Below are 57,946 nucleotides of genomic sequence, written 5' to 3'. Positions count from 1 at the left end.
TGTTTAAATATGTTGTATGTTGGTTTGATGCATGTGAATTGGAAGTGGAACCATTGGATGTCTAAGTGTTGATATTGGCCTAAAGGAAGATAATTGGGAAAAATGATGTTAAATGGTAATGGAATGAAATTAAGGAATTGAATTGGTGTTGGGGTAAGCTTGGGAAGCTAGGGAAACCTTGAAATGAAATTAAGGACATGACTTGGTATTTTTGGCCCATTTGAATCATGTTGTGTGTGGGTGGGTATGTGGTGCTTTGTATTTTGATTGGTTGCACCATTGTGTTGATGATCCTTGTGTGATCATTGTAGGTTTCCTCCCACGGACGTGAACTTGAAACGGTGAGCTTGGTGGGTTGCCGTTGGTCCTTGACCAAAAGGATTGTGGTAAGTGCTTGAGAAAAGTGCATGAATGCTTGAATAACTATGTGTATGTTTTTATTGGTTATAATTGAAATAGGAATGACCTGTGTGTATGCATTTCTGGTTGGACCAAGCTTGGTGGTGCCTTGCATTGGAGTTACCTAGAGAGGGAGCTTCAACAAGGTAATCCTTTGGTACTGGGGTTAGTCCTCGTATGTGCTCCACCATGCCCCATGGGGATAGTGGTTGGAGGTGGATGTTAATAATGTATTATAACATGTTCATGCATATATGTATGTATAGTGGGTACATAGGATGTTCCGTGTCTCTGACCAGTAGACTGTTGCCTTCGGGCATTACGAACTTCCACTGGATAGGTCTCCGTGAGTGAGTTCCAATTGACCTGGGGTCATGGAGTGTCATCTGTTAAGGAGCACTCTAGGAATGTCTCGGGTGTATATGGATGGAGGGTGCCTTTGTTGATGTTCTGGGAACACTTTCTTGGATGAGAACCCGTAGGCTATATGCCGATGCCAATAGGCTGGATGTTTCATGGCTTTGGCATTGACCATTCCAGCTTCATCGTATTTTTACTCCCTATGCATCCCTACTTCACTAAATTCCTTGCTTTATCCCTCTTTGGTTGTTGTAATATATTGTTGATTTACATCTGAGTGAGTCATTAGGCGGAGTAATCTCCGGAACCTTTGGGTTACTGAGATATATTCGTATATCTCACCCCGTGGTTGGGCATTTATTTCAGGTAGTAGCAGTGGGACTGGAGCTGTGGGCAAGAGGCCCATAGGATGAGCATTGGAGACTTGTGCACTTTTTGCATTTTGAGGCCATTTTGGCATAGTCTAGACTTAGGGCATGAACATTGTATATAGATTTAGGATTATGCATATTATCATATTTGTTCATGCCACATTTTGCCCAAGTCTAGTTGTATATTTATAATGATGTAAATTGAGGTTCATTTTATTGTATTTGGAGGACTTATTGTATTATGCTTTCCATTAAAGAATTCTAAATTGTAATTATTGGACCTTGTGTAATCTTGAAGCTTGATGTAAGATGAAAGGACAATAGGCCTATTTTAAGTTATGATTATGTGTATGTTCAAAGAATGCATGCAAATGGAATAATGTGATTGAAATGGTTTAAGTTTTACAATATAAGTAATGAATTTTAAAGTGAGGCAATTGTTATAAATTGTGATGGGTTGTAAGAGCAGGAAGACATTGCTGGTTCTTGAGTGCTATCCTTGTCTATTAGGTACCATTTGAGGATAATAACACACTTTTGATAAAGTGGGATAATTTGAATAAACAAAGAAGATGCCGTCGAAATTTCTATAAAATGAAGGTTTTTGGGTGAACTTTGGGACAACATATCTCCCTCCCCAGAGGTCCAATAGGGACGTTCCACACTCCATTTTGAAGATTGAGATGTCAAATATATTGTATCAAAATTTGGTAGCCAATGGAGTTGTGCGCAGACCTGTAGAGGCATTTGAGTCCAATTTATTCGGAACGCCCTGTTGCAGGGGCTGTTGGGTGACCTGTGTTAGGAAATTTATTTCTCCTTCAATTCTTAGTCAAATTAGGCCCATGATATGCCAAATTCAAGCTTAGGGTGTTTAGTTTACTGTATAAAAATTTGAGAGCAATTGGTGAAGTATTTTTTTCAGAATCGCAGAAATAGTAGAGGATGTTTGGAGCCTTGTTTGAGGATGGCTGACAGCCTTGCTTGTCCAACTTCAAACGGTGATAACCGGAGCAAACAAGAACTTTATGGAGCTTGTGATAGGTTGTTGGAAAGATAATTAAGTCAAAAATAAAATACTAAAATATGAGAGGTTTGTAACCACTTAATCTCTCGCAATGTTCATATTACTGAACCATGTTCAGTTTTGTAAAAACCGTAAAAGTGAGAATTATGCTAAGTGAGTTTATGGGAACCCCTTAGTGACGTGAGAGAAGCATTTTATGATAGTTAGGCATTATTTATAATTATTCCGTGTTTAGATTTCAGTTGTGATCACAGCTTTTACTCATTACATTTTATTATTGTTTTAAATGTTCGCGTAATTAAAAGGAAAAAGTTTACTCGCATTTTTAAATGAACTGTTGTGATTGTAATTGCGCTTAATATCATAATCAATGTTAACAACACCGGTACGTAACGGGCTGTTACACATGTGATAAACCCTTGGATTATAAGGTTTTAAAGCATGAATTAGCTTAATTTATGTGATTAAATGGATGGAAAAGAGGGTTAATGTCCTGAAAAGTCCTAAATACAAGTTCTGAAGTTTGTGTTGAGAATTTACATTGTTCTTGTAGGAAAATGAATCTCAAGAAGCAAAAGAGAGAAGGAAAAAGATTCTGAAGAAATTAAAGAATTCAAGTGTTGGGCGCTAAAACGGCCAAAGCAAAGGTTTTAGCGCTATGCTGCAAAATGAAGCCAAAAAGTGCTGGTGCTGAGCGCTAAAATGGCCAAAGCAAACGTTTTAGTGCTCTGCTGTTCAAAAAGATGCGGTCTCAAGTGCTAAAACGGTCAAGTTAAGCGTTTTAGCGCTCTGGTGTTCAACAAAATGCCAAAATTCCCTAGAAGTGTGCGCTTTAGCGGTCATGATGAAATGTTTTAGCGCTGAGAACAGTTAAAAGCGGTTAGGAATCCGTCAAGTTGAGCGCTAAAACGTCCAACAATGAACGTTTTAGCGCCCATGTCAGTTTCTGGATGTTATTTCAGTTTTTGAACTTGTAAACTATAAAAGGGCAAGAGGTCTTCACACTTGAAAAAGGGGGATCAGATCTGATCTTTTATAGATCTGATCTGACTTTTCATTCTCTGAATTTCCAAATTCCTTAGGTCTTAGTCTTGTATTATTTTAGTATACTTTATGTAATTGTGATTGAAGATTGAAGATTCAACAACATGACAATGGAGTTTGATCTTTCCTCTTCTCTTGTTATTTCTGTTCCTATGTCTGAGTAGAGTCCTTTGTAGTTGGATTTCAATGGAACTCAAAGATGAATTTATGTATGGTTGATTGAATATTATGATTATCTTTTATTTGACGATATGAAAGTGTCTTTGTTAATTCTTTCCATTAAGGAAGTAGTGTAGAACAGGAATGTTTACATTATTTCTGTAACTGGCAATTTCATCATCAGTGTTCTATTATTCAAGGCATTGGAACTAGGACTCTGATGTAATCTTTAAAATCTTAATGTTTAATGTATGTATTGAGAAGGGAATTACCAAGGGAATGGGGTTTCTTGATTAATGTATCAACTAAGATAGTAAGGAATTACATCTTAGTGATAAGAAGAAGATTGATTGACATCACATTGGAGATAATTAATGATTGGATCGATTCTTACGTAAGTTTATGGTTGAGGGACATTGATTTCCTTACTACTTGTTATAAAATTATAATTCACATTTTAGTTATTTTACTGATTCCAAATATAATTCAAATTTTGGTGACAATTATCATTGCATTCAATGAATTCTTGTTTGATTCAACTTAATTATAAATGGTTAGTTGGTGTTTGAACACAAATCCTCGTGGGAACGATATTTACTTATCATTTTATTACTTGTACGACTAGTACACTTGCTAAAGTCGCAACAACATGGCAGTCACACAATACTAATGGGGTTGCTGACATGTGTTAGAAAATACCCTAGGGTTTAGTGCCATTTAGCTATTTATAGGTTCACTAACTTAAACTAACAGTATTAGTTCTAATAGCTATGCTAATCATTTTGCTCTCAAATTTTATATTCTTAACCTAGGCATTTTTCTAGGAATTATTATATTTTTATTATAATTTTTCGAGACACTTCACCGTTACGCATTTTATACTGCGAAATAATTGATATTAGTTCTGACATCACTGCTTATCATTTTTATCCCAAATTTAATTTTCTTAACCTAGATATTTTTTAGGAATATTGATATTTTTATTTCTATTTTTCGGATTACTTCGTTGGTAACCATTTATACCGTGAAATACTCGATGTTTACACTTTCCTTTAAAAGAGTGACTTAATATTAATTATTATCCTCTTTACATATTTATCCAAAATCAATTATGAAATTATTTCCTAAACTCATAATTAAATTATGTAAATTTCTAGTTTAGCGGTGTGGGTTCTTACAAACCTCATGAGTGCAGACATGAGATGTCTTAACCTATGTCGAATTATCATTGGATACGTAATGTCTCTCGTCATTTAGTAGTGCAAATCATCTTCATACTCGAGGTTGTTATCACACATTATGTCTAAGGCTGATATTTTGGGTAGAACTGTAGATGAATAACTAGAAAGAATTCATCGTACTCTAAAAGGGATTAGTTATCCACAAGACTGGTGGGACTTATATGGCTTCCACAAAACATGGGAATCTACGAATAGTAAGAGATCATGAAGGATTCATGGATCTATATTAGAGTTTACGGAGGAAGACTCCTTGTCCTAGCAAAACTATTTTTAGTCACCAAAGAATTGGTACTGCTTCCTCACTTTTGACTAAAAGGTGGATGAATGATATGGAAGGATGGATCCCCACGATAAATAAATCATAGTAAGGTAAATCACTTCATCAATTCGATTAATTCTAGGGCCATAAAGCATTGCTAGTGCTCTGTGTGATGTCATTAGACACATTGGGTCTGATAAAGAATTTAGGAAGGCACAAGCTTGTCCATGTAAGTGATAATTGGGTCTAATGAGTCATACACCTAAATCACCTCAATGACAACACTTATCATGAGTTTGGGGCCTTCATTGACATATGATTCTTATAAGATAAGATTGAGAAAGACCATTCCACTTTTGGGTTAGGCCTAAAGCTCGTGGGCCTAACAACCCGACTCATGTGCCTATTATGCCGAGCCATGGGTTCAGTGGATCCACCCATTGGCATAGCTAGACCACAAACGTGTACGCCAATGTGCTGAGCCTGCATCTGGGCTATCACATATGACTTGGCGTTCTTGGATATGATCCAATTATATTAAATGGAATGTTGAAAGGAGTTGGGCTTGGACTTAGCCCATTCTCACTTAACTAGAAAGAAGGCTGACTAGTATAGACTAATTGAGCTTGGGTGGTGCTCGTTCTGGTTAATGAGAGGGTGAGACAATTAGTTGGGCTTAATCATGGTCTAATCCAATTGCAGAGACATAGGAGAGAGTATTGGGCTTAAGTGAATGGTCATTAGGGCTAGGGTTAGGTTAATGGTGATTCACCTAAACATATGAGGCACATAAAGTTTCTGTAGAAACCCTAGCTGCTGTTAGTATATGGATGTCCTAGAGACAATTTTTTGATTAGATTAGGACATTTGTGTACCTTTTATATTGTCGCAAATAAATCATAAGCACTATTTCTCCTGTTTCATATTTTGTCTCAATATCATTGTTTATGTATGAGTAACTGGATAAACCCCTTGGAATAGAATAGGTATCTCTTGAGTATCTGTGATGAGATCACGATCATAGGATTCAAGGATACCAGATGTTTATTACTAATTTTATGTTCCTAGTCTAGAGACACTGAAAATGGGGATCAGTAATCTCGGGTAAGACTAGCACGACTTATCTACTTGTATTCAGATACAAGGTAAAGACCTCATGAGCTACAGATATGGAGATGTCTTAACTAAAGTCGTGAGTGGACCTATAAGGGTATAGCTCGCACTGAACAGACCCACAAAGAGGCTCTATGAGGAAATCTCACAAATAATATCATTAGAGCAGCCTCTTATTATTTGGGTATGTCTTTCCTTAGACCAGAAGTTTTTCACCTAGACTATGTTCTAGATGCATGTTTTGATTGTATACCTCGTCTGCCTGAAACATGGAGATTCATAGGTATACCTTTGGGCATGTCCTGAAAGAACACAAGCCTAGGGTGATAAGCTGAAGGAATTCGTCAAATCTCTGTGAGGGATTAGGTTATCTGTAAACCGGAGAAATCAGAATGACATTTACGGGACTCGGGAATCTATGCATAGTAAAAGAGATCATGAGATGATCTGCCTTTAGAGTCAGTAAATTGAAGATTTCCTATTTCGAATTAAAGCTTACCCTAAACTGCAATGGTTGATACATCTCCTCACCCTAGGTTTAATGGGAAGGTAACCGAGACGAAAGAAAATACATACGGTAACCAAATACATTTAATAGGATGATCATGTCATTAACCTAACTAGCTCTGGGGCAACAAAGCATTGCTAGTGCTCTGTGTTGTCATTAAATGGGTTGTGGTCTTATTGAGCCCAAGCCCATTTATGTCAGTGGCTAAGTTGGGCCTAATGGGTCACACACTAACACCTTATTGTCTTGACATTATATCATTAAAGGTTTTGGGCCTAATAATGGTTGTTAGCCCAAGAAGAAGTTTGGATGCCCACCTTAGAGGGAAAATGGCGCATGGATTAGAGGTGTTCATCAACTGATCCAAACCAATTCAAACCGCGATAACCGAACCGAAAAATCGATAACCGAATAAATGAAAATCGAAAAAAAACCAAAAATTTTAATTGGATTGGATCGATTTTTAGATTGATTGATGAAAACCGATCCAATCCAAACCGATTCAATATATTAATTCACCTCTACCTACTTGGGTTTTTCCTAGGGGTGTTCATCAACCGATCCAAACCGATGCAAACTGCGGAAACCGAACCGAAAAACCGAAAATCGAAAAACCGAAAATCGAAAAAAACCGCAAATTTTAATTGGATTGGATCGGTTTTCGGATGGGTTGATGAAAACCGATCCAATATATTAATTCTCCTCTACCTACTTGGTCTTTTCCCCAATCATAGCCCAAAAATTTCTAAACCCAAGTCTCATTAACTCATCAACTAAATCCAAGAAAAAATTTAGTCACGTCTCATCAACTATAGTATTGTTTACTGATATTTTTGTATTTCAAAAAAAATAATTTACAAAGCCAATATATACAAAAGATGTTATTTGCACAATAATCATGAAACTAATTTTAAGATATTCAAAAAACCGAAAATCGATCCAATCCAAACCGAAAAAAATTGGATTGGATCGGATCGGATTTGAAAAAAAATCTAAACCGAATGGATGATTACATGATCAAACCGAAGAGATTGGATCGGATGAATTTTGCTTCCAAAACCGATCCAATCCAGACCGCGAACACCCCTAGTCTTTCCCCAATCATAGCCCAAAAATTTCTAACCTCAAGACCCATTAACCCATCAACTAAACTCAAGAAAAAACATAATCACATCTCATCAACTATATTATCGTTTATTGATGCTTTTTTTTTTCAAAAAGAAATTTTTTACAAAGCCAATATATACAAAAGATGTTATTTGCACAACAATAATTAATTAAATTTTAGAATTTTCAAAAAATCGAAAACCGATCCAATCCAAACCGAAAAAAATTGGATTGTATCGGATCGGATTTGAAAAAAAATTTAAATCGAATGGATGATTACATGATCAAACCGAAGAGATTGGATCAGATGATTTTTGCTTCCAAAACCGATCCAATCCAGACCGCGAACACCCCTAGCATGGATTGTTGTAATGGGCTTGGATGGTCCAAGACATTATTAATTAATTTAATTAGTTAATTAATTATCTAATGTTTAAATTTAAAATTTAAATTATGAATTTGAATTTTGAATTTAAATATTTGAATATTTAAATTAGAATGTTCAAATTTGAATTGGCTATGAAAGGAAGTTTCATAACAAAAGGAAAGGATAAGATCTTGATAGTATCTTGTCAAGATCAAATCCCAAGTATCAAGAGGAGATCTTTGGAAATCATCAAAGATGATTGGGGCGCTGATTTGGTGGCTTAATGATGGTCATTTAATCAACAAATCAAGCTCCATTCAGATTTGGTTAGTTGTGAAAATATTTGATTTAGTTGATTCAATTTGAATTGCAACTAATCAATATTTTTGGAATGATTTTGGGCTGATTGGGGCGCACAATATGGCTGATCATATAATGGTTATTAGGATAGAATATTGACTAGGTGCAGACTTAGTTTTAAGAGGATAGGATAGGAGTTTGTTGACTAGATTTGATTTGCAACAACTCCACTATTTCCTCCACAAAAGGGGCGCTCCATGATTAGATTTTTGGTGAAAAATCTGATTCAAATTTATTCCTCTCTCATCTCCTTAAGTGTTTCCTTTTTGTGATATTCTCCTTAGGGTTTTTGGAAAATAAAAAAAGGCCATTCTTTTCTACAATTTGTGTGACACTTTTTGTGAGTTTTATTGCTGAAAATTCTCTCATCTAAACATATTGAAACCGAGCCTCCTACCTCTTCACAAGGGACGCCTAGCTTGCTCCTTTGTGGTGTTCGAGTTGGTGGCTTTTCAAGAAGAGTTCTTGCGTCTTGACAAAGGGTGGTGTGGATCAACATTAGAGGGTTTGAACCTTCAAGCCTAACACTGATCACCTTCGAGTTTTGAGTTACAAACAAGGTATCTCTCTGTCCTAGAGTATGTATCTTGATTGATATGTGTGTTTCCGCTTTGAAAATTTTTGTTTTCATCCTCACATGCCTACGGCCTTCAAGGCCCTTTCTTTCAGCTGCCACTTTGTTACAGTGCCTCTCACCCTCTCTTTTTGCTTATGTGCCTCATTCTCTTATTCTCTCATTCAAAGCACTTAAACTCCTACCTTGTTCCATTGCCAAACAAGCACTCAAGGTTGTCGGAGTCAAGAAGAAAAAGATATTTTCGTTGTTGTTGCGAATATTGTGTAAGTCATAGTTAGAGGGGCTTAGAGAGATTTGACCCTACAAGTAAGAAGTTCTTCATCTCTGTTGCATAGATAATATAGATCACTGTTAGAGCAGCTTGAAAAAATTCAACCATACAAATTTTTTTTTCTTGGATTAAAGTGCCAATTGTATGAACTTTACACCTTATCATAAATTCTATTGAGTTTTTGAGAATGCATGATTGATGCAAATGTTGCATCTTTTTCCATTTTGGACATTAAAAGTTCATGTTTTGCTGTGCATTAACGATCTATATGTGATAAAGATCCCACCTTTATCCACTTTTAATATAGGAATGTCACAAATGTGGGCAAGAGACATTACGTTTGCAAATTTTTAGCCATAAACAAAGTTTAGATTCGTGTAACTATAAAGAATTAATTAATTAACCTATATAGTTTGTACTTATATTTAAGAAAGAGAAGGAAAGTTGCAAGGTTTTTGTCTAGACCATCCTTTAATCAAAAGTTATGCTTCAAATCAAAGTCTCTCTTTCTTCCTCCATTGGTGGCTTTTTCTGGCTCCCAAAGCCATGGTTATACTCAGAAAAGGTACAGTTGTTTAATCAAAACTTGCAATTATTTCTGAGGTCTGAAAAGATTAGGTTTGGTCAAACTATATTGACAAAATTACCCTTCTAAACCGTTGGGATTTGAATTTTGGGTGCGTAGTCAAAACATTCTGGCATCATATTATCTAATGAAAAAATGGTACCTAGTTAAGCTAAGAATATTCTCAATACTCTCGTATAGGGGTGTTCGCGGTCTGAATTGGATCGGTTTTGGTAGCAAAACTCATCCGATCCAATCACTTCGGTTTGATCATGTAATCATCCATTCGGTTTAGATTTTTTTTCAAATCCGATCCGATCCAATCCAATTTTTTTCGGTTTGGATTGGATCGGTTTTCAGTTTTTTGAATATCTTAAAATTAGTTTCATGATTATTGTGCAAATAACATCTTTTGTATATATTGGCTTTGTAAAAAAAAAAATTGAAATACAAAAATATCAGTAAACAATACTATAGTTGATGAGACGTGACTAAGTTTTTCTTTGGGTTTAGTTGATGAGTTAATGGGTCTTGAGTTTAGAAATTTTTGGGCTATGATTGGAGAAAGGACAAGTAGGTAGAGAATAATTAATATATTGGATCGGTTTGGATTGGATCGGTTTTCATCAACCCATCCGAAAACCGATCCAATCCAATTAAAATTTGCGGTTTTCTTTCGGTTTCCGATTTTTCGGTTATCGGTTTTTCGGCTCGGTTTTCGCGGTTTGAATCGGTTTGGATCGGTTTATGAACACCCCTACTCTCGTAGCACTAAAACTCATTATATTATTTATTAAAGTTATAATATATATGATTTTATTTGTTTTATTCTATGTGATGGTTAATGTTACTTAATTTTTTTATTTTTAGTAAAAAATACATATTGATTTTGTTTATAGTCTCTTTTCCAATTTCTTTCTTATTAAATTTTTAGCTATTAATCATATTCCTCTCAAAACAACGAGGGAGGTTGTATTTAAAATTCAATTTCACTTATAATTATTTTTATGGATATTGAATTAAACTAAATCAACGATTACAAAATAATATTAATTGAGAGTCGTTAATTTGATTTTGATCCAATAATCCAAAAAGTGATTATAAAAAAAAAAGTTGTAAATATAATTTGAAAATTGTATTATCCTCTTTAACATATTTTTTTTAATGCCGCTTCTATGGATAATAATTAGATACAGATATCCAAATGCTGGATAAAGCCTATGCATAATTTTAAACTTCATTTTAATTCGTGACTAAACTATAAATATAATATTTTATCACCTATTTAAGTGATGATAATCTTTTGATTGGTCACAAATTATGTTTCAATTAATAAATTAAATACTAAATTTCAAAGCTGGAGACTAAAAAAAACAAACATGTTCTGCAAATAAAAAATCTGCTGGCATAATCAAATCAGTAGGGACAAACTTAATATTACTCATCAATGATCTGAAGCCGCCTTGCGTTTTGTTTGAATTATTTATAATATATGTTCCCATTGATTTATCATTTCATTATTACAAGTACAAATATTCAATTTTGGTTTATACACAACCTTAATGAATACAAGAGGACTTGTTTGTTGTTTTTTTTATTTAATTTCCATGTGCAAATGAATCGCCCTTGGTAATATGCATAAGACTGCAAAGGTTGCAGTGCTGCTATCACATTCAGTATTAGTAAACAATCTAACAAAGTTTCCTACTAGAATTTCTGATTTGCAAGCAACTAGAACAAAAGACCAGAATAAATGTGTATGCCAGCTATAAATGAAAATTAAAAAAAAAAAAGTCAAAATTTTCTGCAACCCTTCAAGCCTTTGGGATATTCAAAACCCGAGAACATTTTTAGTGGAATTTCGGCTGCATTCAGTAACGAATAATATTACCTTTTAAAATGAGATACATGTATTATAAATAAATTATCGATGATGATTAATTCTTTTTCTCACCTCAGCACTTACATGAAAATATGTCAGTATTAATATTTTGTTTCTATTAAATAGGGGTGTGAATATAGGTTTTGACACGCGGGTCGACCCGCGACACGACATGAAAATTCGTGTTCGGATTGACTCGCAAAAAAATTCGTGTCGTGTTCGTGTTGATGTATTCGTGTTCGTGTCGACCCGTATTTTTTTTAAAATTATTTTATTTTTAATTTATTTTTATTATTTTTTTAATTTTTTTTAATATCGATTCATTTTTTTGTCAATTACCATTTTGACCCCTATTTTGCTTGTTATTCGTGTCGTGTCAACCCGCAAAAAATTCGTGTCGTGTCAGTGTTGAAGATTTTGACACTAATAAAAATTTGTGTCGTGTTAATGTTGATGTATTCGTGTCATGACAAATTCGTGTCGTGTCGACCCATTTTGACACCCGTACTGTTAAATGAATTGACGAGAGGAGTTAAAATATTTTCCCAAAACCCAAATTCCACTATCAACTGCAAAAACATTGTACACTAACAGAGGGTGATGCCATGTTTTAAGATTTGCAATTAAGCAATTTTTTTTTCTTCCTTTTCACACAAATAGGACAGGTTGGTAAGTATACCTTATAACAATCTAGATTTGGTTCGGAGTTCCCCTTCTTGGATTGAGGTTGACCCTCACCCTCTCTCTCTCTCTAATCCGCTTCTTGTTTCTCTCTCCTCTTTCTTCTCACTTCTTCACTTTACTTTTGTTAGCTTATTCATTACACTTTTTGTTAACAGCTATAAATGCCACACCTATTCATTTCATTTTTGCTTTACCTTTACTGTTTCTCTCTCCATCTGGTTTCCTCCATTACAAACCAAGCTTCCTTTCCAGCTTGTTTTGGTGGCCCTCATTCTCAAGCACAATACCCACCAACCATTTCCCCCACCTTTCCTTTTCTCTTCTCCAAAATCTAGCATTTTTACTCTCTCTTTATCTGCAGTTTTTTTTTTCTTCTTCTTAAAAATAAGATTTTTATGTGGCATTTCCTTCCATTTTTCTTTTCTTAATACTTACCTTGAGTTCTTTTTGACCCACTTGAGTTCACAATCCCCATTAGTGAACTATTCCTTAACTGCATCATTTTGCAGCATCTGGGGTTTTGTGGGGCTTGTGTTTTCGTTCTGGTATTCCTGCACCTATATATGCTTATTGATTCTCTGTGGTTGCTTCTGTGGGTGCTGGAGATAGAAGATCAAGGAGGGTAACTTAGATCAACTCAAAGGTAAATGCTTTGTCTTTCTGAACCACTTTTTGGACAATTCATATTTGGATTGCTTTATCTTTTATTTGCTTCGATCATACGTGATGCTTTACAAGTTTCCTTTTTCCTGTTAGATTTTTTCTTGTGATTACAAGTTAACGGGTCCTTACTTTCCCAATAATTTATCAATTTAGTGTACCCTTTCTGATTGGGGTGACATGAATGCAAATGGGTTTCTGATTTGTTAATTGCTTGAAATATTACATTACTTTACAATTTTCCTTAATGTTACGGTCAATTAGTGATTAGTTGACTTGCTAATTTTGGTTTTTTATTTATGGGAATTCACTACCAGAACTGAGAATGTTGGCTGTAAATTAGAATATTCAGATGTGTGTGTCAAAACCTTGTGTAAAGGAAGTACTTAACTAGATTCTTGCACTCAGGGGGTAATGTCTTAACTCTGCTATCAGAAGAATTTGGAGGACAAATTTGATTGACTTGTGGCATCCAATTATGTCAGCTAACAGTTCGTTGAATGTGGAATTGTCCAAGAAGACTTCGTTTTTGGGTTTGAGACTGTGGGTTTTGATTGGGATAGGTGTTGGTGGGTTTATAGTTCTAATTCTTTGTATATTATCTATATGGGTGATGTTTCGGAGAAAGTCTAGGAGATCTCTAGACAAGTACTCTTTATCACAAATACCACATGTCTCAAAAGATATCATAGTTGACAAGGTTGGGGTGCAAACTTCTCATGATCAAGCAGAAAGTGTATCTATTCCTGTTCATGACAAGGCAAGTGATAAGAATTCAGAAAAGTTGTTAGTTCATTTAGGCATGAGCAAATCCAGTGATCCTGATAATATCAGTCAGTGCAGCTCAATTTATCATCATGAGAGAGGATTTAGTTCAATGTCAGGGGAAGAAGGAAGCTCTGGGACTGTTAAGAAGCAGTCTACATTGTCACTTGGAGGGATGGTAACTGCCTCTCCTCTAATTGGCTTGCCAGAAATTTCTCATCTTGGGTGGGGCCACTGGTTCACGCTTAGAGATCTGGAACTTGCAACTAAGCGTTTCTCTGCAGAGAATGTGATTGGTGAGGGTGGATATGGAGTTGTTTATAGGGGCAGACTAATTAATGGATCTGAGGTGGCGGTGAAGAAACTTCTTAACAACTTGTAAGGACACTTTATGGTATCAATGGTACCATCTTTAATTTTCTCCTTTGGCGCTTATCTTATTGACATTATTTCATACTTAAACAATGATAATTTACTCTTGCTCCGAACTTGCATTATGTATTGAGTTTACAGGGGACAAGCAGAGAAAGAATTCAGGGTTGAAGTGGAGGCTATAGGCCATGTTAGACATAAAAATCTTGTGCGTTTACTTGGATATTGCATAGAAGGAGTTCACAGGTAAACTTGATGTTCTTTAATGTATCAAAATCTGACAAATGTACATTATCCCTTCTATAATCGATAAAATTTCAAGCTTTGTGTTTGTAGTGTGACTGTCTTATTGTTTTTGGTAAAAATTTGAACAGAAGCTCTTTTCTTTGTTATATGTATCTCTTTCTGTCCTAACGAATGGATTTGCCATCTGATTTGCAGGTTGCTGGTATATGAATATGTGAACAATGGTAACTTAGAACAATGGTTACATGGGGCTATGAGCCAACATGGGATACTCACTTGGGAAGCCCGGATGAAAGTTATACTTGGCACAGCCAAAGCGTAAGTTCAACTTGAAAAATTAAAAAGGTTGACCGTGTTAATCATTTATGCCGTCTTCTGCAAAATTGATCATGATTGTCTTAAATCCCTTACAAATGTGCACATGAAAGTATATTTGCATGCTCCTTAAAGTAATATTTATATGATCAATATTTTATGTGCATTGAGGGCGAGCCTCGGAGTAGAGGTAAGGTTGCTCCTTTTGACCAGAAGGTCATGGATTTGAGTCTAGGAAACAACTTCTTTGCAAAAATTTAAGGGTAAGAATGTGTATAATTGACCTTCACCCATACCCTCTCAAGTCGGGGAGTCTTGTCCACCGGGATTTACCCTATTCTTATTTAATTTTGTGCGCATCAAAATATATCATCAATGTCATTTGAGAGTTTATTTATGTTGATATTGTTATGTTACAGCCTTTATAAGTTCACAAATTTTTCAATATATCCAGGTCCATTAGGATTCTGGACTATAGCACTTTATGTTCTTTATTAATCCACTCCATTGCACCATAAACTTCCTAAACACAGTGAACATGAGACCTAATCCCAAGATTTAATATTTTCTATGGTTTTAAGTTTATACTTGCTTAATTGGTTAATGTTATGGCAATGTCAACATTGGACCTAATCCCACTGATAAAACTCCCTATTTTACTGTGACTGGTGGCAGGCTTGCTTACTTACATGAAGCAATAGAACCAAAAGTTGTTCACCGGGATATAAAGTCTAGCAACATATTGATTGATAATGATTTCAATGCAAAGGTTTCTGATTTTGGTTTGGCCAAACTTTTGGATTCAGGAGAAAGTCACATAACTACTAGAGTGATGGGAACATTTGGGTATGCACTATGCAGAATGTTTCATCATCTTTTTTATTTTTTTTAAATTTAATTTGAAGGATTGCATAAGTGAAATTAATTCTGTTCTCAATTTCAGTTATGTGGCACCAGAATATGCTAATACGGGTTTGTTAAATGAGAAGAGTGACATTTATAGCTTTGGTGTTCTCCTGCTGGAAGCTGTCACTGGAAGGGACCCTGTAGACTATACGCGTCCTGCTAATGAGGTTTCAAATATTTATGATGCTGCCAGTTTTCCACTTCTAACTTCAAAAGTGATCATTGCCTTTCATATAGCTGATGAGATTTTGATTATCCTCATGACAGGTGAATCTTGTTGAGTGGCTTAAGATGATGGTGGGGACAAGGAGGGCAGAGGAAGTTGTAGACTCGAGCCTTGAAGTGAAACCATCAATACGTGCTTTAAAGCGTGCCCTTCTGGTTGCACTTAGGTGTGTTGATCCTGATGCAGACAAGAGGCCCAAAATGAGTCAGGTTGTGAGGATGCTTGAAGCCGATGAATATCCATTCCGAGAGGTTACCATCATTATCTTATCCTCTCATATATGACTTCTATTGTAGGACACTAAAACTTTTATCACGTTTTGCAACTTTTGGATGTTTGTGCATTCTCATTGTCGGCTGACATATCATCAACTAGAATGAATGAAAGATTGACTGTCAACCACATGAAAAACTTTTTGTTTTTTTTCTTAGTTTTCTTCAGGCTATGAGCTTTAGCAATGGTAAGGTTGCTCCTTGTGACCGGAAGGTCAAGGGTTCGAGGTTGAGAAATAGCCTCTTTGTAAAAATACAAGGGTAGGGTTGCATACTGTAACGCCCGGCCGTTTCAAGAATCAATGACTATTTCTACACATTAACACGAGACTTTTTATCACTCACACACTTCTTGAGAAAACTTCTCCGGAGGTCACCCATCCCAGAATTGCTCCAAGTCAAACACACTTAACTATGAAGTTCTTCCGTTATGGGCTACCGAAAAGTAGATGCATCTTGTTAATATAGGTAGTACCAATTAATTCTTATAACCTATCCCCAACTGTGCAGTCTCATACCTGCACAGTCTTTGGAATTCCTCTCTTTCGGGTGTCGATCGATTTATTCATGTATCCCCGCTGGAAGCCTGCCAGGAGCCGCTCCTTGTCTGTACTCTTTCGCACCGGCGATCACTCCCTGCCCTCGTCAGCACCCGGGATGTTACACATACAATCAACCCTCACCCCTATCCTTATAAGTCGGGGAGCCTTGTACATTGGGATTTGCCTTTGAGTTTTCTTTGGCCTATGTAATGACCCTCTGCTCAAATTAGTCACTATACTTTTTGTGCAGATTTTAATGTGGCTGAAAGATGAGGAGATATTGATTTCTTGCCTTTGTTATATAGTACCATTGGGAATATGTACTTTGTACATAGCTTTTTGGTGCATAATATTCTAGTGGGTAATATGAAGAGCTATTAGTATCCGTCTTCACTCTTGAGTGTTGAGGATGACTCTGAATGTTTCCTTAATGTGTAGTTAGTCAGGCTCATGCATTAGGCTAATGATACTATCATAGTATCATGGAATAGCCATATTAGAACAATAATTCTAGTTTTTATGTCTGTTTTGTGTTGAGCTTATGTTTGTGTGAATTTATTGTTTGAACTTGAATGACTAATAATGGATAACCTGTTCCCTAATATCTTTGAATTTATCCTTTGAAGTAATGCCGAAATGCACAGAGAGCTAGGCTAAACAAACGAATAGGGATAGGTAAAAGAGAAACACTCGGTTCTCAATAAACAATATTCAATATTCATATTTCAACAACCTACAAGTAGAGTATTGAACATCCTTTTATAAGGTGTCAAATAACCCTAAAAAGTAATTAAAATATACTTCAAAAAAGGTAAGTTTAAATATAGCTTATTACAATTCAATCAGCATTAAACAAAACTAAAACAATGAAATAATTAAAATTAAATCAACCTAATAGTTAAAAGACCCAAATTGTAACGCCCCGTATATATCCGGTTTGTTATCATATCATCGTATTAAGCCCCGCTTAATTTAAAAATGCGAAATATCTTTTTCTGTTCAATTATGACGTCATTATCATTAGTTAAGTTGAATTACTTAATTCATTTCATAAAACATTGTCTGTATGTAAATTGCAAAAGACACTATCTGAAATACCTCATAACATAGATGTGAGTCTCTAAGTCACGGATCTACAACACGTAGTCCGGACAATATCCTGATACATTATTATTTACAACTAGAAACAAATAGCATAAAGTCAAGTCAAAGTGGCATGGACAATCTCCATGTTCACCCAAATAAGGCAACATAGCCAAACAAGATCTCAACAACAATAGCAATATAATCATAAAGCTAACAACAAGTAGCAACAAGCATAATCCAGCATCCAAGCATAATCATCATATATACAGCAATATCTGCTAAGCTCCGGTCTCCTGCCGCTAGAGGTCTCAACCCCCGCATTACCTGAACCTGAAATATGTGCCCCAAACGTGGGGTAAGATCTCTAAAAAGAAATCTCAGTAAGACAAGGGGTCCTCAAGGATCTTCCACCCCAAGCTCACTTACACGAGCAATATAAGTTCAAAAGCATTTAACAGTATAAGTTCCAAAATTATGCAGTGCAACAGATATTCATGCCATGTGTGTTATCACTATTCTACTGGTCAGATAAATGCAAGACGTACGTCTACAACTCCACAATAAGTACAAGGAACACCGCTTGCACCTCACCCACAACCTCACCCACAACCTCACCCTCTTGTATGTACCACATACTCAGACTTACCGTATAGGTGGAACACCACATGCATATTATAAAGGCACTCGCATATAATAGCTCAACAGCATTTCACAAATCAATATATCATGAAAACAACATCATGCATATAACCATACCCTCATGGGACATGGTGGAACCAACAATGGCTAAACCGAGGACACGAAAGCTTACCTTGCAAGCTAACAATCCAAGCCAAGAGTCCAACCAATCTCAAAGCCCAAACACAGTAGAATCACAATCTGTTTTGGACCAACAATCATATCAATAATCATACTCAACAAGTATAAGACACAAGGACAACGTCTTTCCTTCACGTTTCATGTCTTAAGGCTTCTCACAAAGCCACAAGACCTTAATCACTTGATTCTGACTTAGTTCAATTATTACAGAGGTTCAACTTAACCAATCTAGGGTCCACAAACCCCAAACATCATTCTGTATGAAGAGTGCAACTACTGTTCTTCGAAAACCCAGAATATACGGACATATGTCGGGGCCATATCCGGATATCAATATCCGGATATTCCTCATCCCATATCCGGATATCCATATCCGGATATCCAGAAACCCATATCCGGATATCAATATCCGGATATTTCCAGCCAAATATCCGGATATTTCGCGACAGAATGCAGTTTTGCATTTTCGCGAAGATATCCCTTTAAGGTTCCATTTTTAACACCTTAAAACGTTAAAACATACATCTTTAAGTTCATTTAGGTTCATATACCAGTTGGTTATTTAAACAACTCATTAAACATGCCAAGACTCCACTTTTAAACAATTAAAACTCAAGATCAAGGTAGGTAACATACCCAAAGCTTCAAAACAGAAGCAACAAAGGCTCTTTGAGCTCTCTATGAAGCCCTTCTGACTTCTCAAGGTGCACGAAAATGAGATCAAAGGTTGATCCTTTGCACTAAAGATGGCTTCTTAAAGCTCAAAGTGCCAACACAAAGGCTCCCACAACCCAAACAACCAAGTCAGCTCCAAGACTCACAAAAACAGAATTCCAAACTCAGAAACAAAGCCTCCCACTCAACCCCTATGATCCCTCTCACACACACAAGGCATTTAGGTGAAGAGAAATGGAAGAAAGGTGGTTCCTTGATGATTTCTCAAGGGGAAGGAAGGTGGTAGCAAAGGGAGTCCACACTCAGAATTTTCAAATGCAGGAGGCACAAGAATAGACCTAGGATCATGTGCCAAGGCTATTTATAGTCGGTTTAAACTTAATCGCACTGTATTAGCGCTAAATGCTACGCTTAGCATTTTAATCCCAAACTTAAGATTCTGAACCTACTCATTTTTATAAGATTTAACATATTTTTATTTTATTTTTCGCAGCACCTTTCTGGTACGCGCTTTTCTATAGCCAATATCAGTTCTGGCACCAGTTCTCATTATTTTTAACTTGAAACTCGTTTTACAAGTCCTATATATTATTCTAGTGTCATATACATATTTTTTATAATTTTCCGGAATACTTCATCGGTACGCATTTATACTGAGTAGCAGAACCGATATCTGCACTTTTCGTCCGAAAAACGACTTTTAGCATTATTACTCACTATAATTATCTAAGCCTCATAATAATTATTAGGGTCAATTATGGAATTATTTCCTAATTTCACACATTTAATTAATTATTTTCCTGAATTAACGGTGAAGGTTCTTACACAAATCACGTTTGAAATCTCAGCCTTCCCATTGAAATCAATTCTAATTGCATACTTCAGGGCATCATGAAGTATGCATCACCATTTTCATGATTAGTTATTAGATACTAAATATTATATCTGTTGCCACGGATCCTTGGTCCTCTCTAGCTTTTGTGTGTTTCTGTGTTTTTTTCTTGGGTTGTTTTGGGAAAGGGTCAAGCATACGAGATTTGAACTTATGACCTTTTGCATGTTTCCAACCCTTCACGAGCCCACTTCGAGTGGCTAAAGGTAATTTAATTTAAGCTAAATATCCAGTCAATATCACTTTCAGGATCGAAGGAATAGGAAGAGCCGCACTGCCAGCATGGAAATTGAATCTCTGAAGGATGCTTGTGGTCCATCTGATGCTGAAAAGGTGAAGGTTTCTGAAGGCTATGTACCTGAGACAACAACTCAAGGGTAGGAATTTATAACCAAATAACTTAACCTGCGTGTACAATTGGCTTTGCCTGATTTCAGTAGCCAATCAAATACCATATATATATCCAAGTTTGTCATGAGAAATATTTTTGCTGCATCTGAGAAGAGAATCAGATCAGAGATTAGCTCATTTGGATAAAAAAGCATTTGCTTATTCGATGTGGTCATGAAAGGATATATGATATACACCAAAATTGCAAGGAGGACGGGGTCAGTGCGGGTAAGTGAGTGCTAATGTTAATGTTGTACAGATGTTTGCTGAGCCAATGTCTTCATTGCATGATTGCTAACTTGCACCCGCTTTTGTCTTAGAAAGAGTGGAGATAATGAAAGAGTGATATTTGGCTTCATTGCCCTTACCATTTTGCTTTAAGTTAATCATTATGTATAAGTAGTTCTGAAATGATTGTCTTATTTCCTCCTCAACTTGATTCTATCTCTCCCATTTCAAACAGTTGAGAATATATATGTATGGGAAGTTATGTCCTTTAGCTCAGTTATTTATTTATTTATTTTGGTTGGTATTAGATGTTTCGTCTGTTCTAGTGGTAATAGAAAGACTTGCCAGAAAAGGAATTGTTTAAAAAGCATAATACTCTGAAATAAAGAATTTATATTTTACCAGCAAAATCACTCTTTTGTCGGATGAATTTCACTCTTTTTTTTTGGTTGAATTTCATTTTCGTCATTTATTTGTCGTAAATATTGTATGGGCAAATTTTTTTTCATTTGTTTTCCAAAATTCTGTAGTCAGTAGTTTATCATAAGAATTTCAATAAAGAAGTCTTTATTGAATTGGGTCTTCGTTCATTAGATGAGGAAGCTTTAATTAAGTATTTTTATTTTCGTTTCATTTTTACGTAGTATATTGTAAAGGAATCATATTATTCTACAAGAATGACATTTGTTAGCTTTAGTTTTAGGATAATATATACTTATTTTTTTTAATCTATTCTACTTATTTATTTTTAATACCGTCATATTAAATTTCAACTGTTTTTTATCCTTCTCTCCTTCTGAGATTCTAGTCTCAGTATATTGAAGAGGAGTAGGTAGACTACGTATTAGAATATCTTCCACGATTTTTTATTTTACTTTTTTAATATGCAAAAAAAAAAAAAAAGAAGTTTCCATTGGGAAAACACATATAACACATAATAATTCTAATTTTCTGACATAAGCAGTCCTTTATCCCGTATTTTCCACTCTAACTTTTATTTTAATTTATTTTTAATTTAATTATCTGTTTTAACCCAAAGCTCCTACTTTTTCCGGTTTCTGCTTCCTTCCCTCTGCTATAGAGTGGGACAATTCATATGACTCCAACCATTTATAATGAGCTTACACATAAAATAGTATGATTATTTCAATCACACACAATTACAAATAGAAGAAGAAGGGAAGAAAAAGCTGGAGACATGAACGCTATATTTTTGGTTCAGTAAGTCACTATATTCTCCTCACATCGCTAATTACAATACATTCAGTCACGACATAATATAAATAGGTGACGAAAACCCCAAGCTGCAACACTTATTCATGACCCAAGTCCAAATCACTAAACCATAGAAAATTACAAAGCATCCGAATCCAACAAAGTAGCAGGAGATGAGTGGTCGTCTTCTTGCAAAGTAAGAGTCATCCTTAACAGGAAAATAAAAAAACCAACAAAACACAGGAAAAAGAAAATTAAATAAAAAGGTATATCAGAAATAAAACAACAAAAAGCAATTTGTGAAGTGAATTTGTAAACAACACATTCTTTGCTTGTAAATTAGATATGTCACCTATTATTATTTCTATATACAAATTAATGTATCCCGTTGTGACATTGAGAAAGTAAAATTATGGTGCTAGACTATGATAGTTGTTTTATGTTATTTGCCACTTAAATGTTTTGGTATCCAAGATATGGGTAGGGTTTTAGTCATTTTGAGTTTAACAAAGTTTGTGTCACAACTAATTAAGCAGATGAATTTGTAGAGGCTACTGCTAGTTAGATGGTTGCAGGGCTTGTGTCATAGACTCACACTCTATTCAACTCTAAAGACCATGATTATTAAAAAAGATTTTCAATAATACTATGTTTTTGTGTGCATAACTAAATATAGAAAATAAAATGCACTTGCTACCTTTTTTTATGTATAAGGCTCAATATCACTCATGTTCGTATTGCTTATGGCAAGAGCACATCAGAAGATTATGAATCGGAAACTGTAGTGTAAGTTTTACACTTTACTGACCTCGATTAGCAGGTACCTCTGCTTTACGAAAGTTGTTGAACTTTACCATCAATGTAACATAAAGTTGATCACCCATGTCATCAAGGAACCGATAGTACGTGTGTCTCCATTTCCTAATGAGAAGCAATGAAACACAAATCCCCAAAAAGCCCACTGCAAACCCAACTCCCATCCCAAGATACAGTGACTCTCTTTCTTGCTCACCATCTTCATTCCCTGCATCTTTCTTTGTATCTTTAGGATTCTCTTCTTGTGTGATACACTTTGAAAGAGGAGCTCCACAGAGTTCTGGATTCCCAATATAACTCGATGCGTCAAAACTTTGAAGTTGAGTCCCTATTGGGATTTGTCCATTAAAATTGTTGCATGATAGGTTCAAATAACCAAGAAAAGACAAACCAGCCATGCTCTGAGGAATCTCTCCATAAAGGTTATTATTGGAGAGATCAAGAGATTCCAAATTTTTCATATCCCCAATCTCCTTCTGTATTGTTCCCGTGAAATGATTGTGAGATAAGTTCAATGATTGAACTTTAATCAGCCCAAATAATTCTACGGGAATTATTCCAGACAGGTTGTTAACTGAAAAGTCAATAGTTCTCCTAAGAGGAATGATTGTGTACTCATAATCTTGGCCTTTTGTAAACAAATCGATTGTGCTGGAAAGCCAACTCCCCACATTATCTACATTCATTTGAGTCATGTTATAGACACACTGAGGCAAAGATCCTGAAAGTTTATTGTTGGCAACATCCAAGTGATACAGATCAGAAAGATTGGATAGCTGGGTTGGAATATTGCCCTCAAAATGGTTAGATCTCAATACCATCACTTGTAAATTCGGTGGCATCTTGATCGGTATAGTTCCAGAAAATTCATTTCTTCCAAGATTCATAACTAGTAATTCCATCAAATTCGAGAGGTCCACTGGAACTTCACCGGATAACCTGTTATTCCACAGGTTAATGTACTGCAAGTTATACAGGTTCTCCCAGCTAAGAGGAATTGATCCTGAGAATGAGTTGTGAGATAAACCCACGCGTGAAGCCTTCGGCCATAGATGCGGGAGCCCTCCTGTGAAATTATTATGGTCCAAATATATATAGGAAGAGTTCAGAGTTACATTTGATAAGTCTTCACTGATTGAATTGTTGGACATATGAAGATCGTCAATTCTTGCTATGAAGCTCCTAAACATATCTCCATCTGTGGATGAAATTCCGGTGCTTGATATACGTAGACTTTGGAGTGACTTCTGTGTATATATCCATGACGGGAATTTGGGACCTTGGTTTGTATTTCCCAAAGAAAGATGACTAAGTTGAAATGGAGGAATCCATTCAGGACCCAAATGGAATGCAAAAGTGGAATTGCTCAAGTCCAGCTCTTCTAATTTAGAGAGTTTTGAAAAAAATGTTTCAGATATTGCACCAGAGAAGGAATTAGAGCCAATACTTAACAAAAGTAAGGACGAGAGATTTCCTAGTGTTGAGGGAAAGGAACCAGAAAACAAGTTGTCTGATAGATCAAGGTACTGCAGATGCTCGAGTTGGCCAAACCAATTAGGAATTGATCCTTCGAGCTTGTTCAATGATAGATCAAGGTATTTCAGATTTTGTAGGTTTAACAAACTCCAAGGTATTTATTTCACCGTGTATACTGTTATACGAAAGGTCGAGATAGGATATGTCACTGCTGAGATGAAACAACCAGTATGGTAATTCAGAGTTGAAATTGTTGTGAGAAAGATCAAGAGTTACAAGTGAAGTAAAATTCACATACTCAAGAGATGGGCTGATCATGTTCTTCAGCTTACAAAATCTCAATCTTAACTCTAACAATGAAGGAAGCACAGCCACCAACTCAAGCCAGTTGGTTTCTTTGGGAAGATCGTTATCAGTTATCACTGAGGTTGAGATATTTCAAGGAAGAAAGTCGACAAAGCCAGTGAAGATTATCAATGTGAAGATTATAAATAGAGGATAAGTCAAGGTAATGAAGGTTAGAGGCAAATGTGACATTGTTAGGAGTAGGTGGAATACTTATAACATCAAAGAATTGGTTGTTCAAATCCAAGTAATTCAAAAATTCAAGTTGTAGCAAAGATAAGTTTATTTCACCTTCCAAACTTCCTCGAATTCCCCTTATTGAAAGATCAAGCTTTGTAACCCTGCCCGTAATGTTGTCGCATTGGATTCCTATCCATGCGCAACAATCTTCTTCGTTTGACCATGTGGAAAGTAGGTCGAAACGATCGATGATGCCTTGTTTGAAGTTTAAGAGTGTCTCTCGATCCTTCTCGTTGCAACGAACCAACCTGTGATTACTACACATGCTTATGTGGAATGTTGATGCAGATAAAAACAAAAGAAAAAGAACTGAAATTTGTGAAGTGAAAGTGATCACCATGGTTGATGGAACAAGAGAACAAGGATTGATTCAAATGGGATTGCTGGGTGATGTTTAATTCCGACTTTGCAAGATCAGAGTCTAATTATATAGATTGTTGGCTTATAGGGATGGCTCTGAACGAAAAGACTTGGAAAAAGCAAGGAAGACTTACACGATGGGATACGACCGGTCATACACTACATGATGATTAAAGTATGACCGGTCGTATTTAGTGTAATTTGTATTTGTAAGAGTTTGTAAACAAAAAAGTTTGTAAATATAACCTGTCTCACGTTCGATTGTGGCCAAATTGTTTTAAAGTTATTCTGATTAGTAGGACTCCATTATTGTATTCTTGTAAAAATATTCATAATGTACTAGACAACTCTCTTTTTGTCTCTCTCTCTTCAACTAGAGTGGTATTTTTAAATATCCCTATATTAAGAAGATATGATCCAAGAAAAAAAGTTGACTACTTTTCTGGTGGCGCAAGGAAAGGACCAGTGGCTTTTGTCATTTTCGGTGGCTTTTGTATGCATATGCTATACAAAAGAGCAGCAACGCGTTTACAACCTCTTTCCTGTGGACCCGAAATATCAAATTGGTGATATGTGACAGCTGAAATTCCTTTGTGTTGTGTTTTTTGTGCCTCTGTATTTTCTGCGTCCATTCTTGTGCTTTTGATACATAAGTCATTGTTGCTTGGGTGCATTCTAGTGCTTTTTCAAATTACTGTTAAGAATATTCATTAACAGAAAAAAAAGAAAGGACATAAAATCAGAAATACCTTTTTAAAATCCATCTAACGGAAAACGAAATACCAAGTAAAGACACAAAATTGAGTGTACGATAAATTTTGCTTTGTTCAACTCATATTCTACTTCCCGGTGAGTCCTAACTATTTTTTTTTTTTTTTTTTTTTTTTTTTTTTGTAAATAGTCCTAACTAATTTCATTCTTATAAAAAATGCATGGTTTTCCTATTTCAAGTCGCAGTCAAAGTAACTAGGATAAATACCATGAAAAAGGGGAAAGCCTTAATTTCAAACCATATACTGTGCTGTGGAAATTAAAGAGCATAGTCAGGTTGTTTTCTATAATATTCCTCTAATTAATTGTATGTAATTAGGCAATTAATCTTGTATTAATGAGTTAAATTAGGAAAAATATCTAATTAAATAAATTAGGATCACTTTTGAGGTAAAAAGCACAATAAGTGAAAATTATGTGGTAAAAATATATGTAGGCAAAAATAACCAAAATGTAAAAGTAAGAGTAGAAATATTTCTAGAAAAATATTCCAGACCTTTGGGTAAAATTTGAAACAGAACAAAATCAACTAGATAGATAAACTTTTACCTGGTGGAAATAACTTAACTAAGTTTAGTGGTAAAACACAACCCTGTAACAGCCCCAAACCCTGTAGCAGGATATTGTCCGCTTTGCCCCGCGCACAAGCACCGTCGAGCTCACGATTTTAAATTTCGGGTTACCCCCAAAAGGCCTCCTACAAGGAAAGGTGTCCACACCCTTATATAAGGCATGCTTCGTTCCCCTCTCCAACCGATGTGGGACATTACATCCTCCCCCACTGGGAATACAACGTCCCCGCTGTACACACCTGTCCAGGCCAGGCTCTGATACCAAATGTAACAGCCCCAAACCCTGTAGCAGGATATTGTCCGCTTTGCCCCGCGCACAAGCACCGTCGAGCTCACAATTTTACGTTTCGGGTTACCCCCAAAAGGCCTCCTACAAGGAAAGGTATCCAAACCCTTATAGAAGGCATGCTTCGTTCCCCTCTCCAACCGATGTGGGACATTACATCCTCCCCCACTGGGAATACAGCGTCCCCGCTGTAGACACCGGTCTAGGGCCAGGCTCTGATACCAAATGTAACAGCCCCAAACCCTGTACAGGATATTGTCCGCTTTGCCCCGCGCATAAGCACCGTCGAGCTCACGGTTTTACGTTTCAGGTTACCCCCAAAAGGCCTCCTACAAGGAAAGGTATCCACACCCTTATAGAAGGCATGTTTCGTTCCCCTCTCCAACCGATGTGGGACATTACAAACCCATTCCATTCTTCTTCTTCTTCCTCGACAAAAACTGAGAGTGAGAGGGAGGAGAACCCATTTTCAAGCAAGAAACCCTAGCACTCTTCTCTCACCCAAATCAAACCATTCCAAAGGCAAACTTGCATCAAATTCCTTCCTCTTCACAACCCATCACTCCTTGTTAGTTGGGAACCATTGTCGGTGGAGATCCTGGCTTGTTTGAGGGGCGAAATTCTTGAGGATTGGAGAAGTTTAGAGGCATTTCCTTCAAGAGGAGCTTAAGAGATCAACATTCCTTGGTAGTGTGATTGTAAGAACCTGCACCGTTAATTAAGGAAATTAATTAAATAAATGTGAGAATTAGGAAATAATTCCATAATTGACTCTAATAATTATTATGAGGCTTAAATAATTATAGTAAGTGAGTAATAATGCTGAAAGTCGCTTTTCTGACGAAAAGTGCAGATACCGGTTCTGCTACTCGGTATAAATACGTACCGATGAAGTATCTCGAAAAATTATAACAAGTTCATGAATATTCTTAGAATAATATGTAGGACTTGTAAAACGAGTTTCAAGTTAAAATAATGAGAACTGGTGCCAGAACTGATACTGGCTATGGAAAAGCGCGTACCGGAAAGGTACTGTAAAAAATAAAATAAAAATATGATAAATCTTAGAAAAATGAGTAGGTTCATAATCCTAAGTTTGGGATTAAAATTTGAAGCGTAGCTATTAGTGCTAATACTGTGTGATTAAGTTTAAGTGGCTTATAAATAGACCCTTTCACACAACCCTAGGCTGATCCTCCAGCCTTTATGCGTGAGTTTTTGGTTGCTGCTAGTGTCTTCATACTTGCCACCTTGTTCCTTCAAGAAGATTCCTCCATAAGTCACCATTTCTCTTTGATTCTTCCTCTTTCACCTTGTAAACATTAGAGTGAGTGCCTTGTGAGGGTGAAGTTCAGCTTTTGCTGAGTTGAGGGTACTGTTTGGGAATAGTTTGAGGGCTGACTTGTTGGTTTGGGTGTTGTGGAGTCTTTGTTCTTAGCTTTTGTGGCTTCAAGGAGCCACCTTTGGTGAGAAAAGACCTTGCTTTGTGGTCATTTTTGTTTCCCTACGAAGTCAAAACCTTGAGGAGCTGTTTGGTGAGCTCCAAGGGCCTCTGTACCTCTGTTTTGAGCTTTGGTAAGCTTTACCACCTTTGATCATGAGTTTTAATGGTTAAAAGTGAGGTCTTGGCATGTCTAATGAGTTGTTTAAGTAACCAACCAGTATATGAACCTAAAAGGGATTAAAAATGCATGCTTGGACGTTTTAATGAAGTAAAAACCCAACCTTTGGAGTGATATCTCGCGAAATGCAGAAACTGCATTCTGTTGCGAAATATCCAGATATGATATCCGGATATTGATATCTGGATATGGGGTCTTGAGATATCCGAATCTGGATATCCGGATATGATATCCGGATATTGATATTTGGATATGTCCTCGACAAATATCCGAATATTCTGGGTTTGCATGAACAGTAACGATACTGTTCATACAGAACTGAGTTATGGGTTTGTGGACCCTAGATTGTGGAAGTTGAACTTCTGTAATGATTAAGTTAAGTTAGAATCAAGGGATTAAGGGCTCTCGGCTTTGTGAGAAGCCTTAAGACTTAGAACACAAAGGAAAGGTGTTGTCTTTATACCGTATGCTTGTTGAGTATGAATATTGATATTATTGTTGGTCCAAACAGATTGTGATTGTGCTGTGTGTGGACTTTGAGCTAGTGGAGACTCTTGGCATTGGATAGTTAGCTTGCAAGGTAAGCTTTCGTGTCCTCGGCTTAGCCATTGTTTGTTCCACCATGTCCCATGGGGGGATGGTTATATGCATGATGTGTTTTCATGTACTGTTTTGTTGAAATGCTATGGAGCTGTTAAGTGCAAAATGCTTATGATATGTATGTGGTGCTTCGCCTAGCCAGGAAGCCATGGGGTGGTCTTGGGGGAGGGTACAACATGGGCTGGTACTGTGTGGGTAATAGACGTATTCCTGCACTTCTCTGATCAGTAGAATAGTTATAACACACATGACATGATTATCTGCTGCATTGCACTGATTGTGGGTAATAGTTATAACACGTTTGGGGACGCTTATTTCAGGTTCAGGTAATTTGGAGGCTGATACCTCTGGCGGTAGGAGGCTGGAGCTTAGCTAATTATAATGTTGTATGCTGACATGACTGGATATTGGATGTTGTTTATGTTTTCTGTCTTTATATTGATTATGTTGTTGCTATTGAGACTATGATGGGCTTGTTGCCTTATTTGGTGAGCATGAGGATTGTCCATGCCACTTTGACTTGACTTTATGTTTTAGTTGTTATTAATAATGTATCAGGATATTGTCCGGACTACGTGTTGTAGTTTCATGAATTAGATACTCACATCTATGTTATGAGGTATTTTAGTTAGTTGTTGGATTGCAATCACATATAGGCGATATTTTGTATTTGGTTTTGAATAATCAACTTGGCTAAGTATAATAACGTCATAATCGAAAGTAAAAAGTTATTCCGCATTTTTAAATTAAGTGTGGCTTAATACAATGACATGTTAACAAACCGGGTTAACACGGGGTGTTACATTTTATGGTATCAGAGCACTTTCTAGGGAAAAGCCTGTATGTATTGCAATAACTTAGGATGTTTTGTTGTGAGTCGTGTCTGTGTCTCCATTGGGTTTTGTTATGATGATGCATATGTGACCACATTGCGTGGGCCTGATCAACTCACTCTTTGTGTAACTTATGCAGAGTCATGGTACTACCTCGGAGGAACTAAGACATTAGCGGGGATCAATTTGATCCTGTCCTGGCTGCATTGGCTGAGATGCAGGCGGCGCGACTTTCCGACCAGGAGGCCCGTAACACCCTGTGTATACCCGGTTTGTTAACATGTCATCGTATTAAGCCACGCTTAATTAAAAATGCGGAATATCTTTTTCTTTTCAATTATGACGTCATTATTATTAGCCAAGTTGATTTTTAAAATCCTCTTTCAAAAAATTGCCTGTATGTAAATTGCAAAAGACAGCTAACCGAAATACCTCAATATAAAATTAACATCAATGTGTCTCTAGTCACGGAACTACAACACGTAGACCGGACAACCCTGATAGTTTATACAACTCAAGCTAAAAGTACTAACATCAATGTGGCATGGACAAACCCCATGCTCACCAAATAAGGCAACAAAGCCCACAAAAGTCTCAACAATAACATCATGAAGCTAAAAGCATAAGAGGCAACAACCAATATCCAGCATCCAACATAAGTAGCATAACAACATATAATCAGCTAAGCTCCGGCCTCCTGCCGCTAGAGGTCTCAACCCCGGCATTACCTGAACCTGAAATATGTGCCCCAGATGTGGGGTGAGATCTCTAAAAAAAATCTCAGTAAGACAAGAGGTCCTCAAGGATCTTCCACCCCAAGCTCACTTACATGTGCAATATAAGTTCAAAAGCATTTAACAGTATAAGTTCCAAAACTATGCAGTGCAACAGATATTCATGCCATGTGTGTTTTAACTATTCTACTGGCCAGAGAAATGCAGGAATACGTCTATTACCTACAGTTAGTACAAATAACATCGCTTGCACCTCACCCACAGCCTCACCCTCTTGTATGTACCACATTCCCAGGCTTACCGTATAAGTGGAACAACACATGCATATCATAAAGGCACTCGCATATAACAGCTCAACAACATTTCAACAAATCAATATATCATGAAAACAACATCATGCATATAACCACACCCCCATGGGACATGGTGGAACCAACAATGGATAAACCAAGGACACGAAAGCTTACCATGCAAGCTAACTATCCAATGCCAAGAGTCCACACTAGCTCAAAGCCCAAACACAGCAGAATCACAATCTGTTTCGGACCAACAATATATCAATAATCATACTTAACAAGCATAGATCACAAAGACAACGCCTTTCTTTTACGTTTTACGTCTTTAGGCTTCTCACAAAGCCACAAGCCCTTAATCACTCAGATTCTGACTTATAATAATCGTTACAGAAGTCCACAGTAGCCAATCATGGGTCCAAAAACCCAAAATAGCATTCTGTATGAACAGTACCTTCACTGTTCACGAAAACTCAGAATATCCGGATATTCGTCGGGGGCATATCCGGATATCAATATCCGGATATCTGTCTTGCAATATCTGGATATCAATATCCAGATATTCAGAACCCCATATCCGGATATCCATATCCGAATATTTCCAACCCAATATCCGGATATTTCGTGGCAGAACTCAAATTCTGCATTTTCGTGAGATATCTTTCCCAAGGATCCATTTTTACCGATTACAGAAGCTAACACATGCATTTCTAGGTGTGTTTAAGCTTACCCAACCTTAAGTTATTAACTTTTGCTCATTACATGCATCAAGGCTACATTTTTAACCATTAAAACTCATGATCATGGTTATTGAAGCTTACCTAAGGTTCAACTCAGAAAAAGGATGCTCTTGGAGCTCACCACCAAGTTCCCACAATTCTGACTTGCAAGGAAACGAAAAGAACCACCAAGCAAGGTCCTTTCTACTCAAAGATGGCTCCTTGAAGCTTTATATGACAAGAACAAGGCTCTCACCACAAGGACACACCAACACAGCCCTAAAGCTTCTCAACTCAGCAGCCACAACTCAGCCATAAGTGGCCACACACCCTCCCAAGGTTCACTACTTAGAGTTTACAAGGCTAGAGGTGAGTAACCTCCCATAAAAGTGGCATCTTGAGTAGTTTCTATGGAGGAAAAGCAATGAAACAGTGAAGAAGAAGGGAGACACCAGCTGCTGACCAGCCACTCACGTAGGAGACATAAGGAATTAACCTAGGTCTTTGTGCCATCTCCTATTTATAGCCACATTAAGCTTAATCACACTGTATTAGCGCTAAATGCTACGCTTAGAATTTTAATCCCAAACTTGAGATTCTAAACCTACTCATTTTTCTAAGATTTATCATATTGTTAGCTTTACATATGTTCAAACCTCACTCAATTTGGAGCTCTGTAGCTTGAGATATCGCGATTTTACTAAACTAGGTCGTTGCTGTCACAGGTAGGAATCAATTCCCAAACATGGGGAATCCATTCCTGCACTTGGAAATCGATTCCCAACAAAAGGAAATCGATTCCCACGCGTGCAGAACTGAATTCTGCAGCAGATGTCTGCATAATTCGAGGTGGGAAAGGTTCCTAATGATCCAAGGTCTTTTTTTCTCTCAAAAACAGAAGTTCAAAAACACTAAACATGCATAGATTAACAACTCTCAACTTAATTAATCAAAGTTCCCTCTTTTAGTGACCAAAATAAGGTAAAATCATGGATTTAAAGAGGAATGATCATGGTATACCTATGGAGGCTCAAACACAGCAGAACAAGGTGCTCTTGGAGCTCTCAAATCTGTCCCAAGAAGTCAGATTACACAAGCCGCGAAATGGTGACCCAAGCTCGGTCCTTTCTCAACCAAAATGGCACCTTGAATCTTCAAATGGCATGGAGATGGCTACCATACCTCACAACCCCAAATTCAGAAACTTTCTCCCTCACCACAACTCCCACAACTCCCACAACTCAGAAATTGCTGGACTTTTGCCTACCCATGGCTAGAGCACACTCTAACAAGCAACTTTTTTTTTTTTTGAATACTCTAACAAGCAACTTTAGTGAAGGAACTAAGTGGAAAGGTGCTCTCTTAGAGCTTCAATGGAGGGGAGAAGAAGGAGGAAGGGCTGCCTCAAAAAGCTCAGAAAAAAACTCACGCAAGTTATGATTTTCTGACCTAGGATCATGTGCCCTTAGTATTTATAGGTGCGCTTAAGTTTAATCGCACAGTATTAGCGTTAATAGCTACCCTTATCATTTTAATCTCAAACTTCATATTTTGAGCCTAGCCATTTTTCTAAGATTTTTCATATTTTTATTTTAATTTTTCGCAACACTTTTTTGGTACGCGTTTTAACACTGACAGTATTAGTTCTGATACCAGTTCTCATTATTTTGACTTAAAACTTGTTATACTAGTCCTATATATTATTCTAGTAATATATACACACTTTTCATAATTTTCTGGGATACTTCATCGGTACACATTTATACCGTGAGGCAGAACCGGTATCTGCACTTTTCGTCAGAAAAACGACTTGCAGCATTATTAATCACTTACCATAATTATTAAGGTCAGTTATGAAATTATATCAATTATCTCAAAATTATTTAATTTAATTCTTTAATTAACGGTGCGGGTTCTTACAGTAATCCATAAAGTGAAGATAAAGCATAAAGCAATAGACATAATCCAGCATCCAAACATAATCATATATATTAGCTAAGCTCCGGCCTCCTGCCGCTAGAGGTCTCAACCCCTGAGTTACCTGAACCTGAAATAAGCGCCCCAAACGTGGGGTGAGATCTCTAAACAGAAATCTCAATAAGGCAAGGGATCCTCAAGGATTTATCCACCTCAAGCTCACTTACATGTGCAATATAAGGTCTAAAAGTAGTTTTAAAAATATAAGTTTCAAAACCAATGCAGTGCAGCAGATAATCATGCCATGTGTGTTAAAACTATTCTACTGGCCAGAGAAATGCAGGAATACGTCTATTACCTACAGTTAGTACAAGGAACACCGCTTTCACCTCACCCACAGCCTCACCATCTTGTATGTCCCCACATACTCAGGATTACCGTATAGGTTGAACACCACATGCATATCATAAAGGCACTCACACATAACAACTCAATAGCATTTCAACAAATCCATACATGAAAACAACATCATGCATATAAACCATCCCCCCATGGGGTATGGTGGAACCGACAATCGCTAAACCGAGGACACGAAAGCTTACCTCTTAAGCAATCAATCCAAGCCAAGTCCACACAAGCTCAAAGTCCACACACAGCACAATCACAATCTGTTTGGACCAATAATCATATCAATATTCATACTCTACAAGCATAAGACACAAGGACAACGCCTTCCCTTTACGTTTCATGTCTTTAGGCTTCTCACAAAGCCATAAACCTTAATCACTTTGATTCTGACTTAGATTAATTATTACAGAAGTCTACATTAGCCAATCATGGGTCCGCAAACCCAGAATGCCATTCTGTATGAACAGTACAACTACTGTCTCAAAATTCCCAGAATATCTGGATATTTGTCGGGGCAATATCCAGATATCAATATCCGGATATGCATATCCGGATATCCATATACGGATACCTCAAGACCCCATATCCGGATATCAATATCCGGATATCATATCCGGATATTTCGCGACAAAATGCAGTTTCTGCATTTCGCGAGATATAACTCCAAAGGTTTGGTTTTTAAACCATTGAAACGCCCAAACATGCATTTTTATCCACTTTTAGGTTCATGCTCATGTTAGTTACTTAAACAACCCCTTAACAAGCCAAGACTCAACCTTTAAGTAAGGGGAACTCAAGATCAAGGTAGGTAAAGCCTACTCAAGGTTCAAAACTCAAAAAAGATTGCTCTTGGAGCTCATAACCAAGCCCCCACAGTTCTGACTTTGCAAGGAAACGAAAATGACAACAAAGCAAGGTCCTTTGCCAACAAAAATGGCTCCTTGAAGTCACACAAGCTAGGAACAAAGGCTCTCTCCCCACAAGCAGTGAAGTCAGCTCCAAAAACACTCAAGAGCAGCACCACCAACTCAGAAAATGACACCTTTCACACTCATAAATGCTCACACCCAAGTGTTTACTTGTTTAGAGATGAAGAAATCAAAGAAAAAAGGTGTCTTGGAGGGTTTCTCATGCAAAGGTGACCAAGGGAGGAGGAGGCAGCAGCAAGGTTCAGCAACACTCACGTAGAGCACAAGGATTCTGACATAGGATCATGTGTCAAGGCCTTATATAGGTCACTTAAGTTTTAATCGCATTGTATTAGCGCTAATAGCTACGCTTAGCATTTTAATCCCAAACTTAGGATTGTGAACCTACTCATTTTTCTAAGATTTGTCATATTTTTATTTTATTTTTCGCAGCACTTTTCCGATACGCGCTTTTACATAGCCAGTATTAGTTCTGGCACTAATTCTAATTATTTCAACCTGAGATACTTCATCATTATTAATTTTAAGAATATTTCAACCTGTGAATTTACTTGTTTTACCAGTCCTATATATTATTCTAAGAATATTTTCATACTTATTATAATTTTCCGGGATACTTCATCGGTACGCATTTATACCGAGGAGCAGAACTAGTATCTGCACTTTTCGTCAGAAAAGCGACTTTCAGCATTATTAATCACTTACCATAATTATTTAAGCCTTCTCATAATCATTAGGTTCAATTATGGAATTATCTCATTAATCACATAATTAATTAACTTATTTCCTAAATTAACGGCGCGGGTTCTTACAGATAGTGTATGTAAATGCAATAAGTAGTTTAATGCTTTGTTATACGTATGTGTATGTACCGAGTGTGGCATAGGATGGTGTTTTCCTATGTTTGTATGTTGCATGACGATGCGTAATTCATACTTGGTAGTTTAGCTGGGCAGTATGACTATTTTGCATCTGAGTATTCTTAGGATAGCATGAGAGCTCGAGGGATGACTCCTGGAGATGTTTTTTACACACTGTTTGGATATGTATTTACTGCATTATTTATTGAGTATTGCTATTATACTGTGAGTGAACTATGGGGTGGAGAAATGCTCCAAGGACCCCTGGTTTACTGAGATGTATTCGTATATCTTACCCTGTGTTGTGGGACCCCTTTTTTGGTACAGATGCTGCAGGAGCCTCTGGTGGTAAGTGGCCATACTTGGAATAGATTGATACATGAGAATATTGCACTATTTTGGTTATGCATGTCAGTAGTAGTTCCTATGTATAGGATTTGTAATTGAAAGCCATTTGATATATGTATGTCATGCTTTATTTTGGTGGACTTAGCCTATGCTCTCCTCATTTGGTGTCTCTTTTGTTGATGGGAGCCAAGAATTTGATCGTAGTGTTTTGTAGCTAAGTCCCATAGTTATGTAATAAAGAAGTTTAGAGATTATGTAATATTGTGCTTATTGTATATATAATGGAAGGGCATGGATGCCTATTTTTATAAATGTGTGTCTTGAAATAGCTAAGAATCAGGTTTTGAAGGGATGGTATAATCTCTATTAGGTGAAAGAAAACCCTTTGAGTTGAGAATCGATGTAAACATAAGAACATCATGTCTTGTTGTCCATTTTTCATATCCTATATGATGAATTTGGACCTTGTGTCTTAATGGAAGTTATAGTTATTTTTCTTAGCTTTCCAATGAGACCAAGATTATTGCGTCAATTGGATAAGTATAACTCCAGTTAGCGGTAAAATACTAAGGTTAGGTGTGATCTCCAGAAATTTGGCGCTATTAGCGCTGTGGTGGCGCTAACCGCACCAACATACAGTGGAAAAATGCATTCCCGGCGCTATTCGCGCCAGGCCAGTCGGTTCAACACTCGTTTCTTAGAAAATTCAGAACTTGAGCTACGGTGCTCCGAATTGAGCACAGTTTGAACCCACGCGTATCTAACGAAGAGATATATAACATATTGGAAGATGAGGACCATATAAATAGTATAAAATTTCTTAAGTAACTAAAAAGTGGAGGTGTTTAGTGTTGAATAACAATAAAAATGAGTTTTTAAGCCTTGTTGGTCTAAGGGGACTACTTGGCACAATATTGTAGCAACGTATGGTTTAAATAAAACTTACATTAGGTGTTCCACATATAGTTTAAGTTATGATCATAATTATGGAAATTGTTTTAATTACGTAATTAAATTTTAAACAAAAACGTTTATAAATAAAAAGAAAAAAATTTATCCGTACTTTAATTCAATTGTTGTGATTGTAACTGTGCTTAATGGCATACGTAATGTTAACAAACCGGTTCTAGAATGGGGTGTTACAAATAAAAAGGAAAAAATTTATCCGTACTTTAATTCAATTGTTGTGATTGTAACTGTGCTTAATACCATACGCAATGTTAACAAACCGGTTCTAGAACGGAGTGTTATATTTAATGGTATCAGAGCAGTTTTTTAGGAAAACTTGTGGATTCTTGTTATGTTTGCTTGGTGTTTAATGCTTTGTGGTTTTTTTGGGTACTCTTTATGATTATTGCATCTGTGATCACAGAGTGTGATCCTGATCAGCTCATTTCTTTGTGTAACATGTGTAGTGTCATGATGAGGAATCGAAACAACGCTGAGGCATCGAATGCCAATGCTCAGCCAGATCCGTTTTGGCTGCTTTAGTTAGACCCCGAAGTGGTCGTGGGGCCACAGGTGGATAGTCTGATCTTGTGGCGACCACTCTGGAAGCCATGCAAAGGGAGTTAACCATTAATCGCCAGGCTAATGAAACATTGTTAAAGATTAATGAGGATACACAGAATGCTATGACAACGATGATGAATGAGTTGAGGAAACTAAGGGGTCCTAAAAACGAGAATAGACCACCCACTCCTACTCCTCAAACTGTGATGCCTACTCCACATACTCTCCACAAAGAGGGTGGAGCTGGTAACAATGATGGTGAGGCTAGTCACCATACTGATGGAGCTAGTCATCACACCATGGTTCATAACCACATGTGGAACATGATGGTGGGCCAGATGCGGATGAAAGATGATTAACCGCATTTCAAAAACAAAAACCTCCATCCTTCACTGAAGGCTATGGCTCGTTGATTGCTGCAAAATGGCTTCAGGCTATGTAGAAGATTTTTAGGGCGATGAGATGCCCTGATGCACTAAAGTTGGTTTACTCGGTGTACATGCTGGAGGGTGAAGCCGAAGATTGGTGGACGAACACCGTGCAACCCTTGGAGGCTGAAGGCCAGGAAATCACCTGAAAATTGTTTAAGACCTTGTTTTTGAACAATTACTTCCCTAGGAAAGCTAGGGAAAGGAAGCAGAATGAGTATAATAATTTGAAGCAGGGGTCGATGTCAATTGACCAATATTTTGCCAAGTTCAATGAATTGGTGAAATATGCTAATTACGGGAGAGCTTTACCTACTTCAGCCGAGATGACCTCCAAGTATCAATGGGGTCTAAATAAGAAGATGACTCGGAAGATGTCAAACTGTGACATTAGAGAGTTTAGCAAGTTCGTGAATCAGTGTCGAAAAATAGAAGAAGTTTATAGTGTGACGAAAAACAAGAAACCTTCTGAGGCACATGTGTCTGATACCAGTAGAGCAACTGGCTCTAGTTCATTGAAAAATAAAAAGATGAAGGGCAAGAAGCCGAATGTGAACAATTTGTTGGATAGGTTCAAGAAGCCCGGGAACCAAAGAAACTTTGTTGATAGAGGACCTCCTCCAAAGTGTAGAGGATGCGGAAAAGAGCATCGAGGTCCGTGTGCCACGGGTGAAATTATTTACTACAAGTGTGGAAGATCTGGCCATTACTCTAACCAGTACCCTCAAAATGAAGTAAGGACTATGACAGGTGAGGCTGTTGTCGTTCCTGTTTCGGTTGTTCAATGATAAACCTTTGGTTTACCATGTTTTTAGGCTTAATTATGATTGATATATGTTATGAATTGCATGGAAATTAGGGTTTTATGCTGTAAAGTTACAATAATTGAATATCTTGCTAACATATTGTCGTAATACTGATTTACAAGGGTTTTTAACATATATTATGGCATTTTAGAACCAAAAGAAGACATCAAGTTGAGTTGAAGTCCCAAGAAAACAAGATTTCAAGTGTGTACCAGCTGAAGGAGGACGTTATGGCGTCCATCAAGCACGTTTAAATGCACAAAAGGAAGAAAAACACCATTGCCCCTGGAGGAGAACGTTTTGGCGCACAACAGCACGCCAAAACGCCTAGAAAACAATCAAAACACGTTTTGGCGTTCTAATGGACGCCAAAATGTGCTGAGGCAGATAGCAATACACTAGGAGGACGTTTTGGCGTGCTCTTGAGCGCCAAAACGTCCATACATGGTCAAGCCAACTCCAGGAAAGATTTAATCAAGATATGCAACAGATTCCATGAAGATATAAAGAGGAAACACCTAAACCTTGAATTGAAATAAGATATAACTACAATGGGAAGATATGAGGAAGATACAACAAAGATTTGAAGCTCTAATTAATCAACCAAATCTCAAAGATATTACATGTAAAAAGGAAACAAAGATGAAATCAAATACAAATCTGATATGGATTCATTAGGAGATTTAATGATGGATACAACTCTTATGGTTATAAATAAGGAGCTTGAGACCAATTCCCATTCACCAATTCACAATTCCAGAGCATTACACCAAGCTAAAAGGAGGAATCCTGTTGCGGAGCGCTGGAACACTGAGAAACCAAGTCAACATCACACCAATGGAGGCTTGGGGTTCTCTTTTCTTTATTATTTCTTTTCAATTCAGTAGGCTAGAGTAGTCTTTTATGTAGTTAAGGGTAGATGGAACCCAATTGAATCTTTATGTTTATGAATTAAATTGTCTCCAAATCCCGTTCTTTTTATAATTGAATAAATTATCTGTTTTTGATGCTTTTTATGAGTTTGTTCCTTATAGAATGATTTTGGGGAATTGTATGACAATAGGGATGTTGGTGCATGAACCTTGACTTGATAATTTATCGGAATCCTTGTGATCTAGGAATAGGAATAGGAATAGACATAGGGTAATTACGCAATCTTGTAATTCTTGATCTTAATGCATGTTTTCTTGGGGGAATAATCGGGGAACTAGAGTTCTTTCAAGATTACATAGATTTATGGTAACAAGGAATTGAGCCGTAATTAACTCAGATAGAATTGACTGGCAATATATTAAGAAACAGATTCTTGGCTTTTTAATTCATAACATATTGAGGATATTGGGGGAAGTCGAAACCTTAACTACGCTTGTTTTAAATTTTAATCAAACATCATCTCATTCATTCTTTTTATTTTGAATTTTCATAATTGCATGTTCTTAATTGTTTTTAATTTTAAGTTCTTTGAACAACAATTCTCTTCATCTAAATTCACCATTCTCTCAAACCAAACCTTTGATTGTCCAACTAAAACACAATTAGTGAACTAGTGCTTGAAATTCTGATCCTCGTGGGAACGATCTCGTACTCAGTACATTTTATTACTTTCACGATCGGTGCACTTGCCGAGTCGCTATCATTCAACCAATGATAGAGTCCCAGATTGTTGGTAGAGTATACACCATGGACCGTCAGCAATCAGAAAAGGCTTCAAACCATGTGAAAGGTACAATTTATATCAATAATATGGATATTGAAATCTTGTTTGACTCAGGAGCTACACACTCCTATATGTATGATTTTATAGCATTTGGGCTAAATTTACATATATACGAAATTTCTCCTCCAATGAAAATGGTGACTGCTATTGGAGAGAAATGTTATACGTCAGTTTTATGCAAGGATGTTGAATTTAAATATAAAGGCCGAGATTACGTGCTGGATTTTATTTGTTTGCCTATGATCAGTCTTCAAGTTATCTTAGGAATGGACTGATTATCAAAGAATTGTGCTATGATAGACTGCTGTGAAAAAAGAATTGTGCTTTCTGCTGATGATTCTGCTACTAGTTCTTCCTCATATCTGTCTGTTTTGCAAATTAGAAAGGCTTTGAGGGCTGGGGCATTGGATATGTCCTTGTGGGGGGTTTAGTTGGTGGAAGTCATGAGGAGATCGACACTGTTCCCGTGGTAAAGGAGTTTGTGGATGTGTTTTCAGATGAGATTCCGCAACTCTCACCTCCTAGAGAGATTGAGTTCACGATTGATTTACTGCCGGGTGTGGGGCCTATTTCCTTGGCTCCATATCGGATGTCACCACCGGAATTAGCCGAGTTAAAGAAGCATATTGAAGAGCTTTTGGCTAAGCAGTTTATCAGGCCAAGTGTGTCCCCATGGGGAGCACCAGTTATACTTGTCAAGAAGAAGGATGATAGCATGAGATTATGCACTTATTACCGTCAGTTGAATAAGGTTACTATTAAGAACAAGTATCCTCTCCCTCGCGTAGATGAATTGCTTGATCGATTGAGTGATGCTTGTGTCTTTTCAAAAATTGATCTGAGGTCAGGCTATCATCATATCCAAATTAAGCAGGAAGATATTCCGAAGACTGCTTTCTGATCTAGATATAGACATTATGAGTACCAAGTAATTCCGTTTGGACTCTCTAATGCTCCGGTGGTGTTTATGGATTATATGAATCGCATATTTAAGCAGTTTCTAGATCAATTCGTGATTGTGTTTATTGATGATATCCTAATATATTCCAAGAGTAAGGAAAAGCATGTGAATCACTTAAGAACAGTGTTACAAATTCTTAGAGAGAAACAGTTGTATGCAAAGCCTTCAAAATGTGAATTTTGACTTTCTCAAGTGCAATTCTTGGGTCACGTTATTTCAGCTGATAGAGTGACAGTTGAACGTAGCAAGATAAACGCGATTATTGATTGGGAGAGACCCAAGACCGTAACTGAAGTAAGGAGTTTCTTGAGATTGGCCAGTTGGAGATTTATCAAGGAGTTTTCTACAATGGTTTTGCCATTAACCCGCTTAACTCGGAAGGATACTCCATTTATTTGGACGCATGAATGTGAGGAATGTATCCAGAATCTTAAGGAGAAATTAACAACTGTTCCGGTGTTAGTACTTCTTGATCCAGAAGATGAATTTGAATTATACAACGATGCTTCAAAGAATAGATTGGGATATGTGTTGATGCAAGATAAGCGAGTAGTGGCATATGCATCGAGGCAGCTGAAACCGCATGACGAAAACTATCTGAGTCACGACTTGGAGCTTGCTGCGATCATTTTTGGGTTGAAACAATGGAGGCATTTCTTGTATGGAATGAAGTTTGCCAAATTTAGTGATCCTAAGAGCTTGAAGTACTTGTTTGATTAAAAGGAGTTGAATATGAGACAACGATGGTGGAATGAGTTCCTAAAGGACTACGACTTCGAAGTGAAATATCATCTCGGCAAGGCTAATGTTTTAGCTGATGCATTGAGCTGAAAATCTGTGAGTGTAGCGAGCATGATGATTAGAGATTATGATGTGATTGAGAAGTTCAGAGACATGAAACTATCTGAGGTTTTTCCAGGCAGAATTTGTGATATAGAAATTACAAGAATTGAAAACGAAATGCTGACCAAAATTAAAGAAGCTCAACTTTAAAATGAAAGTGCTAAACGACTGAAAGGTCAGAGTGGTGTATCTTGTAATGAGCAGGGTATACTATTATATCAAGGTCGTATTGTTGTACCTAGGCAGTTGGCGAAAGAAGTGATGACAGAGGCCCATAAGGGTCAATTCACTGTTTATCCAGGAGCTACAAAGATGTATCAGGACCTAAAGATTAATTTTTGGTGGCCTGGTATGAAGAAAGATATTGCGGAATTCGTCTCTAAGTGTCTCATATGTCAGAAGGTCAAGATTGAGCATCAAAAGCCTTCTGGTATGTTGCAACCTCTGGATGTTCCTGAATGGAAATGGGAGAGTATCTCCAAGGATTTTGTTGTAGGTTCGCCGCGAACACAGGCTAGTTATGATTCTATATGGGTAATTTTGGATAGATTGACAAAGTCCGTACACTTTTTGCCAGTTTGGGTAGATTTTTTGCTGAGAGATTAGCTAGGCTCTATGTGAAGGAGATTGTGAGGCTTCATGGGGTGCCTGAGAGCATTGTTAGCGATTGGGACCCAAGTTCACTTCTCGCTTCTGGGGAGCATTGCAGGAGGCTCTTGGCACTCTGTTGAGACTGAGCACTGCCTATCATCCACAGACGAATTGTCAGACTGAGAGGACCATTCAGACGTTGGAGGGCTTGCACCCTGGAGCAGGGTACTACATGGGACAGATATCTCCTGCTGGTTGAGTTTTCATACAATAATAGTTTCCATGCTAGTCTGGGTATGGCTCCCTACAAGGCCTTGTATTGTCGCAGGTGTAGGACACCTACTTGCTGGTCAAAAGTTGGGGACACAGAGCTATTTGGATCTAATTCTGCTCAGGAGACCACTGAGCAGATTAAAATGATTAGGGATCATCTAAAAAAGGCTCAAGATCGCCAAAAGAGTTATTATGATCTCAAGCATTGGCCTCTAGATTTTGAGGAGGGAGATCATGTGTTTTTAAAGTTATCACCGGTTACGGGTGTTGGACGAGCCCTAGGTGTGAGGAAGCTGAGTCCAAGATTTATTGGACCGTACCAAATTCTACATAGGATAGGACCGGTTGCCTACCAGCTTGCCTTGCCTCCTCAATTATCGAATTTACACGATGTATTCCATGTTTCTTAGTTGAGAAAGTATGTAGCTGATCCTTCTCATGTGGTTCAACCTAATGATGTTGAGATTCAGGAAAATTTGAAAACTCCCATTGGGCCACTGAGGATACTCGAAAGAGATGAGAAGAGGCTGAGGAATAAATTCATTCTTATGGACAAAGTCCAATGAAAAGGAAGGACGCCTGAAGAGTCCACTTGGGAGTGGGAGAACGAGCTTCTCCGGCAAAATCCTGAGTTTAAGGACAAGTATGTTTTTGATTTTGCAGACAAAATCGCTAAAAGATAATGTGACTATAATATCCCTCACCATGTGATTTAATTAATTGCATGTAATTAGGCAATTAATCTTGTATTAGTGGGTTAAATTAGGTAAAATATCTAATTAAATAAATTAGGGTCACTTTTGAGGTAAAAAGTGCAGTAAGTGAAAATTATGGGGTAAAAATGTATGTAGGCTATTTTATATAAAATTATTAAAAACAATAATGATTCTTCATTAAAAGGAAATTATAATTTTTCTTAAAATAAAATAATAATTCCTAAATAAGATAATAATCCTTAAATATCCTTATGTATTATGCATCGTTCTCCCTATTTAGAAGAACTCGTCTCCGAAGGGTTAAACATTTTATATCTTTTTTTATGCATAATGAACATAACAGACAAAGCAAAACTACTCAAACATTAGCAAACGGGCCAACTAATAGCTCCAATATCCTAGTCAATTTTCTCCGTGTAATAACTAGGAGGATCTATGAAAATAAGTGTTCCCTGTAACACCCCGTATATATCCGGTTGTTATCATATCATCGTATTAAGCCACGCTTAATTTAAAAATGTGGAATATCTTTTTCTGTTCAATTATGAAGTCATTATCATTAGCCAAGTTGAATTACTTAATTCATTTCATAAAACATCGCCTGTATGTGAATTGCAAAAGACAACTAACTGAAATACCTCATAACATAGATGTGAGTATCTAAGTCACGGATCTACAACACGTAGTCCGGACAATATCCTGATACATTTCTAATTACAACTAGAAACAACTAATCATAAAGTCAAGTCAAAGTGGCATGGACAATCCCCATGCTCACCAAACAAGGCAACATAGCCTAACAAGGTCTCAACAACAATAGCAATATAATAATAAAGCTAACAACAAGTAGCAACAAGCATAATCCAACATCCAAGCATAATCATCATATAAACAACAATATCAGCTAAGCTCCGGCCTCCTGCCGCTTGAGGGCTCAACCCCCGCATTACCTGAATCTGAAATATGTGCCCCAAACGTAGGGTGAGATCTCTAAAAAGAAATCTCAGTAAGACAAGGGGTCCTTAAGGATCTTCCACCCCAAGCTCACTTACACGAGCAATATAAGTTCAAAAGCATTTAACAGTATAAGTTCCAAAACTATGCAGTGCAACAGATATTCATGCCATGTGTGTTTTAACTATTCTACTGGCCAGAGAAATGCAGGAATATGTCTATTACCTACAGTTAGTACAAGGAACATTGCTTGCACCTCACCCACAGCCTCACCCTCTTATATGTACCACATACTCAGGCTTACCGTATAGGTGGAACACCACATGCATATCATAAAGGCACTCGCATATAACAGCTCAACAGCATTTCGACAAATCAATATATCATGAAAACAACATCATGCATATAACCATACCCCCATGGGACATGGTTGGACCAACAATGGCTAAACCGAGAACACGAAAGCTTACCTTGCAACCTAACAATCCAAGCCAAGAGTCCAACCAATGCTCAAAGTCCAAACACAGCAGAATCACGATCTGATTTGGACCAGCAATCATATCAATAAACATAGCTCATACACATAAACATAAAGATAACGCTTCTCTTTTACGTTTTACGTCTTTAGGCTCCTCACAAAGCCTCAAGCCCTTAATCACTTGATTCTGACTTAGTTTAATTATTACAGAAGTTCAACTTCATCAATCTAAGGTCCACAAACCCAAAATAGCATTCTGTATGAACAGTACCTTCATTGTTCACGAAAACCCAGAATATCCGGATATTTGTCGGGGGCATATCTGGATATCTCTCTGCCAATATCCGGATATCAATATGCGGATATTCAGATCCCCATATTCGGATATCAATATCCAGATATTTCGGGATAGAATACAGTTCTGCATTTCGTGAGATACCCTTCCAAAGGTTGGGTTTTTAACCCATTCCAACGTCCAAGCATACATTTTTACACTTCTTTAGGTTCATATACTGGGTGGTTACTTGTTTAATTCATTAAACATGCCAAGACATCTCTTTTAATCGTTAAAACTCATGATCAAAGGTTGAACAACTTACCCAAGGCTCAAAACATAAGCAAAGGCTGCTCTTGGAGCTCACTCAAAGCTCCCACAGTCAGACTTCACCAAGCACACGAAAATGGCACCCCAAGGTTGGGTCTTTGCACCCAAGGATGGTTCCTTGAAGCTCAAAGAGTCATCACCAAAGGCTCTCACAACACCACTACCAAGACAGCAACTAGAACCCACCAAGGCAGTAGCAAGAACTCAGAAACAAGGCCCTCTCACTAACACAAGATAGCTCACACCAAGATATGTTTATCTAGAGAAGAAACCATGATCAAAGGTGGTGTCTTTGGTGAGAAAATGAAGAAGAAAGGGAGTAGCAAGGTGGCTGGTCTCTCCCACTCAGAAATTCCAACGCTGGAGGCTCAAAATAAACCTAGGATCATGTGCCAAGGCTATATATAGCCACTAAAGTCTTAATCGCACTGTATTAGCGCTAAATTCTATGCTTAGCATTTTAATCCCAAACTTAGGATTCTGAACCTACTCAATTTTATAAGATTTATCATATTTTTATTATATTTTTCGCAGCACCTTTCCGGTACGCGCTTTTCCATAGCTAGTATCAGTTCTGGCACCGGTTCTCATTATTTTAACTTGAAACTTGTTTTACAAGTCCTATATATTATTCTAGTGACATATACACACTTTTTATAATTTTCCGGGATACTTCATCGGTACGCATTTATACCGAGTAGCAGAACCGGTATCTGCACTTTTCGTCCGAAAAGCGACTTTCAGCATTCTTACACACTTACTATAATTATCTAAGCCTCATAATAATTATTAGGTTCAATTATGGAATTATTTCCTAATTTCTCATAATTAATTAATTAACTTCCTTAATTAACAGTGCGGGTTCTTACATTCCCCACCCCAAAAGGTGAGCATGTGTGGCAAGTGCATCGGCTACACCATTTCCTTCTCTATAAGTGTGAGAAATCTGAATTCTCCAGGCTCAATTGAAGAAGTCTCTTATACAATGAACTAAAAAGTAAAGCAGATATTGCATACTATAGCCCTTATCAATAAATGAATTCTACACGAATATACAAAGCTCCGCCAAAACTGAATTCCCTCTTCCGAAATTCTCAGAGAATCCCAAGATCCAATTGCCCTTATCATCTCTAAAGACTCCAACACACCTTGTACGAGTACCTCCTTAAGCACTAGATCGACTTGCAATCCACTTGCTGAATTTAAAAAGTGCTACATATTTTCTTTAAAAATTATGGTATAGCCTCGGTATTGGTTAGGTTTTTAAAAATAATATAACATTGACACTAACTGGATTTTACCTAGTTGGATTTTTTTTTGCACTAGCGGGGTCTTTTTCCTGGCTCCGCCACTGGATTGATCCACATTCAACTTTAACCATCCTATCATAGGAAATTTCCAACAGGTTAATGCAGAAGCTTCCATGCATCAGAAAAATTATTTTTGTAGATGTTTGCACTTTTGATAAGCCTCTAGTTATGAAAAATAAAGTTATTTCTATCACTCCAAATCATCGAACAAGTTATTCTAAGGAGGGAATGCCAGTCTTGTATGGAAACTCTCTGCCCTCTCAGTTTCAGGTTGTAAGACCGCCAATCTTAGAGATTTGCATTAAGGAAGCCATTCCAAACACTAGGATGGACAAGTCTTTTCCAAATCTCCTTTAACCAGTGACATTCCCTGCCCATATTCTTTTTCTTGGCATCTAGGACACAAATTGTTGGCTGACATGTGTCTATGGTATCTTCTACTATTTGTAAGCAGATTCTGTCCCATTAACTGCCATACAAATATTTTTATCAATTCAGGTCCCTCCCAGTTCCAAATTGAGTTCGAATAGGATTGGGGATTGTCGAAGGAGCTATAATAACTTCTTAAGTTGACCTAACTATTAATAGGTCATCACTAGTATTTCTCCGAAGGACCCTGTACCGTTGAAAGTTGCAAGCCCAATATGTTTCCTTGGATAGGATGTAAATCACTGTATAGGTGTTGTCGATAATAGAGGTAGAGACCAAGTTAAACGGTGATGTCCCAAGTATAAGGTCTATATCAATAAGTTGGGGGTGATAACGAGGGCTTGGAGAAAATGAAAGAGTAACGACACATAAGATGGATCCCCTTGCCCGGTGATGAAGTGGTATTTACAGGGGGAGAAGATGCCTTGCTCACATGGAAGAGTGAGCCGGGTTAACTCTCCTTGGGTGGTGCCATGGGTGTCTGACCTTGCTGCAGCAACAACAATGTAATCTCTGCCATGCTGGTTGTAACACCCCGTGTTAACCCGGTTTGTTATCATATCATCGTATTAAGCCACGCTTAATTTAAAAATGCAGAATATCTTTTTCTTTTCAATTATGACGTCATTATACTTAGCCAAGTTGATTACTTAATCATTTTCATAAAAACATCGCCTGTATGTAAATTGCAAAAGACAGCTAACTGAAATACCTCATAATATAAATATCTGTGTGTATCTAAGTAACAGATCTACAACACGTAGCCCGGACAACCCTGATAGTTTATACAACTCAAGCTAAAAAGTACTAACATCAAAACGGCATAGACAAACCTCATGCTCACCAATTAAGGCAACAAGCCCAACATAGTCTCAATTCAAATATCATAATAATGACAGAAAACATAAACAACATCCAATACACAGTCATGTCAGCATACAACATATATAATCAACTAAGCTCCGGCCTCCTGCCACCAGAGGCATCAACCCCCAAGTTACCTGAACCTGAAATAAGCGTCCCCAAACGTGGGGTGAGATCTCTAAACAAGAAATCTCAGTAAGACAAGGGGTCCTCAAGGATCTTCCACCCCAAGCTCACTTACATGTGCAATATAAGTTCAAAAGGCAGTTTATCAGTATAAGTTCCAAAACAGTGCAATGCAGCAAATAATCATGTCATGTGTGTTATAACAATTCTACTGATAAGAGAAGTGTAGGAATCCATCTAAACCCACACAGTACTAGCCATTGCTATACCCGCCCATAGGACCACCCTTTGGCCTCATGTAGGCGTAACACCACATACATATCATATCAGTGACCAGGGCTCGTATTTTTGCAATAGGAGCATGGATGCCTTACTGAAAAAATATGAAGTCCTCCACAAAGTAGCTACAGCATACCATCCACAGACAAATGGCCAAGCTAAAGTTTCAAACAGAGAGGTTAAGCAAATCCTTCAGAAGACTGCCAATGCTAATAGAAAAGATTGGAGCAAGAGGTTGGAAGATGCTTTGTGGGCATACAGGACTGCCTATAAGACTCCGATTGGGATGTCCCCTTACCGGCTTGTTTATGGTAAGGCATGTCACCTACCAGTGGAGCTGGAGCATCGGGCATATTGTGCTGTGAAGCAGTGTAACATGGACCTAATCCAGTCAGGGGGAGAAAGGAAACTACAACTGCAAGAGTTAGAGGAGCTTCATTTGGATGCCTGTGAGAGCTCACGCATATACAAGGAAAAGACAAATGCATTCCATGATAAGCAGATCCTGAGAAAAGAATTTGCAGTGGGCCAGAATGTGCTGTTATTCAATTCCCATCTTAAGTTCATGCTTGGTAAACTTAGATCAAGATGGGATGGCCCCTTTGTTATTACTAATATTTTCTCTTATGGTGCAGTTGAATTAAGTGATAAGCAGACTGGAAACACTTTCACTGTGAATGGTCATCGTCTAAAGCCCTTTTATGAAGGAGTACAACAACAACTTGTAGAGACACAGATGGATGCAGAGCTTCGGCTGCTTGATGTTGTTTACCCTCTTTAAGGAGGACAGGGAGTTCACTTCCTTTCTTAGCTTTGTTTTTCATGTTTGGATTTCAATTTTAGCCAAATTAAAAAAAAAAGAGTTGATTGATTTTCTTGTTCTCTCTTATGATTAGTGAGTTATACATGGATTATACTTAAATCACAGGGTTTGACAGAAATTTCTGCTTAGACTTGGTTCTTGATTCTTGGATTGCATTACTTGATACTGTGCTGCTGATTGCATGATTTGGTATACCCTTGTGAGGTTTTGAGCCTGTAGACATGGTCTTCATCTGTAGGCCAGTCTTTCTTTCTTGTGTGATTCTGCTCTTGATTGTTGTCCTCTAGAACTTGCTCTTGTTCTTTTTAAAACTGCATTTTTCACTTGCATGCATGAATATGATTGAGGCATTCTTTCTTTTCTTTCCCACTTTAGCCAAATAGCCATCCTTGCATTGTATTCCCTTGTTAGCCCTTTTGTGCCTTATGTAACCCTTGTTTCTTAGCCACATTACAAGCCTAAGTGAAAAACCAATTAATTCCACATCCTGGAGATTTACTGAGCATTGGTTTTACTGTAGTGTTTTGTTTAAGTGTGGGGGTTTTCCCGAGACGTGCAAAGTCTAAGTGAGGGGGTAACCATCTGGATATTTTGTCTATATTATTGTTTCAAAAGAGATGAGAAAAAAAATTATAAAAAAAAGAGTTTGTTAGTTTGTTATTCTTTATATTTGTTTAAAAAAAGGTTTTGTTATTCTTTATATTTGTTTTATTTTTAGTTTAGTTCTTAACTTTTGCTCTTTGTAAATTTCTGGGTTGTTTAGCTTTTTCTTCCATATTCATCCATACCTTTACCTCAGACCCATTACAACCCTGCATAAAGCCCTCTTGATTTGTGCATGCATGTGTTATTAGCAGTGGAGAAGTAGAACTTGAGCAAGCCTATGGTAGGATGATTTTCTTGAGTTGATTTGAGTGATATACTGAATTAACTGATACACTTGAGAGAAAATTGAGAGCATCCTGTGAGGAACCATTTTTGTGGAGTTAGCAGTTGCAGTTGAAAATTGACAGGTCTTGTGATTTGAGATTAAGGAATTTTTGTCCTGGTTGGTTTATCTGTTCAAGACTTGTGATTTTTGTTATCTTTTGTATACTTGCTAAATATTAGGAAGTATAGGTTGATCTTCACTCTTTTCTTATTTCTTTGCTTTCTTTTTCAATTCTAGTTTTTGCTCAGGAGTGCAAAAAGATAAGTGTTGAGAAATTTGTAACTCATATTTTATTACACTTATTTGTTACTCTTGATTAGTATTTTTAGGATTTATTTGAATAAAATAATGATCTTTTGAGTTAATTTAGATTTTTAGTTTTTGATAGGGTTTAATTTATTTTCGTCAGAATTTTTATGCTTTACGTTACTTCTGTATTTTGGCCATATCTCGGTCCACATTTGTCGGATTGACTCTGTTCTTGTTGGATTTTTCAGATAACGCAAAGGGCTACAATTCTTATGCAGAGCTCGAAGCCCAATTCGGACTGGAATCTGGTCGATTTCTGATGCCAAGTTGGACGCGTTTTGCTGAAGTTTTATTTTATTATTGGGCTTGTAATTTAAATTAAAACCCAATTACTTAAGTGGCCCAAAACCAAGTTTTATTTTATTTATTTTATTTTGTATTATAGACAGATGGGCCGATCTGAGTTGAACCCTAACCCGATTTGGGTAGGGGTATATGACGGTAGATTAGAAAACTTTTCGTCATTATGTAATTTTTGAATTTTGGGGATGAAAGGATTTTCTCTGAAGCGCTCTTCACGTTCTTCGCGTTCTTCTTCTTCTTTTTATTTTATCTTTAATTTTTAATCATGTTTATCCTAGCCATGCAGACTAAAACCCCTTTAATCAACCTAAGGGGAAGGAATTCCATGGATCTGTCTAGAGGATTTGCAATCATTCTCTAACCAAATTTATTTCTTTTCCTAACTCAGATCGATATCGTGCGATTGTGGATATTCGATCTGAGGTTCGCGGTAATGGAAGGACATCCTAGGAACCCTAACCTTAGGTTGGTTAATTTTTAATTACGAATTTTTGATCTCAATTTTTATATTCTGTCTTTTAATTATTCAACCGAAATCCAAAACCCCCTTTTTATTTTCTGTTTTCATAAGCGATTTTTACCAAAACAATTTCCTTGAGAGACTACTTAGGGTTTCCACTTTTCTGGAAATTTTCTGAACCCTAAATAAAAATTAATTTTAATTTGCCCGAGTTCGACAGCTCGCGTCACCCATCTCCCAAATTTAGAAGTGGTAAAAATAGAATGTGTTATGGATCTCAACCTATCGACCCAGCAAGATAGGCCAAAGTCTCCTCATGTCATCCACGCTAGCCCTGCTGACGTGAGACTACCAACCCTCCTCCCCTTCTGTCCCCACATGACAATGTCTATCTCCCCTGGATAGTCTCATCAAACCCCCTAAATAGAAGTCTCTCTTCTACAGCTACAACAGTAGTAACTGTCACCAGTGTAAGAACCCGCACCGTTAATTAAGGAAGTTAATCAATTAATTATGAGAAAATAGGAAGTAATTCCATAATTCACCCTAATAATTATTATGTGGCTTAAGTAATTATGGTAAGTGAGTAACAATGCTGAAAGTCGCTTTTTTGACGAAAAGTACAGATACCGGTTCTGTTACTTGGTATAAATGCATACCGGTGAAGTATCCCGAAAAATTATGAAAAGTGTGTATATGTCACTAGAATAATATATAGGACTTGTAAAACGAGTTTCAAGTTAAAATAATGAGAACTGGTGCCAGAACTGATACTGGCTATGGAAAAGCGCATACCGGAAAGGTGCTGGGAAAAATAAATAAAAATATGAAAAATCTTAGAAAAATGGCTAGGTTCAGAATCCCAAGTTTGAGATTAAAAAGATAAGCGTAGCTGTTAACGCTAATACTTGCGCGATTAAACTTAAGCGCGCCTATAAATACCCAAGGACAAATGATCCTAGGTCAGCCCTTCATCTTCTACGCAACATTTTCTGAACCTAGGGAGGCAGCCACCTTCTCCCATCTTCTCTCCTCCATTGAAGCTCCAAGAGAGCTCTTTTCCACTTAGTTCCTTCACCAAAGTTTCTTATAAGAGTGAGCTCTAGGCTTGGGTGGGTGAAAGTCCAGCCATCTCTTAGTTGTGGGTGTTGTGTTGAGTGAGGGAGTTGCTGTCTTGGAGGTTGTTAGGTGTAGGAGCCATCTCCATGCCATTTTAAGCTTTCATGGTGCCATTTTGATGAAGAAAGGTCCAACCTTGTGATACATTTTCGTGACTTTGTTGAACTTGAGTTTTGGGTCAATTTGGAGAGCTCCAAGAGCCTACTTTTCTGCTGAGTTTGAACCTCCATAGGTATACCTTGAACATTCTCTTTGAAATTTCATGAAAATATCTTGTTTGTGTTGTGAAATGAGATAACTTTAATCATTCAAGCTTAAGGTTGTTAATCTAGGGTTAATAAGTGTTAATGAACATCTGTTTTGGGTCAAAATCGAACCTTGGATCAATGGGAGCCAGTTTTGCTTCGGATTGTGCAGAAAAATTCTGCAAAAAACTGTTTTACCCGCGTGGTAATCGATTACCTTTTGTTGGTAATCGGTTACCATGTGCAGTAATCGATTACCATGTTTTGGGTAATCGGTTACCTAGTTCAGTAATCGATTACCATGTTTTTGGTAATCGATTACCTAGTTCAGCAATCGATTACCATGTCCTTGGTAATCGATTACCACCTGTGAAAATGACCAGAAACCAGTTTTAATGCGTGGGAAAGTCCCCATTTGGGCATGATGGCCTAGGAAGTTGGTGTTACTATTGGGAAACAGTGATACCTTTAATTAAGGGACTTAATACTTGATAATTATGAACTAGAAAAGATGTAAACGAAATAGGAAATGTGTCATGATGAAATGAATCGTTAAAGTATGGTTATTGATGATATTTCTTATATAAACAGACTGTGATTGTGCTGTTTGGTCACATTGAGCTTGTGGACTTGGTTTGGATTGATAGCTTGAGAGGTAAGCTTTCGTTTCTGACACGAGTTGTCGAACTCGCGCAAATTAAAAATTATTTTTTATTAGGGTTCAGAAAATTTGTAGTAAAGTGGAAACCCTAAGTCGTCTCTCAAGGAAATTGTTTTGGTAAAAATCGCTTATGATGACAGAAAATTAAAAGGGGGTTTTGGATTTTGATTGAATAATTAAAAAGGCAGAATATAAATTTGGAATGAAAATTCGTAATTAAAAATTAACCAACCTAAGGTTAGGGTTCCAAGGACGTCTTTCCTCGGATAAAAAATGTCAGAATCGTGATTGATTGTCAATTGAATCAGAATCCTATTTCCAATTGACGACCCTTTCTAAGCGATCGCTTAGCATTTGATCAAATACGGTGCTTCTACTCATACAATCGCAGAGTATCAGCCCGTTTGATTTAAGATCATAGGGTCAATCAATCTAATCATCAAATCTGATGATTAATCCCTTTCCATAATCGCAATCGCGAACCTCGGATTGAATATCCACGATCGCACGATATCAATCTGAGTTGGGACGAGAAACGAAATTTATTTACAATAAAGCGCAGACCCTCAAGACTAATCCATGAAATCCGTTACCCTTAGGCTGATTAAAAAGTTCTTAGCCTCGCATGGCTAAGGTAAACATGATTAAAGTAAAATAAAAAGAAGAAGAAGAAGAAAAAGATGAAGAACGCGAAGAACGCTTCAGAGAAAGTGCTTTGATCCCAGAATACGAAAATTACAGAATCCCTCAAATGTTTCCTACTCTGCCATCATATACCCCTACCCAAAGCGGGTTAGGGTTCAGTTCTGATCGGCCCATCTGTCTAAAATACGAAATAAAATAAAATAAAACTAAAACTTGGCTTTGGGCCACTTAAGTAACTGGGTTTTAATTTAAATTACAAGTCCAATAATAAAATAAAACTTCAGCAAAACGCGTCCGACTTGGCATAAGAAATAGACCAGCTTCCAGTCTGAATTGGGCTTCAAACTCTCATAAGAATTGTATCCCTCTGTGTTATCTGAAAAACCCAACAAGAACGGAGTCAATCCGACAACTGTGGACCGAGATATGGCCAAAATACAGAAGTAACATAAAGCTGAAAAATTCTGACGAAAATAAATTAAACCCAATCAAAAACTAAAAATGTAAATTAACTCAAAACATCATTATTTTATTCAAATAAATCCTAAAAATACTAATCAAGAGTAACAAATAAGTGTAATAAAATACGAGTTATCAAATTTCCCCACACTTATCTTTTTGCACTCCTGAGCAAAATCTAGAATAGAAAAAGAAAGCAAAGAAATAAGAAAAGAGTGAAGATCAACCTATCCTTCCTAATAATTAGCAAGTATACAAAAGCTAACAAAAATCACAAGTCTTGAACAGATAAAACAACCAAGACAAAAATTCCTTAATCTCAAATCACAAGACCTGTCAATTTCAACTGCAACTGCTAACTACACAAAAATGGTTCCTCACAGGATGCTCTCAATTTTTCTCTCAAGTGTATCAGTTAATTCAGTATATCACTCAAATCAACTCAAGAGAATCATCCTACAATAGGCTTTCTCAAGTTCTACTTCTCCACTGCTAATAACACATGCATGCACAAATCAAGAGGGCTTTATGTAGGGTTGTAATGGGGCTGAGGTAAAGGTATGATGGATATGGAAGAGAAAGCTAAACACCCCAGAAATTTACAAAGAGCAAAAGTTAAGAACTAAACTAAGAACATAAAACAAATATAATGAAAAGATAGAAATAAACACAATTTTTTTTCTTTTTGCTTTTTCTCTTTTTTTTTTTTTTTTTTTTTTCAGAAAGTATAATACAGACAAAATATCCAGATGGTTTACCCCCCACACTTAAACTTTGCACGTCTCGGGCAAACCTCCACACTTAAACAAAACACTACAGTAAAACCAATGCTCAGTAAATCTCCAGGGTGTGGAATTAATTTGTTTTTCACTTAGGCTTGTAATGTGGCTAAAGAAATAAAGGATATAAAGGCTTAAAGGGGCTCACCAAGGGATAATAATGTAAGGGATGGCTATCTGGCTAAAGTGGGTAAAGAAAGAAATGACTGTCTCAATCATATTCATGCATGTAAGTGAAAAATGCAGTTTCAAAAAGAATCAGAGCAAGTTCTAGAGAACAAAGATTAAGAGCAGAAGCACACAAGAAAGAAAGCATGGCCAGAAGATATGCCATGTATACAGGCTCAAAACCTCACAAAGGTATACCAAATCATGCAATCAGCAGCACAGTATCAAGTAACAAGTAATGCAATCTAAGAATCAAGAACCAAGCCTAAACAGAAATTTCTATCAAACCCTGTGATTTAAGTATAATCCATGTATAACTCACTAATTACCAGAAAAAAGAGAAAAATCTACCTATGAAAGTCAAAAACTAAAAGAAAGAAAGGAAAAGAAAAATAAAAATAAAAATGCAAATAATAAAAAGAAAAGAAAAAGAGGGAAGAGAACTCTCTGAACTCCCTAAGGAGAATAAACAGCATCAAGTAGCTTGATTTCTTCCTCACTGGTTTAACACTTTCTTCAAGCAAAATGCGGTGCATGCACATGGAAGGGCTGATTTTCACATTATCTGCTAAAGTCCATCCAATTGCCTTCTTACTTTCTTTCAGCAATGTCAAAACTTTTCCTCCTGCTCAGGTAGAAGGTTCTTGGCCACTACACATGTAACTGTTCATTTTCCTCCAGATATGAATACTTCAGATGGTCAGGCAGAACCTTTAGTTCCAACTTAGGTGGCTGCTCAGAGGATGGGAGAAGTCTAGCGGGTGCAGGTTCTATAGAAAACACATTAACATCTATGCCTGCAATCAAATTCTCAGAAAAAGAATCATCAATAGTTTCAACAGGCAATTCAGAATTCAACTTCAATGCAGAACCACTATGCAAATCATCATTCAATGCATGATTAACATCAGAACAACACACCGTTATCTTAGCACAAACAATACAATTACTACTATCGGTACAACCACATGACAGATCAGAATCAAGGAATGATGATAATTCTGGAAATTCAGCAGTTAAGCCAGCAGATATATCATCAATCATTTCATCAATTACATCCATACAGAAAATCGAATGTTCTTCCCTAGGAAATTTCATGGCATCAAAGATATTAAAATTTACCATGCTATCACCAAATTCCATTGAAAGAGTACCAGCATGCACATCTATCTTAGTCCTAGCAGTTTTCATAAAAGGTCTACCAAGTATAATTGTACTACTAGGAATCTCACCCTCTATCCTTAAGACATAGAAATCAGCAGGAAAAATCAGATTGTTCACCCTAACTAATATATCTTCAACTACACCAGAAGGATGAACACTACTCTTGTTGGCTAACTGAACAACAATACCAGTAGCACGCAAGGGACCAAGACCAAGAGAATTATACACAGATTCAGCCATAACATTAATGGATGCTCCTAAGTCTAACATACAATCATGAAAAACAGAATTTCCAATAATGCAAGGGATAGTAAATGTCCCTAGATCATGGAAATTCTTGGGCATAGGCTGGATGAGTGCTGACACATTCTGGCTGACGCTGACTCGTTCATCTCCTTTCAGCCTCCACTTGTTGGTGCACAACTCCTTCAGAAACTTAGCATATCTTGAAATTTGCTGAATCGCATCCAAGAGTGGGATATTGACCTCTACTTTTCTGAAGGTGTCAAGAATCTCTTTATCTTGAGCTTTTGCTACTTGCTTTTTAGACCGAGTGGCTCTTTGAGGAAAAGGTAACAGGATGTGGACATCAGAAGTATCAGTATTCTGCTTCCTTGAACCAGTGTCACCTCCTTGAGATGACTCAACAGCAGATTGGTTTGGTTCCTCCAGTTGCTTGCCAGACCGCAGAGAGATGGCACTAACATTGTCGGTTCCCTTTGGATTTGGAACTGTCTGTGATGGAAGGGAGCTGCCACTTGCTTGTTGATTCTGACTCATTGATGTTGCAAGTTGGCCAATCTGTGTTTGCAGATTCTGGATGGAAGACTCAGTCCTTTGCTGGAACTGCAGATTGTTAGTTGCCATCTGCTTCACTAAATCCTCCAAAGAAGGACCATTGCTACTGGCTTGTTGCTGCATTGGTGGCTGGTGCATTGGCTGTGGAGGTGCAAATTG

General features: G+C 37.2%; 4 protein-coding genes and 1 pseudogene across 5 annotated transcripts; 3 read left to right on the top strand and 2 right to left on the bottom strand.

Moving 5' to 3' along the window:
- The first annotated feature begins 12,495 nt into the window (after nucleotides 1–12,495).
- On the top strand, nucleotides 12,496–20,984 carry LOC133295443 (probable receptor-like protein kinase At2g42960). Of its 2 annotated transcripts, none has more exons than XM_061494280.1 (8): nucleotides 12,496–12,937; nucleotides 13,363–14,097; nucleotides 14,233–14,337; nucleotides 14,533–14,655; nucleotides 15,328–15,498; nucleotides 15,596–15,725; nucleotides 15,826–16,035; nucleotides 20,320–20,984. In XM_061494280.1, the coding sequence occupies exons 2-8, from the start codon at nucleotides 13,433–13,435 to the stop codon at nucleotides 20,449–20,451; spliced, it is 1,536 nt and encodes a 511-aa protein (XP_061350264.1). In that variant the 5' UTR covers nucleotides 12,496–12,937; nucleotides 13,363–13,432; the 3' UTR covers nucleotides 20,452–20,984. The 2 variants fall into 2 exon arrangements, with proteins under 2 accessions (XP_061350264.1, XP_061350263.1); XM_061494279.1 differs by having other exon boundaries at nucleotides 12,918–12,937; nucleotides 13,272–14,097.
- Nucleotides 20,985–21,932: 948 nt separating this feature from the next.
- LOC133295436 (receptor-like protein EIX2) lies at nucleotides 21,933–25,045 on the bottom strand (annotated as a pseudogene).
- Nucleotides 25,046–38,001: 12,956 nt separating this feature from the next.
- LOC133295441 (uncharacterized) lies at nucleotides 38,002–38,760 on the top strand. The gene is made up of 2 exons (XM_061494277.1): nucleotides 38,002–38,069; nucleotides 38,163–38,760. Exons 1-2 carry the CDS (start codon nucleotides 38,002–38,004, stop codon nucleotides 38,758–38,760), a joined length of 666 nt encoding a protein of 221 aa, XP_061350261.1.
- Nucleotides 38,761–43,186: 4,426 nt separating this feature from the next.
- Nucleotides 43,187–43,729, top strand: LOC133295440 (uncharacterized). Its single transcript, XM_061494276.1, has 2 exons — nucleotides 43,187–43,420; nucleotides 43,574–43,729. The coding sequence occupies exons 1-2, from the start codon at nucleotides 43,187–43,189 to the stop codon at nucleotides 43,727–43,729; spliced, it is 390 nt and encodes a 129-aa protein (XP_061350260.1).
- Nucleotides 43,730–56,476: 12,747 nt separating this feature from the next.
- LOC133295437 (uncharacterized) lies at nucleotides 56,477–57,724 on the bottom strand (the record flags this gene model as incomplete). Its single annotated transcript, XM_061494274.1, has 2 exons — nucleotides 56,477–56,826; nucleotides 56,980–57,724. Coding segments are annotated over 2 exons (1,095 nt in total), but the record flags the coding sequence as incomplete, so codon positions are not given.
- Between the last annotated feature and the right edge of the window lie 222 nt (nucleotides 57,725–57,946).

Source organism: Gastrolobium bilobum, unplaced genomic scaffold (assembly GCF_033153095.1).
Source record: "Gastrolobium bilobum isolate Gb01-03AN ecotype WA unplaced genomic scaffold, APGP_CSIRO_Gbil_v1 utg10601, whole genome shotgun sequence".
Lineage (NCBI taxonomy): Eukaryota > Viridiplantae > Streptophyta > Magnoliopsida > Fabales > Fabaceae > Gastrolobium > Gastrolobium bilobum.
Note: the sequence above shows the minus strand (reverse complement) of the source record. Positions and strands in the feature narration are given on the sequence as shown.

Coding starts and splice junctions, on each gene's coding strand:
- LOC133295443 (XM_061494280.1), top strand. CDS start 13,433: ATGTCAGCTAACAGTTCGTTGAATGTGGAATTGTCCAAGAAGACTTCG. Junction 15,726..15,825: donor ATACGCGTCCTGCTAATGAG/GTTTCAAATATT, acceptor TCCTCATGACAG/GTGAATCTTGTTGAGTGGCT. Junction 16,036..20,319: donor ATGAATATCCATTCCGAGAG/GTTACCATCATT, acceptor TATCACTTTCAG/GATCGAAGGAATAGGAAGAG.
- LOC133295441 (XM_061494277.1), top strand. CDS start 38,002: ATGAGATGCCCTGATGCACTAAAGTTGGTTTACTCGGTGTACATGCTG. Junction 38,070..38,162: donor GAGGGTGAAGCCGAAGATTG/GTGGACGAACAC, acceptor TTACTTCCCTAG/GAAAGCTAGGGAAAGGAAGC.
- LOC133295440 (XM_061494276.1), top strand. CDS start 43,187: ATGGCTCCCTACAAGGCCTTGTATTGTCGCAGGTGTAGGACACCTACT. Junction 43,421..43,573: donor TGTTTTTAAAGTTATCACCG/GTTACGGGTGTT, acceptor CATGTTTCTTAG/TTGAGAAAGTATGTAGCTGA.